This window comes from Palaemon carinicauda, unplaced genomic scaffold (assembly GCF_036898095.1).
Source record: "Palaemon carinicauda isolate YSFRI2023 unplaced genomic scaffold, ASM3689809v2 scaffold176, whole genome shotgun sequence".
NCBI lineage: Eukaryota > Metazoa > Arthropoda > Malacostraca > Decapoda > Palaemonidae > Palaemon > Palaemon carinicauda.
This window is the reverse complement of record NW_027169325.1, coordinates 124,908-179,793: the sequence shown is the minus strand read 5'-3', so window position 1 is coordinate 179,793 and position 54,886 is coordinate 124,908. Positions and strand designations below refer to the sequence as shown.

At 40.4% G+C, this 54,886-nt stretch overlaps 2 long non-coding RNA genes across 3 annotated transcripts; both read left to right on the top strand.

The window, feature by feature from the left end:
- The first annotated feature begins 1,990 nt into the window (after window positions 1–1,990).
- On the top strand, window positions 1,991–17,596 carry LOC137635793 (uncharacterized). Of its 2 annotated transcripts, XR_011042783.1 has the most exons (5): window positions 1,991–2,076; window positions 11,041–11,156; window positions 11,951–12,071; window positions 16,541–16,651; window positions 17,456–17,596. It is a non-coding gene; the product is annotated as an uncharacterized lncRNA (long non-coding RNA). The 2 variants fall into 2 exon arrangements; XR_011042782.1 differs by lacking the exon at window positions 11,951–12,071.
- Window positions 17,597–27,927: 10,331 nt separating this feature from the next.
- On the top strand, window positions 27,928–41,148 carry LOC137635797 (uncharacterized). Its single transcript, XR_011042787.1, has 3 exons — window positions 27,928–28,041; window positions 36,838–36,967; window positions 40,842–41,148. It is a non-coding gene; the product is annotated as an uncharacterized lncRNA (long non-coding RNA).
- The last annotated feature ends 13,738 nt before the right edge of the window (window positions 41,149–54,886 follow it).

Here is a 54,886-nt window from a genome sequence, read left to right as displayed (position 1 = left end):
ACATTCAGGATAAGTTTAGTGTCCCGAGAGAGGGAAATAATTTGGGAAATTCAACAATTCATATAGAAAAAGAGAGAGATATATATATGCAAAGAGAAAAATGGAGGGGTAGGAGAGTGGCTAAGTGATCTTTGGAGATATGGCAACATTGGGGGAATCATTTTCAAACTGGGTGTTCTCCCATATCAACCATTTCTCACTGCATTGAGTATACGAACTACCTGCAAGTACTCCATATTGCGGCATACTTGCAGAAACGGGAATATGGCCGGTGTCCTGCAGAATAGAATATAAGAAATTAATGCTCTTCCATAATATCATAAACTCTGAGGAAAAAAGATTAGTAAGAGAGATAATTGAGGATCAGTTGAAGAACCCCTATAGAAAGTGCTGGAGCAAGAACGTAGAAGAAATCTGTTGTAAATATGGGATGGAAGTGGAAGAAATAAGAAGTTGGGGGAAAAGGACTCTGAAAAAAAGAAATCAAGAAAAGAATTATGGAAAAAATAGAAGAAACTATTGAAGAAAAAAAGAAAGTAATGAACAAATTAAGATTTATCAAAGGAAATGGCCCACTGCCTTATATTAGAGAAATGAATCTGGATAAGGCATCCCTTGTGATGAAAGCAAGATTAAATATGCTCAACTTGAAAGCGAATTTCAGGGGAATTTATGAAAATAATTTGTGTGACTTGTGCAAAGATGAAGAAGATACTACTGAACATTTATTTCTATGTCCAAAATTAGGACATCTAATGAATGTAGACATAAGTTTAGGTTCGCTGAAAAATCCTAGCAGGGATCTGGCTGCATTTATAGGTAGGGCAATGCATATAAAAGAAGAATTTAAGTCCAAACTAACCACAATAGGTTGCCAAAACTGATGATAGCAAGGTGTTATCCTATCTAATTTCAAGGTAGAAGGGAATAAAAGTAAAGATTGAGAATCTCATTAAGGTATTAATTTATTTAAGGCATAGATAATATAAACTTGAAAACAATAATAAGAATAAGCTTAGAAGCTTTGCAAGAAGAGGTTTCTATGACGTCATGGGTATAGCTTTAATCCAGGTAAAATATCTTAATTAAATCGTCAAATTCAACTAATATCCAGAATAAATTCTACTAAAACGTATTTAAATATAATAATAATTTATGTATATGATTTATATTCCATCTGTTTATATTATTTAAAGTAATATAATAAGATAAAACATTTCAAAAATGTATAGTTTAATTGTTTTGGTACGACGTCACCAAGAAGCCATCTTTATTTTATGACGTCATTACCCACAAGCAAATCAAAGAGCTTTAAATATGTGACGTCATGAATTGAATATTTTGTAATATCAAATACACGAAAAATAGTCATTTTTAAACTTCTTTTGTTTAATATAAAGACATTTAATTAAACTATTCTTACATTTATGATGTATAAACCATTCTCTTTTCTGTATTTAAGTAAATAGAGTGAATGTTTTGTATAATGACGTCATTGTTCAAGAACCAATAACGAGCTTGAAAGTTAATGACGTCATTATCAAAGCAACCAATCACAGCACATGAAATAATGCCAGTCAGAAATATAAAAATGGTAGTGTCCTTTATATGTGAATACTATAATATAGCATAAATTTATTAAAACATTATAATAAAATAATAATTGTAATAAAATGTTATATTTATTGTATTAAAATGACTAGTTATATTATATTATGATTGATAAAGTAATGGTAATATACTTTGAGCTGAAGTACAATACACAAAATGGCCTTTGTTCAGTTAGCCCAAATACTACCAGCATATGTATTAATATTTCATATTCCCTATTGTATTTTATTATAAAGAAGCATAAAATAAATTAAAATAGACTGAAAATTTAAATATAAATCTTTTAAAAAGTATTGAAACTCTCATAAAGCATATATAAGTATTTAAAAAACTAAAAATAAATTTATAAATTGGAACCATTTTTACTTTTCTTCCCGGCATTGGATCCCGGCCAGGATGAATGTAAACAAAATTTCGTTTTTAGTGTATTTCTATGACTGTGCGCCCAATATATATGGGAATTTGGTAAGTAAGAGTGGTGTAAATATTTGTAAAACCCTATTAAAGTAATTTTTTTTCATATATATGAAGATTATAGACTTAAATTCGTTGAATTATAGATGAAATTTGCTCCCCCAAAATCTCGTCCATCTTACAAAACTTTTGAGCCCAAAAAGGTGTTAATTTATTAATTATTAACATGATTTCTTGTGAATATATTAGTTTAATCTTATTTATATTAATATATAATTAATATTGAATGTTTAATCTTACTGTAGCAAGGCCACTAGTTCAGGCTTGATTGAAAATAGTCATAGGGTGGAGGGATGGTTCTCAAATGTTGTTTACGCCATTTAATAATTATTTGCGGAAGTTAATAGGTAAATATTCTTATCATATATCATATTTCGCTTTAATTATAGTTATATGCAAGTAAATGACCAATCTAGTATAATAAGGAAGAGGCACAAGCATTATTTTCATGTAACTGGCTTATATATACCCTTGCACCGGTAACCCAATCTAGTGAAGGTAGCTATTCCCTGGTATCCCAATGACTTAATATCCGTTCGGTGACTCTGTTTCTACTCGCCAAACCATGAAGTGTCTCGGAACAATGCACTGATAAGGGGTGTATGTATGAGAACGGCCACCTGTATGTATGAGGATGGCTTGCTAAGAATACGGCAGTGTAAGGAGGTTGCAGGGGGCATTAACCCCCCATTAGTTAAGTAGGTAAGGACACAGCCTGTAGGATAGGTTAGGGTGGGGGAGTTTAGGTGGGCTGGTGTCCATTTACTATGCACTCGGGAGGAACTGGCCGCTGATATACAAAGGCCCCTATGGTTAGTGAAACTGTACTGTCAACATGACAATGCGAGCTAATATCCAAGAAAATAGCCTAGAAATTACGTGAATAATGGTTTCTTCTCTTTATGTGCTATTCTCATTAATAATTTTCACAAAGCAGTTTTTGCTTGCAGATTTATGTAGTCCTAATAATTTGATTTTAATTTTTGTGCTCAAATCCCGTTTTGCTTGTACAGTGTTCAAAATCACTCCTAAAGCAAGGTACTTTACGGTACTGCCGATGATCCAACACAGCTGATTAGATTTCACTTAATCGATATACAGTGAACCCTCGCTACTTCGCGGTTCGACCATCGCGGATTCACCACTTCGCGGATTTTTTTCATAACCCATATATATATATACATATTGGTAATAACAAAATCAACATACTGTACTGAATAATCAATATAATCGATGCAAAAACTAACCTATACACAGATGTGTACAGTAAATGCGTTTGTTTCTTCATTATGATCAGAGAAACGTAAACAAAACATTGGTTGCCATTTTTTATCGTGCTTTTTGGCGTGTTTAGGAAACGCATGATATAAAATCGCCTTTAATATTTGTGCCTGTTTTAGTTTAGGGTACTGTAGTACATGCATTAAGTGTTCCTTACATTAAAGGGTAGTTTGTTAACAGTACTACGTACAAGGGAAGGTTTTAAAAGTCTGAATATACATGTTAAATAAATAGGTAAATATGGTGTCACTACTTCGCGGATTTTCACCTATCGCGGCCGGGTCTGGAATCTATCTACCGCGATAAACGAGGGTTCACTGTAAGCTTCAAGGTGTAATTCACAAAATAATTTTTTCAATATTAAACTTACCCGATGATCATATAGCTGCATCCCTGCTGCCCGACAGAAAAAACCTACGGGCGGAATACGCCAGCGATCGCTATACAGGTGGGGGTGTACATCAACAGCGCCATCTGTCAAGTAGGTACTCAAGTACTCGATGTCAACAAAGAACCAATTTTCCCTCTGTCGTGCCACTGGCAAGACCTACTAAATACGCCGTCCCTAACTGGATTTGTTTTCACAACGATTTGGTGAAGTACACTATTCCAGTTTTGAGCTTTCGCTATGCAGGGGTTTTTTCTTCATTTCAAAACTTGAACTCGTTTTGGATAGATTTAATTTTGATGACGAAGAGAGTATGGACTCTCTTTAACTTTTAAATGGCCGACCCTTCCCTTAGACGGAAGTGTGTTTAGGTTTTTGGTAATTTTGCTTAACAAGTTATAGATCTTTTTATTTTATTTCTCTCCGCCTTTATAGGCCTCTTCGATTAACTTTCCATTTATTATAAACTTATAAAAATTAATTTTTATGTTTGTTTATATGCGACCTTTCCTAATAGTAGGCGGTCCTTACTTGGAACCGAAGTTAATTAACATTGAGCCCGTCATATCGTATTTAACCTTTTAAGAATTTAATACTTTTTTAATTTTAATGTTTTATGAAAGAATTTCTTTGATAGTCTCGTACTGTTTTCAAAGATGAACTAACGTTTAGTTTTTTCTAGTCTCCGCAGTTGTTGACGTTCAGAACGTTCAACATGCGCTCTATCGTTACGATAGAGAGAGAGTGTATCACGGTTTCACGTTGCAGTAAGAGTAAACCGATTCTAGCGTTTCGTTCATTCTTTCTTAGCTTAAATGGTTTAAATTCTAAATAAAGGAACTTTTTATTTGGGAAACCTTTCAGTTTTTTCCTTTAGCAAATAACATGTTTTAACGATATATAATTGGGCTCTTCTCTCAGGTGCTAAGTCAAGAGAGAAGAGAGGAGAGATAGAGACGGAGGGAGAGAGAGGAGAATAAACGTTTCGTTCAAGCGGGTAACGTTGTTCTCGTTTTTTACTCTTCTCCCTAGTCGCTGTAGGGGAAGAAGGTAAAACGTTTCTAGAGTTTTATTCTTGTTCCCAGGCTTTATGCGGTGAGAGATTGTAAACGTAGTTTATTTGATCTAGTGTTTAGTCTCTTTTCCAGCCACTGAATTCGTTTTTTACTCTTCTCCCTAGTCGCTGTAGGGGAAGAAGGTAAAACGTTTCTAGAGTTTTATTCTTGTTCCCAGGCTTTATGCGGTGAGAGATTGTAAACGTAGTTTATTTGATCTAGTGTTTAGTCTCTTTTCCAGCCACTGAATTCTTTATCTTTATTTATGTTTTTCTGTTGCATTGTAAAACTGTTTTCGCAATTACTACCTTTTAATGAAGGATAGGATTGCGTGTTTCAGGTAGAAATCAGTTAAAGTTTCGATTTCAGTGAAATAAGTGCAAACAGAAAATCAAAAGTGATAAAGTGATATGCGCAAAGTGTTACAGTGTTGCGTCCGAGGGTTCGTCTGTTCGTGCCAGTTGTTCACCTAGTCCGGGACCTCTTACAAGCTCCCAAGCCCAGGGGAGAAGTAATGTCGAACGACTTATGGGTTCCACAGGCCTTGATCGACGAACAGACGTTTTTCCCTCCGTGGTTTCGGGCGTATCTACACACGTTGCCGAATTGAGATCGCCCCACCCACACAAAGACGAGAGAGCCCATTTATTCCTCGTCTGTGGAAGAGGTTTCTCGTAGAAACCATGGACCAAATCTTGCAGCTTTTAAGTGCAAGTCGGTCCCTTCCGCGCAAGTCCAACGGCCTAGGTGTAGCCACTGGGTCAGTTCGGACTCGCTGCAGTCACCCGACGACTGCACACCTCCTAAGAGAGGCAAGGTGGTACCGCAACAGGCAGTAACTCCGTCTGTTGCCGCACCAGCTGTTTTAGACCCTCAGTCACAACGGACAGTAGCTCCGTTTGTTGCCGTTTTTTGTAGACCCTAAGTGGTCTTTACTGCAGTCTATGCAGACTCAGTTAGCTGCGGTTATGCAGGAGTTTCGTGCGGAGAAGGTTTACACTGCTCTCGTTAGCCTACAACCTGCCACGGTTGTGCGCCCAGCTCACGCTGAGGCTGCCTGCTCCCACACTCCGGCTGCGGAGAGCTCCACCTCCGTTGCGCAATCGACCCTGCCAGACGCATGTTAACGTTAGCCGACGTGCGGCTCCCTCCGTTAACATGCGTGAGCTACCGCATCAGCAGTGGGAAGGTGGAGTCAAGCTGCCGTGTTTTGACGCGATGCGTTAGTTTCCGCAACCCACGGCAGTCCCCACCACGCACCACCACTCCGCTTTGGTTGTTGCCTGCTCCCACACTCCGTCTGCGGAGAAGGTTGACGATGCACCCGTTTGCCTACAACCGGCCACGGTTGTGCGCCCAGCATGGCTTCCTGCTCTCACACTCTTGTTGTGAGAGCTCCTCCACCCATGCGCAGTCGACCCTGCCAGACGCATGCTGACTCCCACAGACACACGGAGCACTCCGTTGCCGTGCGTGAGCTACCACAAGCTGCCGTGTTTTGACACGGTGTGTCAGCCTCCGCAACCCACTGTGGTTACCGCCACTCGCCCGCAGCAGACTAGTCAGTCTGGAGTTGAGGCTTCCCCACACAGCTTTGGTTGTTGCCAGCTAACAGACTGTCAAGTAGTTACATGACGTTGCCTTCTGGTCTGCTACTGATGCACCAGTGCTGTATGTCCTCACGCACCTGTTGTGGTTGACAGTTCAGTTTTTGACAGTTCACAGACTGTCAAGCAGTTACATAACGTTGCCTTCTGGTCTGCTGCTTATGCACCAGTGAGACCCTCACTGAGATAACCTAGCTTTTCTCGGACATGGTTCCTGTAGATGAGAAAGTGCTGTTCTCCCTCCTTCTGATATTCCTTTGAGGACTCTGTCATTTGGAGAGGAGCCTTAAGCTGCTTAGCCTCCTATGGACTTTAATTAAAGCATAACAAGGCTTCCAGGGATGGCAAATGGTTCCGCTTCAGTCGCTAACCCCGTCTGTTGCCACACCTGCTCCCATAGACCCTAATGGGCTTTGTTGCAAGACATGCAGTCCAAGCTTGTGTCCTTGTTAGAGGATTTTTTACGGAGAAGAACCTTCTAGCCAACAACCTTCCTACCGGTTGGTTGTACGCCCTGTTGACGCTGAGGTATCCTACTCACGTCCGCCAGTTGAGATGGTTCCTCCACCGGTGCGACCCAGTGTGGGTTGCCAGTCGCACGTTGACGTTAAGCGACTCTCGGAGGTGGTTGTGGACGTTCAGTGTGTCACTAGGAAGACGTTCAACAACCAGCAGAGGTGACTTGTTGTGACGCAGTGCGGCAACCTCAGCAACCCTGTAGGGAGTTGACTGCACAACCCAGACAGTCTAGACAGTTTCGGGTTGACGCTGTACTTCCTCGCGTCCCCATGGTTGACAGTTCACAGACTGTGCAGCAGTACCATGATCTTGTGTCCGGCTCCGTCACGCATCCACCAGTGCGACCGGATTCAGCGAGTCAGACGTTGCCCACTCCGTTGCCGTTTCCTCATCAGTTTCGGATAAGGAACCCTCTGATGAGGACATTGCTGAACAAGACGATCAATCCCCAGCCCTGCTATCCATCCAGGAGATGCTGAAGAAGGAACACTGCCCTGTCAGGCTGTGGATGAGTCTGGTTAGGACACTGTCATCCGTGGTTCAATTTGTGTCACTTGGAAGACTACACCTCTGTCCTCTTCTGTATCATCTAGCTTTTCACTGGAAAAGGACAAGACGCTAGAAGCGGTCTCGATCCTGTTTCCGGAAAGATAAAGTCTGGTCTGACTTGGTGAAAGGACTTTATCAACCTTTGAAAGGGTCTTCCCCTGACTGTTCAGACTCCCAACCACGTTCTCTTCTCGGACGCATCGGACGTAGGCTGGGGTGCGACATTAGGCGGTAGGGAATGCTCGGGATTATGGAACTCGAGTCAAAGGACAATGCATTTCAACTGCAAGAAGCTTCTGGCAGTACATCTGACCTGGAAAAGCTTCAGGTCTCTCCTTCAAGGCAAAGTGGTGGAGGTGAACACGGTCAACACCCTGCTTTGACGTACATCTCCAAGCAAGGAGGGACCTACTCTCTGACATGGTACGAGTTCGCAAGAGACCTCCTCTCCTGTTCAACAGGTCTAGACTTTTCACTAGTAACGAGGTTCATCCAAGGCAACTTGAATGTCATAGCAGTTTGTCTCAGTAGGAAGGGACAAATAATTCCAACATATTGGACCCTCCACAAGGATGTATGCAAGAGACTTTGGGCCACCTGGGGCCAGCCAACCATAGATCTCTTCGCAACCTCGATGACCAAGAGGCTCCCAATACTTTGCTCACCTATCCCGGACCCAGCAGTAGTTCATATAGATGCCTTTCTACTAGATTGGTCACATCTAGATCTATATGCATTCCCTCCGTTCTAGATTGTCAACAAGGTACTGCAGAAGTTCGCCTCTCACGAAGGGACAAAGTTGACGCTAGTTGCTTCCCTCTGGCCCGCGAGAGAATAACTCACCGAGGTACTTCGATGGCTAGTAGACGTTCCCAGAACACTTCCCCTAAGGGTGGACCTGCTACGTCTGCCACGCGTAAAGAAGGTACAGTACTCCAAGGCCTCCACGCTCTTCGTCTGACTGCCTTCAGAATATCGAAAGACTCCCGAGAACTAGAGGTTTTTTCGAAGGAGGCAACCAGAGCGATTGCTAGAGCAAGGAGAACATCCACCCTTAGAGTCTACCAATCGAAGTGGGAAATCTTCCGAAACTGGTGCAAGTCAGTATCCGTATCCTCGACCAGTACCTCTGTAACTCAAATAGCTGACTTCCTCTTATACCTGAGGAAAGAACGATCTCTTTCAGCTCCCACTTTCAAGGGTTACAGAAGCATGTTGGCATCAGTCTTCCGTCACAGAGGCTTAGATCTTTCCAACAATAAAGATCTACAGGACCTCCTTAAGTCTTTTGAGACCACGAAGGAGCGTTGTTTGGTTACACCTGGTTGGAATTTAGACGTGGTTCTAAGATTCCTTATGTCAGACAGGTTCGAACCACTTCAATCAGCCTCCCTGAAAGATCTCACCTTTAAGACTCTTTTCCTGATATGCTTAACCTCAGCTAAAAGAGTCAGTGGGATTCATGCCTTCAGCAAGAACATCGGATTCTCATCCGAAACGGCTACATGTTCTACAACTTGGTTTTCTAGCCAAACACGAGCTGCCTTCTCGGCCTTGACCAATATCGTTCGATATTCCAGACTTATCGTATGGTTGGAAATGAACTAGAAAGAGTATTATGTCCTGTAAGAGCTCTTAAGTTCTATTTTAAAAAAAAAAACCTTTACGAGGCCCGTCTGAAGCTTTATGGTGTTCAGTTAAGAATCCATCTTTGCCTATGCAGAGAATTCTTTATCCTATTTTATCAGACTGTTAATACGAGAAGCTCATTCCCTTCTGAATGAGGAAGACCAAGCTTGGCTGAAGGTAAGGACACACGAAGTTAGAGCTGTCACAACTTTCGTGGCCTTTAAACAAAATAGATCTCTGCAAAGTATATTCGACGCAACCTATTGAAAAGCAAATCAGTGTTCGCGTCTTTTATCTTAAGAATGTCCAGTCTCTTTACGAGAACTGCTACACTCTAGGACCATTCGTAGCAACGAGTGCAGTAGTGGTGGGGGCTCCACCACTACAATTCCCTAATTCCAGAACCTTTTTAATCTTTCTCTTGAAATATTTTTGGGTTGTCCGGAAGGCTAAGAAGCCTTTCGCATCCTACTTGATTTGGCGGGTGGTCAAAATCATTTCTTGAGAAGCGCCTAGATTAGAGGTTTTGATGAGGTCCTTTAGTACGGGTTGCAACCCTTCATACTTCAGCTCCTAGGAGTCGCTCAGCATCCTAAGAGGATCGCGAGGCTCAGTAAGGAAGACGTACTTAAAAAGGCAGAGTAATTATTCAAGTCGTCTTCCTTACCAGGTACTTATTTATTTTATGCTTGTTATTTTGAATAACTGCTAAAATGAAATACGGAATACTTAGCTCATAATAATGTCAACATGTAATGCTGGTCTCTACCCACCCCCCTGGGTGTGAATCAGCTATATGATCATCGGGTAAGTTTAATATTGAAAAATGTTATTTTCCTTAGTAAAATAAATTTTTGAATATACTTACCCGATGATCATAAATTAAAGGACCCACCCTTCCTCCCCAATAGAGACCCAGGGGACAGAGGAGAAAATTGGTTCTTTGTTGACATCAAGTACTTGAGTACCTACTTGACAGATGGCGCTGTTGATGTACACCCCCACCTGTATAGCGATCGCTGGCGTATTCCGCCCGTAGGTTTTTTCTGTCGGGCAGTAGGGATGCAGCTATATGATCATCGGGTAAGTATATTCAAAAATTTATTTTACTAAGGAAAATAACATTTTTTAATCCATTGGAAGATGCTTTAGGTTTAGAGAACTGCAGCATATCCAAAATCCTTAACCCTTTTACCCCCAACGCTGTTTGGAACTTTCCAACCCTTAACCCCCTAGCATTTTTTTGTCAAGCACATTTTGCATTATGTTTTTTTTTTTTTAAATTGCTCTAACAGCCTTAAGTTTTGTCATAGAGAGGTCAGGTTGGTCTCATTCTTTTGGAAAATGCCTGAAGTTTCTCATAAAGTTATCAAAAATATGCAAAATAATGTAAATAGCAGTTTTTTTGCAAGGACGTACCAGTACGTCCATGGTGGTAAAGGGATGAGTTTTGTGAAACGTACCAGTTCGTCCATTGAGGGTAAAAAGGTTAATGCCCAGTTTGATTATAGTGCTGTCTTGTTACCTTCTCTAACTTTTTGGGAAGGTTATATTTTGATAGACGTGTATTTGTTTGTATGTCTGTTTGTGTGTTTGTGATTCGCATAACTCAAAAACTATTTTACCGAATCTCATAAAATTTGGTGAGGTGATTGACCTTAATCCAGGGGCAATTTGATTAGATTTTGGAAGCGATTGAACCATAGGTCAAGGTTAAGATCATGAATTATAAAAAAAACATCTTTTTGATATATCGTGGTCAATTTTTATCTGATTTGCATGAAACTAGTGCCGAAATGTGCATGATTCAGTTGCCTATCTTGTGATATACAATATGAAATAGGCAAAGGTATGCACTCTACTGGGTGTCCATTCTAGTTTATTTTTTATTTTGGTAAGCAAAATAATCGTTGTATTTTCTTGACAGAAAGCCTTGATGGTTTGAAGACCCATACGGAAGAATGGACAGCTAGTAAATCTCGCATACAGAAGAAATATGAAGAATTAAATACTGCTGTCGATGCTAAAGTCAATCAGCTAAAAGTAAGTTCTTTTGTACTTGCAAGATTTTATTGTCTAGTTTTGAAAGCACTTCATATTTTCAATGGTACTGTATCTGTATTTTCATATATTTTGTTATATTTTCTTGAGATTATTGTGGTTTGATCATTATATTTGTTATTAAATTTCCAAAATTTTTCAAAGAAAAAACAAACACAATTGTCAGTTTTTACGAGTTATTTTGAAAAATTTTGGGGTTTAGTAAAATAAAGTAGGTTACGGCATTTGCATTAACGGAGCTGGAAAAGATTGAAGTAATTTTTTGGGTATTTCCTAGAGATGAAAAATAAGGGCCCATAAGCATTTGATATTCCATGTTTGTGTTTAACCCTTTTACCCCCAGGCTCTTTGGAAATTTCCAACCCTTAACCCCCAGGGGGTTATTTTTTTCCCAGCACATTTTGCAGTATATTTTTTTTAAATTGCTCTAACAGCCTTAATTTTTGTCATAGGGAGGTCAGGTTGGTCTCATTCTCTTGGAAAATGCCTGAATTTTTTCAAAAAATTATGAAAAATATGAAAAAAAAAAATTTATAGCATTATTTTGCAAGGATGTACCGGTACGTCCATGGGGGTAAAGGGATGGGTTTTGTGAAACGTACCAGTACGTCCTTTGGGGGTAAAAGGGTTAAGGGATTTTCAGAAATATTATGCACTGTTGAATGACATAAGGTTTAGTTTCTCTCATGTATAGATATCTATTGTTAACCGAGAAAAAGGGAAATAGAGAAGGAATTCATATTTGATTCAGTTTACCATTAATGAGAACTTTCCAGGTTGCTGTGACCCAGCGAGAGGCAGAGTTGCAGCGGTTAAGACAACAGCTTCATCGGGGGTCTTGCAATGCCAGCAGCTGTACAACCAGTTCCGGGGGATGTCTCTCAAGTTATAGAACAGGTACAATACCATTTTTAATATGAATGCATTTTTCCCATTAGGTATTGGTAGTTATCCAATTATCCTTCTAATTTCAGTGTGGCTAGATGTAAGGCATTGTATTCAATTAGATGTAGACTGCATGAGGTGATAACACAGGTGAAAAATTGAAAGTTGTTTAAATTTATTAATTCATTTGTTTTAGGGGATAAGATTTTACTCAACTGAATCTGTCACATTGTTGACAAAGGATTGATTGGGTAAGTCATAGCCAAAGAGGTTAAACATGGCTTAAGGTGATAGAAAATGGTAAGCTCCAGGACCATCTGGAATAATTAAGTACACATTTTTAACACAATTACTTATTGGTCACTCTTCGAGATGCAAGTCATTTCTTTAGAGAATACAATACAGTACTACTGTACATTAACAATTCATCTTCTCTCAAGGGGTTAACTACTGCACTGTAATTGTTCAGTGGCCACTTTTCTCTTGGTAAGGGTAGAAGAGACTCTTTAGCTATGGTAAGCAACTCTTCTAGGAGAAGGACACACCATAATCAAACCATTGTTCTCTAGTCTTGGGTAGTGCCATATCCTCTGTACCATGGTCTTCCACTGTCTTGGGTTAGAGTTTTCTTGCTTGAGGGTACACTCAGGCACACTATTCTATCCTATTTCTCTTCCTCTTGTTTTGTTAAAGTTTTTTATAGTTTATATAGGAGATATTTATTTTTGTTACTCGTAAGATATTTTATTTGTCCTTGTTTCCTTTCCTCACTGGGCTATTTTCCCTGTTGGAGCCCCTGGGCTTATAGCATTCTGCTTTTCCAACTAGGATTGTAGCTTAGCAAAGAGTTTTTGATAGATTCACCAACATTTTCAGTTAGAAACTTTTCTCAAAATATTGTTCTTAGAGAAAATGTTGTAATTTTCATTTCTTTTGATATGGGCAAACAAATAATTTTTGACAAGGCAAACTCATAAGGGTGAGTGAGCTGGGTATATTCCTGGCATTCCATGCAACTTTTTCTCTGGTATATCTAGAAGTATTTATACCTTAGAAATGGTGCTATAATGAGCATTTCACGGAGCGACACAGGTCCCTCGCTCAGAAATAGATTTTTCCTTTATCAAAATCCCTTTTTTACTACTAAAATAATATTCTCTTTTTGTATGGGAATGATGTTGACTTTTTCAGTTCAACTTTGATAAGAATTCCAATTTTAAGAGTTTATCGGGTGGAAAGCATGATTAGATCTTGGATTATTGCTTTTTGTATGTGAATGATGTTGACTGTTTTTCAGTTCAACTTTGATGCAGCATTTCCTTCAATTAATAGTACGCAGGTACTTATTGCATTGTAATTCTTACATACATACATATACCAAGGCACTTCCCCCAATTTTGGGGGGTAGCCGACATCAAACAAATGAAACAAAAAAGGGGACGTCTCCTCTCTATGTTCCTCCCAGCCTGACAAGGGACTCAACCGGGTTCGGCTGGTACTGCCGGGGTGCCACAGCCCCCTGTGGCCGCGGGGCATAAAAACAATTAAAATAGAGCCAATGTATCCCTGCGTGTCGTAAGAGACGACTAAAAGGGACGGGACGAGGGGGCTGGGAACCCCCTCTCCTGTATTATAATCCTGTGAGACATCATTGTAATTCTTATATCAGAAAAATTATAGCGATGTTAGATGGTTGAAATATAAGGGCAATAACTCATAAGTTTTATAAAGCCAATTAGAATACAGTGATAAGAATCATGAAACTTGACATTGAGAAATGTACAGACTTGAAATAATAAAATGACAAAATGGCTGTGAAAATCACAATATACTATACGGTACACCCAGAGAAGGTATCTATAGATATACTCATCCTAAAGTTTAATATGGCCTTATTATAAGAACTTTGTTTAGAGTTGTAGACAAGATTGGGGTTACTGTATTATCCCTTGTACCCCCAATGGACGTACTGGTACGTTTCACAAAACTCATCCCTTAACCCCCCTGGACGTACTAGTACGTCCTTGCAAAAAACTGCTATTTGCATTTTTTTGCATGTTTTTGATAACTCTATGAGAAACTTCAGGCATTTTCCAAAATAATGAGACCAACCTGACCTCTCTATGACAAAAATTAAGGCTTTCAGCTCAATCTTAAAAAAAAATATAACAAAACATGCTTGAAAAAGAAAAACGCCTGGGGGTTAAGGGTTGGAAAGTTCCAAATAGCATTGGGAGTAAAAGGGTTAATGCAGTTATTAACTAGAGTGACACAGTCAAGACCAAATTTGAACACTTATGTTGTACACAGTACCGTAATGATTATCTGAAAATTTGTCAACTGATTAGTGGTGGAGGGTAGGTTCTCAAATGTTAATAGATAAGTTAATCGATAAATATTCTTATCATATATCATATTTCGCTTTAATTATAGTTATATGCAAGTAAATGACCAACCTAGTTTAACAAAGGAACAGGCAAAAACATTATTTTCATGTAACTGGCTTATATTTACCCTTGCACCGGTAACCCAATCTAGGAAGGTAGCTATACTTTGGTATCCCCAATGACTTATTATCAGTTTGGTGACTCCATTCCTACTCGCCAAACCATGAAGTGTCTCAACAGTGCACTGATAAGGGGTGTATGTATGAGAACGGCCACCTGTATGTATGAGTATGGCTTGCTAAGAATACGGCAGTGTAAGGGGGTCGCAGGGGCCGTTAACCCCCCCATTAGTTAAGTAGGTAAGGACACAGCCTGTAGGATAGGTTAGGGTGGGGGAGTTTAGGTGGGCTGGTGTCCATTTACTATGCACTCGGGAGGAACTGGCCGCTGATATACAAAGGCCCCTATGGTATAGTTAAACTGTACTGTCAACATGACAATGCGAGCTAATATCCAAGAAAATAGCCTAGAAATTACGTGAATAATGGTTTCTTCTCTTTATGTGCTATTCTCATTAATAATTTTCACAAAGCAGTTTTTGCTTGCAGATTTATGTAGTCCTAATAATTTGATTTTAATTTTTGTGCTCAAATCCCGTTTTGCTTGTACAGTGTTCAAAATCACTCCTAAAGCAAGGTACTTTACGGTACTGCCGATGATCCAACACAGCTGATTAGATTTCACTTAATCGATATACAGTGAACCCTCGCTACTTCGCGGTTCGACCATCGCGGATTCACCACTTCGCGGATTTTTTTCATAACCCATATATATATATACATATTGGTAATAACAAAATCAACATACTGTACTGAATAATCAATATAATCGATGCAAAAACTAACCTATACACAGATGTGTACAGTAAATGCGTTTGTTTCTTCATTATGATCAGAGAAACGTAAACAAAACATTGGTTGCCATTTTTTATCGTGCTTTTTGGCGTGTTTAGGAAACGCATGATATAAAATCGCCTTTAATATTTGTGCCTGTTTTAGTTTAGGGTACTGTAGTACATGCATTAAGTGTTCCTTACATTAAAGGGTAGTTTGTTAACAGTACTACGTACAAGGGAAGGTTTTAAAAGTCTGAATATACATGTTAAATAAATAGGTAAATATGGTATCACTACTTCGCGGATTTTCACCTATCGCGGCCGGGTCTGGAATCTATCTACCGCGATAAACGAGGGTTCACTGTAAGCTTCAAGGTGTAATTCACAAAATAATTTTTTTAATCCATTGGAAGATGCTTTAGGTTTAGAGAACTGCAGCATATCCAAAATCCTTAACCCTTTTACCCCCAACGCTGTTTGGAACTTTCCAACCCTTAACCCCCTAGCATTTTTTTGTCAAGCACATTTTGCATTATTTTTTTTTTTTTTTAAATTGCTCTAACAGCCTTAATTTTTGTCATAGAGAGGTCAGGTTGGTCTCATTCTTTTGGAAAATGCCTGAAGTTTCTCATAAAGTTATCAAAAATATGCAAAATAATGTAAATAGCAGTTTTTTTGCAAGGACGTACCAGTACGTCCATGGTGGTAAAGGGATGAGTTTTGTGAAACGTACCAGTTCGTCCATTGAGGGTAAAAAGGTTAATGCCCAGTTTGATTATAGTGCTGTCTTGTTACCTTCTCTAACTTTTTGGGAAGGTTATATTTTGATAGACGTGTATTTGTTTGTATGTCTGTTTGTGTGTTTGCGATTCGCATAACTCAAAAACTATTTTACCGAATCTCATAAAATTTGGTGAGGTGATTGACCTTAATCCAGGGGCAATTTGATTAGATTTTGGAAGCGATTGAACCATAGGTCAAGGTTAAGATCATGAATTATGAAAAATACCTTTTTGCTATATCGTGGTAAATTTTTATCTGATTTGCATGAAACTAGTGCTGAAATGTGCATAATTCAGTTGCTTATCTTTTGATTTACAATATGAAATAGGCAAAGATATGCACTCTACTGGGTGTCTATTCTAGTTTATATTTTATTTTGGTAAGCAAAATAAGCATTTTATTTTTCTTCTTGACAGAAAGCCTTGATGGTTTGAAGACCCATACGGAAGAATGGACAGCTAGTAAATCTCACATACAGAAGAAATATGATGAATACTGCTGTCGGTGCTTAAGTCAATAAGCTAAAAGTAAGTTCTTTTGTACTTGGAAGATTTTATTGTCTAGTTTTGAAATCACTTCATATTTTCAATGGTGCTGTATCTGTATTTTCATATATTTTGTTATATTTTCTTGAGATTATTGTGGATTTGATCATTATATTTCTGTTATTAAATTTCCAAAATTTTTCAAAGAAAAACAAACACAATTGTCATTTTATACAAGTTATTTTGAAAAATTTTGGGGTTTAGTGAAATAAGGTAGGTTACGGCATTTGCATTAACGGAACTGAAAAAGATTGAAGTAATTTTTTTGGGTACTGTATTTCCTAGAGATGAAAAATAAAGGCCCATAAGCATTTGATATTCCATGTTTGTGTTTAACCCTTTTACCCCCAGGCTATTTGGAAATTTCCAACCCTTAACTCCCAGGGGGTTATTTTTTTCCCAGCACATTTTGCTGTATATATTTTTTAAATTGCTCTAACAGCCTTAATTTTTGTCATAGAGAGGTCAGGTTGGTCTCATTCTCTTGGAAAATGCCTGAATTTTCTCAAAAAATTATCAAAAATATGAAAAAAAAAAAATTTTATAGCATTTTTTTGCAAGGACGTACCGGTACGTCCATGGGGGTAAAGGGATGGCTTTTGTGAAACGTACCAGTACGTCCTTTGGGGGTAAAAGGGTCAAGGGATTTTTAGAAATAATATGCACTTTTGAATGACATAAGGTATAGTTTCTCTCATGTATAGATACCTATTGTTAACCGAGAAAAAGTGAAATAGAGAAGGAATTCATATTTGATTCAGTTTACCATTAATGAGAGCTTTCCAGGTTGCTGTGACCCAGCGAGAAGCAGAGTTGCAGCGGTTAAGACAACAGCTTCATCGGAGGTCTTGCAATGCCTGCAGCTATACAACCAGTTCAGGGGGATGTCTCTCAAGTTATAGAACAGGTACAATACCATTTTTAATAGGAATGCATTTTTCCCATTAGGTATTGGTAGTTATCCAATTTATCCAATTATCCTTCTAATTTCAGTGTGGCTAGATGTAAGTCATTGTATTCGATTATATGTAGACTGCATGAGGTGATAATACAGGTGAAAAATTGAAAGTTGTTTAAATTTATTAATTCATTTGTAAAAGCTCCAGAGGTGAATGAAAATTGAACAATTTACGGGATAATATTTTTCAATATTAAACTTACCCGATAATCATGTAGCTGTCAACTCCGTTGCCCGACAGAATTCTATGGAGGGATACGCCAGCTATCACAATACTAGAAGGGGGTGTACTTACCAGCGCCACCTGTGGCCAGGTACTCAAGTACTTCTTGTTGACACCTCCTCAATTATTCCTCTGTCGTGCTTCCGGCAAGACGTTCTGGGATACGCTTATGATCTTCGAGTTTGTTCACGGCTAATTGGTGAAGTATTCTCTCAGATTTCGGCTGTCGCATTACTGGAAACCTTCTTATATTAGCTAGATAGCTTTTATATAGTCCTGATTAACGGTTAACGATCTTTTGCTTGATTTTGGAAACCCCTTTGGCTAACTCTTTGGATTCAAGATGTCTGACATTTCGCAAGCCCCCTCCCATAGACGATGTAGGTCTTGCAATAGGCGTATTCCGAAGGCCTCGGTAGATCCTCACACCGCTTGTTCTGACTGTAGGGACAGGCCCTGTCAGTTAGAAAATCGATGTGAGGAATGCGCCGGACTTTCGGAACTGGAATTTGTCCGTCTTTTAAAATATTCATCTAAGTTAGAGAGAGGTAGAGTTAGGAGGAGTTCTTCTCACTCTTCAATGTTTTCCTCACCTCATGATCCCCTACCTTTTCCTACCCCTGTAGTGGCTACCCCCGAACCTACTGTTTGCCCTCCGCCTGATATGTCTGTTGTTTTGCGTGCTATTCAGGCCTTAGGCGATAAAGTAGAGTCAGTGGTAAGTGACCATAAGTCTCTGATGGCCGAAGTTAAGGAACTTAAGGTCAAGAGTGCAGTGGGTGGAGTTAGTGCCAGTGCTGTGACGAGTGCTAGTGTCAGTGCAGTGCCAAGTGCTAGTGTCAGTGCCAGTGTGGTGCGTGAGGATTCTTCTGTGCGAGCCAGTCGTCCTCCAAGTCCGGGACCTCTTGCAAGCTCCCATGCCCAGGGGAGAAGCAATGTCGAAGGGCATAAGGGTTCGGCAGGCCTTGTTAGGCGCACAGAAGTTTCCTCGGTGGTTGCGGGCGTGTCTTCCAAAGACCGTCACTCCCACCCGCAGACGATTGAGCCCGTCTTTTTCTCGTCCGCTGATCATCTGTCAGGGAAGAAACGTTGGTCTCAGGTCTCGAGACCACTTAAACGCAGAGTCCAGTCCGCGAGTGCTCAGCCAGGTTGCAGTCATTGGCTCAGCTCTGACTCGCCGCAGTCATCTGTCGACTGCACTCCGCCCAAGAGGAGTAAGGTTCTGCCACAACAGAGCTCGACTGTCGACCCTAAGTGGACTCTACTACAGTCCATGCAAGCACAGCTTTCGGACTTGATGCGTGAGTGTCGGGCTGAGAGTGTTGCTCCTCCGCCTCCGCCTACACTCCCTCCGCCTGCGCTCGCTCCGCCTTCGCTCGCTCCGCCTGCGCTTGCTCCGCCTGCGCTTGCTCCGCCTGATCGCAGTACCACCTGCCAGGCGTACGATGTTGAGCCACGGTCTGAGTTTGCTGTTCCCAGTGGTGTTCAGCCTCCGCCTTCTTTAAGGCAACCTTTGCTATGGGATCAGGAGGATTATACCTCTCTTCCTCCGCCTCCCTTTGCTGCTCCACCAGTGGTGCAACTCTTGGCTGAGGTACAACAACCTCTCCCGTCCATGAGTCAGTCTCCTCAGCTCTCGCTGCAGCGAGCTCAACCATCCCCAAGGCAAGCTCCACTACACTTTGGCCTTGCGCCTCAGGAGCCTCAGCTTGCGAGACATTTACCTTGTTCTGCGCAGCCTCAACCTCATCACGCTCCGCTCACACCACAGGAACAGGAACTTGCTACTCCGCTTCCACCAACCGCTCAGCAAGCGCAATCCTTGGGTTCAACCGCTCATGCTAGGAGTCAGCCTCCTCCACCCATGCGCCTTCCTTCTGCTTCGTCTGCTATTCAGCCTTTGCACTCTGAGCCTCAGGTTCTCCCTCAACAGTTACTTGTAGAGGAAACCACTATTGTTCCTACTCGTTCTGACTCTGCTGTTCAGCATTCTTGTCCGATACCTTCGCTACACTCTGGTGATGAGGCGTCTGATGATGAGGAGGCACACCTGGATCCCTCATCAGACTTGGATGAATCCAAGCCTTCTCCACAGTCTATTGACTTTCGTAAGGTCTTGGTTCTGCTTAGGGAGGTTTACCCAGACCACTTTGTCTCTGCTATTCCCCGCTCTCCACCATCTGAGTTTTCGCTGGGCATACAACAAGCTAAGTCCTCCTATACTAAGCTAGTCCTAGCAAGGTCCTCTAAGAGAGCATTAAGGATCTTAGGGGAGTGGCTGCAGTCTAAGCAACACCTAGGCAAGACTTCTTTCATGTTCCCGCCGACCAAGCTCACTTCGAAAGCGAGCGTTTGGTATGCCACAGGAGAAGCACCAGGCTTGGGAGTACCTGCCTCTGCCCAGGCTGACTTCTCAAGTCTGGTGGACTCGCCTCGGAGAACTGCAATGAGGCGCTCTAAGGTTTGCTGGACCTTCTCAGACCTTGATCACTTACTGAAAGGACTGTTTAGAGCATTTGAGATGTTCAACTTTCTTGACTGGTGCCTGGGGGCCCTCAGCAAGAAGACCTCTCCTGCGGACAAGGATTCTGCCATGCTATTAATGTCCTGCATGGATAAGGCCATTAGGGATGGATCTGGTGAGCTTGCGTCGATGTTTGTATCAGGGGTTTTGAAGAAAAGGGAACAGCTGTGTACCTTCCTTTCCTCCAGCATTACACCTTGCCAAAGGTCACAACTCCTTTTTGCTCCGCTCTCGAAGTTCCTCTTCCCTGAAGAGCTGGTTAAGGACTTGTCTGCTGCCCTGATACAAAAGGACACACACGATCTTGTAGCCTCATCGGCTCGTAAGTCTAAGGTTACTACCTCAGTCCCCAAGACTTATCGCTCACCAGTGGCTGATACCCCTGCGACGAGGTTCATACCGCCCTTTCGTGGTAGAGCCCCCAGCCGAGGAAGCTCCCGTCCAGACTCTTTCAGGAGCAAGTCCAGGAAAGGCTCCAGGACATCTAAAGGTAAACACTGACTCTCCGCATCTCCAGACAGCAGTAGGAGCCAGGCTCAAGATCTTCTGGCGAGCCTGGGAGAAGAGAGGTGCAGACGCCCAGTCTGTCAGTTGGCTGAGGAACGGTTACAGGATTCCATTCTGCCTCAAACCACCTCTGACCACATCACCCATCAACCTCTCTCCCAACTACAAAGAAGAGGACAAGAGGCTAGCATTGCACCAGGAGGTGTCGCTACTTGTGCAGAAGAAGGCAGTGGTTATAGTCCGGGACCATCAATCCCCGGGCTTCTACAACCGTCTCTTTCTTGTGGCCAAGAAGACAGGAGGTTGGAGACCGGTGCTGGACGTCAGCGCGCTCAACGCGTATGTCACCAAGCAGACGTTCACGATGGAGACGACGAAGTCGGTCTTAGCAGCGGTCAGGCAGGAGGACTGGATGGTCTCGTTGGACTTGAAAGATGCATACTTTCACGTTCCTATTCATCCAGACTCCCAACCTTTCCTGAGATTCGTTTTCGGAAAGGTTGTCTACCAATTCCAAGCCCTGTGTTTTGGCCTAAGCACAGCTCCTATGGTCTTTACTCATCTGATGAGGAATATAGCAAAATTCCTACACTTATCGGACATCAGAGCCTCCCTCTACTTGGACGACTGGCTGTTGAGAGCCTCCACGAGTCGTCGCTGTCTGGAGAATCTCAATTGGACTTTAGACTTAATCAGAGAACTGGGTCTATTAGTCAACACAGAAAAGTCTCAACTCATTCCCTCCCAATCCATTGTGTACCTGGGAATGGAGATTCGGAGTCAGGATTTTCGGGCTTTTCCTTCGGCCCCCAGGATAAGCCAAGCCCTAGAGTGCATCATGAGCATGCTGAAGAGGAGCAGTTGCTCGGTGAGACAGTGGATGAGTCTCACAGGGACCCTTTCATCACTGGCCCTGTTCGTCGAGCTAGGGAGACTCCACCTCCGCCCTCTTCAATTCCATCTTGCAGCTCATTGGGACAAGGGTTTGACTCTCGAAGCAGTCTCTATCCCAATCACCCAAGAGATGAAGACCACTCTCCTGTGGTGGAAGCACAACCTCCTTCTCAGGGAGGGTCTATCGTTGGCTATTCAGACCCCCAATCTTCATCTCTTCTCAGATGCATCGGACTCGGGCTGGGGTGCGACCTTGAACGGACGGGAATGCTCGGGAACGTGGAACGAAGAACAGGGATTACTCCACATCAACTGCAAGGAGCTACTAGCAGTTCATTTAGCCCTGTTGCACTTCAAGTCCCTCCTGCTAGGCAAAGTGGTGGAGGTGAACTCAGACAATACCACAGCCTTGGCTTACATCTCCAAGCAAGGAGGGACCCATTCGAGGAGCCTATACGAGATCGCAAGGGACCTCCTCATTTGGTCAAGAGGTCTAAACCTCACTCTGGTCACGAGGTTCATTCAGGGCGATATGAACGTCTCAGCAGATCGCCTAAGCAGAAGGAATCAGGTCATTCCCACGGAATGGACCCTCCACAAGAGTGTGTGCAACAGACTTTGGACCTTGTGGGGTCAACCTACCATAGATCTATTTGCCACCTCCATAACCAAGAGACTTCCGCTGTACTGTTCCCCTGTTCCAGACCCTGCAGCAGTTCATGTGGATGCTTTTCTACTGAACTGGTCCCATCTCGACCTGTACGCATTCCCACCGTTCAAGATAATAAACAAAGTTCTGCAGAAATTCCTCTCGCACGAAGGGACACGGCTGACGCTGGTTGCTCCCCTTTGGCCTGCAAGAGAATGGTTCACAGAGGTACTTCAATGGCTAGTCGACATCCCCAGGACTCTACCTCTAAGAGTGGACCTTCTACGTCAACCTCACGTAGACAGGTTGCACCCAAACCTCCACGCTCTTCGGCTGACTGCCTTCAGACTGTCGAAAGATTCGCTAGAGCTAGAGGCTTTTCGAAGGAGGCAGCCAGTGCGATTGCCAGAGCGAGAAGGGTTTCCACTCGTAGAGTCTACCAGTCTAAGTGGGAGGTCTTCCGAAGCTGGTGTAGAGCCAATTCAATATCCTCTACCAATACCTCTGTGACCCAAATAGCTGACTTCCTTCTACATCTTAGGAATGAGAGATCCCTTTCAGCCCCTACGATTAAAGGATATAGGAGTATGTTGGCTTCAGTTCTCCGCCACAGAGGTTTGGACCTTTCTTCCAACAAGGACCTTCAAGACATTCTTAAGTCTTTTGAGACGTCTAAAGAGCGTCGTCTATCCACTCCAGGCTGGAACCTAGACGTAGTCTTAAGGTTCCTTATGTCTCCTAGGTTCGAACCTCTCCAGTCAGCTTCCTTCAAGGACCTTACCCTCAAGACTCTCTTTCTCGTCTGCCTTGCAACAGCTAAGAGAGTCAGTGAGGTTCATGCCTTCAGCAAGAACATTGGTTTCACGACCGAATCTGCAACATGTTCTTTTCAGCTTGGATTCCTAGCAAAGAACGAACTTCCTTCACGTCCTTGGCCTAGATCGTTTGAAATACCTAGCCTCTCCAACATGGTAGGTAACGAACTAGAGAGAGTTCTTTGCCCTGTCAGAGCTCTCAAATTTTATCTTAAGAGGTCTAAACCTCTTCGAGGACAGTCAGAAGCCTTATGGTGTGCCATCAAGAAACCTTCGAGGCCCATGTCCAAGAATGGGGTTTCATATTATATAAGGCTTCTGATTAGAGAAGCCCACTCTCACTTAAAGGAGGAAGACCTTGCATTGCTGAAGGTAAGGACCCACGAAGTAAGAGCCGTAGCTACTTCGATGGCCTTTAATAAAAACCGTTCTCTGCAGAGCATAATGGATGCAACCTATTGGAGGAGCAAGTCAGTGTTTGCATCATTTTATCTGAAAGATGTCCAGTCTCTTTACGAGAACTGCTACACCCTGGGACCATTCGTAGCAGCGAGTGCAGTAGTAGGTGAGGGCTCAGCCACTACATTCCCTTAATCCCATAACCTTTTTTAACCTTTCTCTTGAATGCTTTTATTGTTGTTTTTATGGTTGTTACGGTAGGCTAAGAAGCCTTCCGCATCCTTTTGATTTGGCGGGTGGTCTATTCATTCTTGAGAAGCGCCTGGGTTAGAGGTTTTGTAGAGGTCCTTTAGTAGGGGTTGCAACCCCATATACTTTGGCACCTTTGGGTTGATTCAGCCTCCAAGAGGAACGCTGCGCTCAGTAAGGAAGACGAACTTAAAAAAGAGGCAGAGTAACGGTTCAATTCGACTTCCTTACCAGGTACTTATTATTTCATTGTTATTTGAGATAACTGTTATATGAAATATGGGATACTTAGCTATCCTTTAATCTTGTACACTGGTTTTCACCCACCCCCCTGGGTGTGAATCAGCTACATGATTATCGGGTAAGTTTAATATTGAAAAATGTTATTTTTATTAGTAAAATAAATTTTTGAATATACTTACCCGATAATCATGATTTAATCGACCCTCCCTTCCTCCCCAGAGAGAACCAGTGGACCGAGGAATAATTGAGGAGGTGTCAACAAGAAGTACTTGAGTACCTGGCCACAGGTGGCGCTGGTAAGTACACCCCCTTCTAGTATTGTGATAGCTGGCGTATCCCTCCATAGAATTCTGTCGGGCAACGGAGTTGACAGCTACATGATTATCGGGTAAGTATATTCAAAAATTTATTTTACTAATAAAAATAACATTTTACATAACTGAATCTGTCACATTGTTGACAAAGGATTGATCGGGTAAGTGATTGCAAAAGAGGTTAACCCTTTTACCCCCAAAGGACGTACTGGTACGTTTGACAAAACTCGTCCCTTTACCCCCATGGACATACCGGTACGTCCTTGCAAATAACGGCTAATTACATTTTTTTGCATATTTTTGATAACTTTTTGAGAAACTTCAGGCATTTTCCAAAATAATGAGACCAACCTGACCTCCCTATGACGGAAATTAAGGCTGTCAGCGCAATATAAAAAAGAAAATATTGCAAAACATGCTTGAAAAAGAAAAACGCCTGGGGGTTAAGGGTTGGAAAGTTCAAAATAGCTTGGGGGTAGAAGGGTTAATGCAGTTATTAACTAAAGTGACAAGGCCTTGTTTATTTTAAGTTAGTAAGCAACATCTTTCTGGGAAACTTTGGATTGATGGAATCCAATCACCTGTATGGCAATTGTGGTTGGTGCTGAGGTGTTTTCTTGCCTATGATCCATCATTTGAAAGTTCATGCCGATCAGCCGGTAATGTCTCTCAGTCGTTGGTCCTCCTCCTCGTTTTATAAGGCCATGCCCATCAGCTTATTTTGAAGGCTGCCTACAATTGTTTGCTGATCTTTTTAGGAGTTTTCAAGGCACTGAACAACAGTTACTTTCAAGGATTATTGTTTATGGTACAGTATATGTGCAGAGAGGAGAGGTCCCCTTTTTTGTTTCATTTGTTTGACGTCGGCTACCCCCCAAAATTGAGGAAATGACTTTCTATATGTATTTATATGTGCAGCTTGGTCCCCCTAACAGATCATATGGGTGTAATTGGCTGTATTTTAAATCAATTACCATCACACTGAGGCCTTTAGTGAGGTTGCCTAGGCAAGAGCTACGGTAACCGGTAGGTGCCATAACTGTCTAGTCCCTCTGTAGATGGAACCACCTCCCATAGTTGAAAGAAGATTAACACACACAGTGGAGCCCAATGTAGCTTTTGTTCAGGCAGATTTAGGTACCGCATGTTGTTAAGACCCAAAATCCATTAATGATGACCGATTTACTGCTTTTCTATTTCATCAATCAAGGAAGTAACTGATGATTCAGATAGTTTGTTATTATGTCCTGTAACGGCAGTCTGTCTTTCCTCAAAGAAGACTGCACCCTTTTGTCCAGGCATCCCTAAATTGTTTTTATGCACAGGTCAAAACAAGAAGGGAAAAACTAAGAATTCTATCTTATTCTGGCTCTGAGAAACAATAATGATATCCGTGGTATTGCTGCAACCTTGGCATTCTGCAAGAACCACTCGGAAACACAGGGACTCATCTCAGGCGTATGAAAAGGTAGATCACCTTCACTGCGTATCATTTGAAAGACTGCTCGTATAGGTCTGTGGATACTTTCTCCTTAGGTCCTGTGGTAGCCGCCCAACAGTTTATATAAAGACCCGTGCCCCTGCAGGATAGCTAGCATTTTGTTGCATCATCGATTACTTCATTGTTATTATGGTATGAGAGTAGAATGAAGGGCTTCCTCTTTCCTCTCTTGGGAGTACTTACATTGATGACTACGTATGCAGGTAAGCTCCCCACTGTGGGAAGATATATTGTCCAATAAATTTGATGACATTCTTACTTAAGGCCAAACTTGTTGGGTTGTGACTCCATCACTTACCTCTATTTCAAATGAGGCCATGAGTCCTGCTCCTTGCCTCTCATAGGAGCCAAGCATGAATGGATACTTTGGGTTAAGGGTCAGATAGAAGCCCTAAATTTTATAGCTGAGGACTTTCTAAGGAAGATTCCCATATAAGTGACAAGCTTTTGTATTTGAGTAGGAACAATCTACTGTACTAATTTCAAAAGTAATTAGTAATTTTCCTAGCTATACAAACCTGAATCATTACTTTTGCCAACAAAATTGGAAGGAGGCTATGTTTTACCCCCTGTTTGTGAACAGCTTCCAGGCCATAATTTTAATTGTAGATTAATGAAACTTGTAGGGATTAAACTGCTATGTAAAAAACTGCAAATGATTAAATTTGGAAGGTTTCGGTCAAGGAAAATGTCCAATTCATGTATTCACCCACAATTTCGTACATGGTTGTCACAGAGACTTCAAACTTGGTTTATAATTGAGTGTATGAAAATCAACGCACATTAATACATGTCAAGGTCAAAGGTCAAGATTTAAATGCAAGCTTCTGTGGTGAGGAATGCACTCTACTGGGTGCCCCTCTAGTTTATTCATATTTCCCACCTCATTCAAGCGACAAGTCCTGACCAAGAACAGAGTGATAACAAAGGAGGTAGCTCCAACACCCTGAGCCAGGTGGGAATAATCTGCAACCATACAATGTTGCTAACCCCACGATATTTCATCAATTTTGTTGTAACAGAACAACGGAGGTGACCCTCGTAAAGAACTCGGGTTTGTATAGCTAAGAAAAATACAACTTTCTTTTAAAATTTGTAGTATTTTGGCCGTTAATAAACTTGTCTTTTAATCGTATATATTCTGACCTAAAAACAAACCTCTTGTTCTTAAAACAAGAGAAATTTCATTACAAATGATATTCATTGATTTGTCTATTTCTACGTATATCAATTTTACTGCCATTTCCTCTTCATGCTGCTTATTCTGTCCATATTCTAAATGTTGAAATGCTACCGCTAGAGTTATTGGGTCCTTTAACAATGCAGCTAATGCTACACTGTATGCCTCTGTGGTTACGGCTCATTTTTCCTTTCCCAACACATACACCGAATAGTCTGGCCTTTTCTTTCCCATTCTCCTCCGTCTTCATTCACCTGACAACACTATCACCAAACAATTCTTTTTTGCTTAAGGGGTTAACTACTGCACTGTATTTGTTCTGTATCTACTTTCTAAATGGTAAGGATAGAAGAGACTCTTTAGCTATGGTAAGCACCTCTTTTAGGAGAAGGATACAGTACTCTAAAATCAAACCATTGTTCTCTAGTCTTTGGGAGTGCCATAATTGTACCACTGTCTTGGGTTAGAGTTCTCTTGCTTGTAGGTACACTCGGTCACACTTCTGTTTCCTTATTTTCTTTCCTCACTAGACTATTTTCCCTGCTGGAGCCCTTTGGGCTTATAGCATCCTGCATTTTCAATGAGGGTTGTAACTTGGCTAGTAATAATGATAATAATATTTACATGTAATTTTAACAGGTATGGAAATTTTCATAACCCTAAAATGATGTTCAGAGATTTTATTCTTGTGCCTCTGATATTTGTTAATACTTTTATTAGTAAAGAGTCTTTTCTTATGTACTTGTTTACACTTGATAACAATCTTCAATCAATCTTGGTAAATCTGAATGAACCATCTTCTTTCAGGATGTCCGAGAAACTAATTGCCTCGACTGATGGGATTTAGATGACGTCTTGCACGGTCTGCTCGTTAATCCTGTTGCTAGGACACTTTCCAAACACAGAGCTTTTCCAGGTATGGTAATATACTGTTCCATGTAGTTAATTGGTTTCCAAGAGACCCGATGTAAGTTGATTTTCACTCTATAAAGGGCTCTTAACTTACAAACATCCAGATATACAAACATATTTCCAACTGAAATTCTAAATGTCAGATATTGCATAAAAAGTTCATAATGAAATACTTTTTTTCAATATTAATCTTACCCGATGATCATGTAGCTGTCAACTCTGTTGCCCGACAGAAATCTACGGTCGGGATACGCCAGCGATCGCTATACAGGTGGGGGTGTACACAACAGCGCCATCTGTGAGCAGGTACTCAAGTACTTCTTGTCAACAAGAACTCAATTTGTCCTCTGTCGTGCCTCCGGCTAGACCTACTTGGATACGCTGTTGATTCTGGAGTTATTGTTCACGATTTGGTGATGTATTTGCTCTAGAGTTTAGCCTTCGCTATTCAGGAAGCTTTATCATTAGCTTAGCAAGCTTTTGGAATTAATTTGATTTAATTATGGTGACGAAGAGAGTATGGACTCTCTTTCACTTTTAATGGCCGACTCTTCCCTTAGACGGAAGTGTTGGTGTCGAAGAGAGTATAGACTCTCTTTCACTTTTTGTTTTATATCTCTCCGCCATTTATAGGCCTCTTCGATTAACTTTCCTTTTATTATAAACTTATAAAAATTAATTTTTATGTTTGTTTATATGCGACCTTTCCTAATAGTAGGCGGTCCTTACTTGGAACCGAAGTTAATTAACATTGAGCTACGTCATATCGTTTTTCCTGTTAAGAATTTATGCTATTTTAATTTTAATGTTTTTGAAAGAATTTCTTTGATAGTCTCGTACTGTTTTCAAAGATGAACTAACGTTTAGTTTAGTCTCCGCAGTTGTTGACGTTCAGAACGTTCAACTTGCGCTCTATCGTTACGTTAGAGAGAGAGTTTTTCACGGTTTCACGTTGCAGTAAGAGTAAACCGATTCTAGCGTTTCGTTCATTCTTTCTTAGCTTAAATGGTTGTAATTCTAATAAAGGAACTTTTTATTTGGGAAACCTTTCAGTTTTTTTCCTTTAACAAATAATATGTTTTAACGATATATATAATTGGGCTCATCTCTCAGGTTCTAAGTCAAGAGAGAGAGAGAGAGAGATAGAGACGGAGGGAGAGAGAGGAGGATAAACGTTTCGTTCAAGCGGGTAACGTTGTTCTCGTTTTTTACTCTTCTCCCTAGTCGCTGTAGGGGAAGAAGGTAAAACGTTTCTAGAGTTTTATTCTTGTTCCCAGGCTTTATGCGGTGAGAGATTTTAAACGTAGTTTATTTGATCTAGTGTTTAGTCTCTTTTCCAGCCACTGAATTCTTTATCTTTCATTATGTTTTTCTGTTACATTGTAATACTGTTTTCGCAATTACTACCTTTTAATGAAGGATAGGATTGCGTGTTTCAGGTACAAACCACTTAATGTTTCGAGTTCAGTGAAATAAGTGCAAACAGAAAATCAAAAGTGATAAAGTGATATGCGCAAAGTGTTACAGTGTTGCGTTCGAGGGTTCGTCTGTTCGTGCCAGTTGTTCACCTAGTCCGATACCTCTTACAAGCTCCCAAGCCCAGGGGAGAAGTAATGTCGAAGGACTTATGGGTTCCTCAGGCCTTGATCGACGAACAGACGTTTCCCTCCGTGGTTTCGGGTGTATCTACACACGTTGCCGACGTGATCACCCCACCCACACAAAGACGAGAGAGCCCATTTATTCCTCGTCTGCGGAAGAGGTTTCTCGCAGAAACCATGGATCAAATCTTGCAGCTTTTAAGCGCAAGTCGGTCCCTTCCGCGCAAGTCCAACGGCCTAGGTGTAGCCACTGGGTCAGTTCGGACTCGCTGCAGTACGACAACTGCACACCTCCTAAGAGAGGCTAGGTGGTACCGCAACAGGCAGTAACTCCGTCTGTTGCCGCACCAGCTGTTTTAGACCCTCAGTCACAACGGACAGTAGCTCCGTTTGTTGTTGTCTTTCATAGACCCTAGTGGTCCATGCTGCAGACTATACAGTCTCAGCTTGCTCCTTCATACAGGAGTATCATGCTGGAAGGTTGACAATGCAGCCTGTTAACCTACAACCCGCCGAGGTTGTTCGCTCAGCAGATACTGCGGCTGCCTGCTCCCACCCTCCACCTGTGAGAGCTCCACCACCGATGCGCAGTCCACCCTGCCAGACGCATGTTCTTACTGCACCATCTGCTAACATGCGTGAGCTACCGCATCAGCAGTGGGAAGGTTCTGTAGAGCTGCCGGGTTCCAGCACTATGCGGCATTCTCCGCAGCCCATGCAGCATACCTTACAGCATGCTCTGCATACCTTACAGCATGCTCTGCATACAGCATGCTCTGCATACAGCATGCTCTGCATACCTTACAGCATGCTCTGCATACCTTACAGCATGCTCTGCATACAGCATGCTCTGCATACCTTACAGCATGCTCTGCATACCTTACAGCATGCTCTGCTTACCTTACAGCATGCTCTGCATACAGCATGCTCTGCATACCTTACAGCATGCTCTGCATACCTTACAGCATGCTCTGCATACAGCATGCTCTGCATACCTTACAGCATGCTCTGCATACCTTACAACATGCTCTGCATACCTTACAGCATGCTCTGCATACCTTACAGCATGCTCTGCATACCTTACAGCATGCTCTGCATACCATACCGCATGCTCCTCAACCCACCGCAGCCTCACCCATGCACAGTCAACCCTGCCAGATGTATGATGACTCCCACACACAGAGCACTCCGTTGCCGTGCGGGAGCTACCACAAGCTGCCGTGTTTTGACACGGTGTGTCAGCCTCCGCAACACACTGTGGTTACCGCCACTCGCCAGCAGCAAACTAGTCAAGCAGGAGTTGAGGCTTCCCCACACATCTTTGGTTGTTGCCAACTCACAAACTGTCATGCAGTTACATGACGTTGCCTTCTGGTCTGCTACTTATACACCAGTGCTGTATGTCCTCACGCTCCTGTTGTGGTTGACAGTTCAGTTTTTGACAGTTCACAGACTGTCAAGCAGTTTCATAACGTTGCCTTCTGGTCTGCTGCTTTTGCACCAGTGAAACCCTCACTGAGAGAACTTAGCTTTTCTCGGATATGGTTCCTGTAGATGAGAAAGTGCTGTTCTCCCTCCTTCTGATATTCCCTTGAGGACTCTGTCATTTGGAGAGGAGCCTTAAGCTGCTTAGCCTCCTATGGACTTTTATTTAAGCATAACATGCTTCCAGGGAGGGTAAATGGTTCCGCTTCAGTCGCTAACCCCGTCTGTTGCCACACCTGCTCCCATAGACCTTGAGCTTTGTTGCAAGACATGCAGTCCAAGCTTAGTCCTTGATAGAGGATTTTTTTTTTTTTACGGAGTCAGTGTGTCACTGGGAAGACGTTCAACAACCAGCAGAGGTGACTTGTTGTGACGTAGTGCGGCAACCTCAGCAACCCGATAAGGAGTTGTCTGTACTACCCAGACAGTCTAGACAGTTTCGGGTTGTCGCTGTACTTCCTCGCTTCCCCATGGTTGACAGTTCACAGACTGTGCAGCAGTACCATGATCTTGTGTCCGGCTCCGTCAGACGACTGGCTTTTAAGAGCTCCCACAAGTCGTCGCTGTCTGGAGAATCTCAGATGGACTATGGATCTGACCAAGGAACTGGGCCTCCTGGTCAATTTAGAGAAGTCCCAGCTCGTCCCATCCCAGACCATTGTCTACCTGGGTATGGAGATTCAGAGTCGAGCTTTTCGGGCTTTTCCGTCGGCCCCAAGGATCAACCAAGCCCTAGAATGCATCCAGAGCATGCTGAGAAGGAACCGATGCTCAGTCAGGCAGTGGATGAGTCTAACAGGGACACTTTCATCGCTGGCCCTGTTCATCGAGTTAGGGAGACTCCACCTCCGCCCCCTTCAGTATCATCTAGCTGCTCACTGGATAAAGGACATGACGCTAGAGACGGTCTCAGTTCCTGTTTCCGAAGAGATGAGGTCTACTCTAACGTGGTGGAAGAACAGCTTTCTTCTCAAGGAAGGTCTACCTTTGGCTGTTCAGAACCCCGACCGCCGTCTCTTCTCGGACGCATCAGACACGGGCTGGGGTGCGACATTGGACGGACAGGAATGCTCGGGAACATGGAATCAGGAGCAAAGGACACTTCACATCAATTGCAAGGAGTTGTTGGCGGTTCATCTGGCCTTGATAAACTTCAAGTCCCTCCAGCTAAACAAGGTGGTGGAGGTGGACTCCGACAACACCACAGCCTTGGCTTACATCTCCAAGCAGGGAGGGACTCATTCGAGGAAGTTGTTCTAGATCGCAAGGGACCTCCTCATCTGGTCAAAAGATCGAAAGCTCACGCTGGTAACGAGGTTCATTCAGGGCGATATGAATGTCATGGCAGATCGCCTCAGCCGGAAGGGTCAGGTCATCCCCACAGAGTGGACCCTTCACAAGAATGTTTGCAGCAGACTTTGGGCCCTGTGGGGTCAGCCAACCATAGATCTGTTCGCTACCTCGATGACCTAGAGGCTCCCGTTGTATTGTTCTCCGATTCCAGACCCAGCAGCAGTTCACGTGGATGCTTTTCTGCTGGATTGGTCCCATCTCGACCTGTATGCATTCCCGCCGTTCAAGATTGTCAACAGGGTACTTCAGAAGTTCGCCTCTCACAAAGGGACACGGCTGACGTTGGTTGCTCCCCTCTGGCCCGCGAGAGAATGGTTCACAGAGGTACGGCAATGGCTGGTCGACATTCCCAGGACTCTTCCTCTAAGAGTGGACCTTCTACGTCAACCTCACGTAAAGAAGGTACACCCAAACCTCCACGCTCTTCGTCTGACTGCCTTCAGACTATCGAAAGACTCTCAAGAGCTAGAGGCTTTTCGAAGGAGGCAGCCAGAGTGATTGCCAGAGCAAGGAGGACATCCACTCTCAGAGTCTATCAGTCTAAACGGGAAGTCTTCCGAAGCTGGTGCAAGGCCAATGCAGTTTCCTCAACCAGTACCACTGTAACCCAGATTGCTGACTTCCTGTTACATCTAAGGAACGTAAGATCCCTTTCAGCTCCTACGATCAAGGGTTACAGAAGTATGTTGGCAGCGGTTTTCCGCCACAGAGGCTTGGATCTTTCCACCTACAAAGATCTACAGGACCTCCTTAGGTCTTTTGAGACCTCAAAGGAACGTCGGTTGTCCACTCCAGGCTGGAATCTAGACGTGGTCCTAAGGTTCCTTATGTCATCAAGATTTGAACCTCTCCAATCAGCCTCTTTTAAGGACCTCACATTAAAAACTCATTTCCTCGTGTGCTTGGCAACAGCTAAAAGAGTAAGTGAGATCCACGCCTTCAGCAGGAACATAGTTTTCACATCTGAAACGGCTACATGTTCCTTGCAGCTCGGTTTTTTGCTAAAAACGAGCTTCCTTCACGTCCTTGGCCTAAGTCGTTCGAGATCCCAAGCCTGTCCAACTTGGTGGGGAACGAACTGGAGAGAGTACTTTGCCCAGTTAGAGCTCTTAGGTACTATCTAAAAAGGTCAAAACCTTTACGAGGACTATCAGAAGCCTTATGGTGTGCTATCAAGAAGCCTTCTCTTCCAATGTCTAAGAACTCAGTTTCTTACTACATCAGGCTTCTGATTAGGGACGCACATTCTCATCTGAAGGAAGAAGACCTTGCTTTGCTGAAGGTAAGGACACATGAAGTGAGAGCTGTGGCTACTTCAGTGGCCTTCAAACAGAACCGTTCTCTGCAGAGTGTTATGGATGCAACCTATTGGAGAAGCAAGTCAGTGTTCGCATCATTCTATCCCAAAGATGTCCAGTCTCTTTACGAGAACTGCTACACCCTGGGACCATTCGTAGCAGCGAGTGCAGTAGTAGGTGAGGGCTCAGCCACTACATTCCCATAATCCCATAACCTTTTTAACCTTTCTCTTGAATACTTTTTATGGGTTGTACGGTCGGCTAAGAAGCCTTCCGCATCCTTGTTGATTTGGCGGGTGGTCAATTCTTTCTTGAGAAGCGCCGAGGTTAGAGGTTGTGATGAGGTCCTTTAGTATGGGTTGCAGCCCTTTATACTTCAGCACCTAAGAGTCGTTCAGCATCCTAAGAGGACCGCTACGCTCAGTAAGGAAGACGTACTTAATAAAGGCAGAGTAATGGTTCAAGTCGTCTTCCTTACCAGGTACTTATTTATTTTATGTTATTTTTGAATAACTAATAAAATGAAATACGGGATACTTAGCTTCTTTGTTAACATGTATGCTGGTCTCCACCCACCACCCTGGGTGTGAATCAGCTACATGATCATCGGGTAAGATTAATATTGAAAAATGTTATTTTCATTAGTAAAATAAATTTTTGAATATACTGTACTTACCCGATGATCATGAATTTAAGGACCCGCCCTTCCTCCCCATAGAGAACCAGTGGACCGAGGAGAAAATTGAGTTCTTGTTGACAAGAAGTACTTGAGTACCTGCTCACAGATGGCGCTGTTGTGTACACCCCCACCTGTATAGCGATCGCTGGCGTATCCCGACCGTAGATTTCTGTCGGGCAACAGAGTTGACAGCTACATGATCATCGGGTAAGTATATTCAAAAATTTATTTTACTAATGAAAATAACATAATTGGACAAAAGTATTTAATTTAATGCAATAAGCAAGACAACATTTACAATATGAAATTGGACAATTTGTTGACTTTTGCAGCGGAAAATCGTAGGCATGTGAGTTAGGTTAGGTCTACCCTAGGACAAAATTTTACAAAATAAGACTTACAGACGGCTTCTTGGAATCTATTAAGTTTTTAAGTTGAGAACTTTCATTACTTATCTGCTATCATTTTATATAATCCATATACAGTATTAGGCTTCTGTGTGAAGTACAGTACTGTAAAGTACACTTATAAAACTACTTAACTAAGATTTTATTTTTGTAGACTGACCCAAAGTTGGAACTGACATGCCAAGAGGGAGTATTAACCCTTTTACCCCCAAGCTATTTGGAACTTTCCAACCCTTAACCCCTAGGCATTTTCTTTTTCAAGCACATTTTGCAATATATATTTTTTTTAATTGCTCTAACAGCCTTAATTTTCGTCATAGAGGTCAGGTTGGTCTCATTCTTTTGGAAAATGCCTGAAGTTTCTCATAAAGTTATCAATAATATGCAAAAAAAATGTAAATAGCAGTTTTTTGCAAGGGCTTACCAGTACGTCCATGGGGGTAAAGGGATGAGTTTTGTGAAATGTACCACTACGTCCATTGGGGGTTAAAGGGTTAATGTAATGTCAAAAGGGCTTATTAGTATGAAGGTCACTTTGAATCCATTTCATGTTATTTCATAATGATTTTCTTTCAGGAAATGTTTATAATATACTTTTTTTTATACTGTATATTGCTGAATTTTATATTTGATTTCCTGAGTAAAGAACTACATCATTATTAAATAAAATTTGTGATAATTTTTATGTACTATCACCAGACAGACAAATGCTCTCTAATTTCCTTTGAGTACAGTGTGTCCTTTTGAAAAGGAATGGTGCACTAGTTAAAACTTAGAGGAACTTGTAGTAATAATAGCATTGCTTTTTAGGTATTTTTATACATACCTGGATTTATATATTCTTTTAGATATTAGAAATTAATTTAGGATTGAAGCAAAGTGTCTTTTGAAAGGATTGGTGCACTAGTTAAAATTTGGAGGGATTTGTCGCATTAATAGTTTTGGATTTTAGGCATTTCTATACAACCCTGGAATTATTTCACATTTAAAAGTATATTAGAAATATTTTAAAAAGATGTAAATACCACTATAAGAATTTCATACTCTCGAAAGCCTAAAATTGTCAAGTTATAAGTTCATTTAAAAAAAACATAAGGACAAGGGTAGTTGAAAAGAGGCCAATAATGTAAAAAAAGGAAAAATTTATAATTGCATTTAGCAGAATGGTCAGCTTGGTTGATGCTGAAGATATACACTGGTTTAGAGACTGAAAGATTCATTTCTATTTTCTTAATGCATTTTTATCTGTTTCACTAACATATTCAGTATAAATACTCTCTTTATAATTGGATTTTTAGGAATGAACTAAAATTTATTTAGAATGATGTACTGTAGTACATTTTTTGTGTACTTTATTTGACAACTCACCCTGTAACTTTATAACCAAAGTTTGAAACGATAGGTTGGTTTTGTAATATATTCATAAGCCGAAGGAATATTTGAGTTTTCAACACTTCCAGTTTAACCCTTTAACCCCCAGGCTATTTGGAAATTTCCAACCCTTAACCCCCAGGCGGTTATTTTTTTCCCAGCACATTTTGCAGTATATATTTTTTAAATTGCTCTAACAGCCTTAATTTTTGTCATAGAGAGGTCAGGTTGGTCTCATTCTCTTGGAAAAATGCCTGAATTTTCTCAAAAAATTATCAAAAATATGAAGAAAAAAAAATTTATAGCATTTTTTTGAAAGGACATACCGGTACGTCCATGGGGGTTAAAGGATGGCTTTTGTGAAACGTACCAGTACGTCCTTTGGGGGTAAGAGGGTTAATATATATAGTCATCCCCTGCTTATCGAGGATTCGCATATGAAACCTGACTATTTGTTGACTTTTCTACCTGCAAATCAAAGTTATGGGTTCCAGGTTAGGCTTACCCTAAGTCAAAATCTAACTAAATTGGACTTACAAACAGCTTTTTGTAACCTATTATATATGTTTAAGGACCTTCTGTATTGTTTATTTCTTCGTTTTGCAGATCTTGTGGAAGATGGGCTTCTCACGGCACCCCAGATGTTTGTCCAGCAGTTTCCAGTCTAATCGGAGCCTTAGGGCCACTTCTTGGTCCCCTCGGGACCAGAGAAAGATGCTACTTAGTTTGATACCTGGTATGTAAAATGGAAATTACCTGGGGAAGTGATCTATTGCCTTGATTTCTCTAATCAATATAAAGTACTTATTTCTAACATTTAATGTCTGTCTTATAGATTCTGTTAATTTTTTTCTTGCTTACACTTGATACATTTTTCTCTTTCACATATTATTTTTGAAAAGGTGAGTGGTATTCATATTGTAGATCAAGTAAGTGGTGTTCTTAATTACCCTGCATTAGTGTAGATGGGTTGTGTCCTTACAGTCGAATATTATGATTATTATTATTACTAGCTAAGCTATAACCCTACTAGGGAAAGCAGGATGCTATAAGCCCAATAGCTCTAACAGGGAAAATAGCATAATGAGGAAAGGAAATAAGGAAACATAGAATAGTGTGCCTGAGTGTACCCTCAAGCAAGAGAACTGTAAACTCTAACCCAAGAGAGTGGAAGACCATGATACAGAGGCTGTGGCACTACCCAAAAGAATAATAGTTTGATTTTGGAGTGTCTATCTCCTAGAAGACTCTGGACACAACAACATCAACCAAGCTGATCATTCTGGTAGATGCAATTTTCATTTTCTTGCCTCGCTTATTTTATTGATCTCTTGTTAACTAAATTTTTTTTTTAAATTTAGACTTCATTAGTGAGCATCGACAATCGCACAGTTTACAAAACTAGATAGTTACGACAAAGAAAAAAACTACATTCTACACTTAGGAAAAAAATGTAATTTTAATCGGAAATTCTCTGTAGAAATATGCTGTTCTCAGCCGTATGTCATTAAAATACAAGGGACTAATTTTTACCCTACTTTGGTATTATCTTTTACAGGTTAGTGACTGTATTAATCACTCCTTTACATCAATATATCCGTTTTTAAAACGGTAAATGCCTGGCAACATTTATTCCAGGTTTTTTTACTGCATTTTACAGCAAATTTTTAACAGTGTAGTATGTAAATAATTGAATCAGTAGAACTTCAAAAGTTCAAAGTTGGAGCAAATGTTTTTATGTTGACCAGGCTGACATGAGTCTTTTTATAGTTTATATATGACATATCTGTTTTTGATGTTGTTAATAGTTTATATAGGACATATCTGTTTTGACGTTGTTACTGTTTTTATAATGATTTATTGTTAATTTATTCTCATCATTTATTTATTTCCTTATTTCCTTTCCTCATTGGGGTATTTTTCCCTAGCATCTTGCTTTTCCAACCAGGGATGTAGCTTGGCTAGTAATAATAATATTAGTGTCTGTAACTGATAAAACACTCCTGCCCCTTTAATTGTTCCTCAATGAGTGGCAATACCACCATCTTGTGAACAGATCTATTAATAACTGTCACCATGTCTCTAATATTTTTCTGGTCTTTGTATTTTGTATCTAGTGCTCACATCTCTCACCTTACTTTCTCTGCATTTTTCAGAATCTACAACCTATCTCATTTGCCATTACCCTCGAGCAATATTTTTTTTTAGAACAATACCACTGAGTTGTATGTTTCTCTTTTCCAAGTGCCACCATTGCCTTGCAATATGTGTAGGGAAATAATCTCTTTGGCACTTGCACCAAAAAGTGTCGACAACTTTTTGTATAAAGTTTAAGCAGTAGGGGATTCAGCATTATGAAGCTTCATCTGTGGTGGATAATGTGGGAGGGTGGGCTGTACCACCCTAGCAGTACCAGCTGAACTCGGTTGAGTCCCTTGTCAGGCTGGGAGGAACATGGAGAGGAGACGTCCCCTTTTTTGTTTCATTTGTTTGATGTTGGCTACCCCCCAAAATTGTGTCAAATGCCTTGGTATATATATGTATGTATGTATGTTAAACACTTCTTGGTGTCACCTGAAGTAGACCATGAACCAGATGGTACTCAGTTATTGCTGTACCCAAAAGTAAATAGTTTGGACACACAGTGTTCCTAATTCCACATCCTTACCAGGTTTCAATCCCATAGGCCTTCCATCCATCAAGTCTGGTATTTCAAAAGAAGTTCTGTAAATCACTAAATATTAGAATAGTAGCTCCTATAAGCCTTAACCCTTTTTTACCCCCAGGCTCTTTGGAAATTTCCAACCCTTAACTTCCAAGGGGTTATTTTTTCCCCAGCACATTTTGCAGTATATTTTTTTTAAATTGCTCTAACAGCCTTAATTTTTTTCAGAGAGAGGTCAGGTTGGTCTCATTCTCTTGGAAAATGCCTGAATTTTTTCAAAAAATTATCAAATATAAAAATAAAAAAATTTTATAGCATTTTTTTGCAAGGACGTATTAGTACGTCCATTTGGGTAAATGGATGAGTTTTGTGAAACGTACCAGTACGTCCTTTGGGGGTAGAAGGGTTAATAAAAACCTTTTTTAGTTAACTAATGCCTCACACCGTTTGGCCATACAGCATTTGCAGAACGAATCAATTTCCATTTCAAGCCTTCTTTTGCTCCAAATTCAGTGACCTCATGCATGTCCCATTGTTGTTAATGGCTTTCTTCAGGTCTTTTTTTGCCAATACTATTTGTGAGCTTCAATCAGTGCACAGTAGCAGGATAGCTGTGAAGAGTTGGGATCCCTGGGCTTATAGCGTCCTGCTTTTCCAACTAGGATTGTAGCTTAGCATTTAATAATAATAATAATAATGATAATAAGAGAAGACAATAGTGCACTGGAAGTTGCATATTTATGAAAAAGTAATTAGAAAATGAAGATAATTTTTGTAGATTCAAACTTCTGAGACTAAAATATCAATCTGGGGGGTGCAAGATATATCTATGCCACTATGGAATCCTCACCTAAGAGCCCAGCTTCACACTGAGATCCTCGTAATTGTGTCACGAACGGGGCATTTCCCACAGTATTCGTTGCGAGATTGATAAAACACATGATAACCAGTTGTAAAAATACATGGTTCATATATTGTTAACCCTTTTACCCCAACGCTATTTGGAACTTTCCAAACCTTAACCCCCAGGCATTTTTTTCCAAGCACATTTTGCAATATATTTTTTTAAAATTGCTCTAACAGCCTTATTTTTTGTCATAGAGAGGTCAGGTTGGTCTCATTATTTTGGAAAATGCCTGAAGTTTCTCATAAAGTTATCAAAAATATGCAAAAAAAATGTAAAGAACAGTTTTTTTGCGAGGACGTACCGGTACGTCCTTGGGGGTAAAGGGATGAGTTTTGTGAAACGTACCAGTATGTACATTGTGGGTAAAAGGGTTAATGATGATGATAGTAATTATGTTATTTTGGACCAAACAAATATGACCAGCACATTGTAAAGCCTCTCTTTGTAGAATAAAGTACTTGCATTTGAAGAGGGTGATTCAAGGGAAAAGAAATCATTAAGTACAGTACTGTGCGGTAAAAATTAAATGCACATATGAATAGCAGCTTGGAAACAAGTCCTCTAAATTATGGTGTAGAAACCTCACTCTACGAGTTAGCGTAGTAATATGTTGTAGATGTAAGAATTAAATTGTCTATTTCTTTAGGAAGATCATTCCACAATCAGGTTTTACAATAACCGTACTTCAGATAATCTTTATTTTTCCATTTTGTTTTACAATAGATTTCAATGAATCATGACTTCTACTTGATGAAACCAACTCATGTTTAATTTGTCTTGAAGGCTCATCTTAAGTCTCCTCACTTATTAAAACTACTGTACAGTGTTTGGTTGAATTTCTCGTATTGTACAAATGAATTTAAAACAACCTTTTCTTGTGTTTCTTAAACAGCCCTCTTTCTCCGGCTAGCCTTGCAGCTGCTAAACAATCTTCTATTATAATCATCCAATATATTCTTTGTGTTATTAGGACCTGTTCAACAGTTTTTGAAATGTTTATGTCTTCACAAATTATAGCGCTCTAAATTTTTTTTTCAGGTGCTGCTGACGTCAATAGAAGAATGTGACGAGGCTGTACGGTTGAAAGCAACGCAAGAAGGCGATACTAAAGATGACTTGCCGTCACCACCCAAGAAATGCAACTGACATGAGAGAGGAAGAGAACGGATGGATCGTCACGGATTTTATTTCTTACAACGTTTCTCCAAAACTAAACTATTCTTGATAGTTCCTTAATTATGTAAAGGGTTGCTGAAACTTGCAACTGTCGCAGGCCTCAGCAGCTCAGAATGAGAGTGAGAGACGGGTCCTCTCTTAGTTTGTAAATCATCACGATTACATAAAGTACTGATTTTCATTCATGGTCCTCTTAAATTGCTTTAAAATGTAAAATGTTTTGGGAACTTTTATGTGAGTCATATGCATATACCAGGTAGCTAATTGATAGGTTTCTAAACTGTGCTCCAAGTTGTCTTTCATTTAGTGTTGGAATGCTTAGGGCAGTGGCGGCTCATTACTTAACCTAAATTGTTACTGTTTGAATGCTTAGGGCAGTGGCGGCTCATTACTTAACCTAAATTGTTACTGTTTAAGCTTGATCCATTTATTCAAAAATTAAATTAATTTTTTTTTTATTTTAATTTGAATGAAAAGATCAATTATTTTCTTGATCTCTGGATGACAACTGAGGAATTTTTTCTCCATGGAAAATGTTGCAAGTGCATTTAGTCTATCCGAATTCATAGTACTTAGAAAAGTTTTTATGGTTTCATTGTTGAAAAACAGCATTCTGCCACTGTTGTAGTCATGGGAATTGTCAAGTGTTGAAAAAAAATGAATCAAATAGACTATCTGGAAGTAGGATAATAATTTAAGAATATGGTAAACAATTGTCTAAACATTTGGTGTTTGTGTTCTATGATCTAATGATCTTGTGTATCTCTTTACATTGGAAGATAGTTCCTCCTATGATAATTCAATTCAAACCATTATTTCAAATGCAATGGTCCATAGATATACATGTATTTGCAGTTAAAAGAGTATACAGTTATAGAATGAAGAAATATTACTGAAAAATATATCTGTAGTTGTTGGTAAATTACCCATTGTCATATACAGTATATAAACTGTTATGCCAGTGTCTCCACAGTGTTATAAGGAGTTACAAGGATTTTGGATGTCTCATAGACTTTTTAGTCCATCCGCGGAGACTCCATTTGCTCTTTGGTGAGCGATTTAGTTTAAGCATTTAGAGTTCTTATGATCTTGATTAACTTATTCCTGAACTCGTTTATTGTGTTACTGTTCACTACATCCACTGGAAGTCTATTCCAAGTATATTAACGGATTTTGAAGCAAAGCGAAAAATCCATTTTTGGGTGAGATGGCCATGTCGTCCTGATAGAAGCTTCCTATAGACAGCTTTCTAAGGGATATTTGACTACAGTGATACTCCCAGAGAATTGACCATAGGTCTCCAGAATTCTAACTCCTGGCGCGAGTATCCTTAAAATTTTTCTTAAGCATATCGCATAATATCAGGGGATGTATATCTTTATACGACACACGGCAATCTTCACCCCGAATAGCGTTTTCGCTTTGAGGGGGAAGAGTGGCGAAATTGAAGGGGAGCCGTTATCAAGGTTACCCTTCCTCCCCTACTATTACAGGGCTCCAAGATGGCGCTCATTCCTATTTCAGTAGCGCTTTCGCACGATGTTTCTCCCTGCTCAGCTAGTGTTCTAGATCGCTATTTTTGAGGGTTTATTATGCATTCTCCAGCATCTTCTGCCTCTGGAAAGGAGGAGCAGAAAATGAAGTGCGGTGTGATGTACTGTAACCGCAAGAGTTAGCTTAGCTTAGCTTATTGCTGCCCTTCGAATCGAAGACGACTTCTGCTTCGCTGTGATGGGGGATGAAGTTAGATCTGTTGTCGTTGGTGCCATCTTGCATGGCTGTGAAGACCAATTCTGGATCCACACACTCTGCCACACAACTGGCAACTCAGGCCTGGGTTGACCGGGGGTATCCGATCTCGACGGTTTTGTCTTCTCTCCCTGCGCTGTTGTCTTGCCTGGTTCCGGGTGTCTTCAAGTTGATTGACTCCAGCTTTACAGAGTGAGCGCCATAGTGGTCTGTCAGAGGTGTTCATTTTTAGTTGCTCAGGTTGTATGTTGCACTTCTTGAGCGTAGCTTTGATGTTGTCCTTGTACCTCTTTTTCTGACCCCTGGATTACGCCAAACTTCAGGGAGCTGATTGTAGAGGACCTGGCGAGGAAGGCGATGTTCTGGCATACGGATGACGTGGCCGATCCACCCGAGTTGCTTTTCTGCCAATGTGGATTCTATACTCATCAGGTTTGAACGGTGGAGAATTTCAGAATGAGGTACTCTGTCTTGCCATGTGAGCCCTAATATACGCTGAAGACATCGAATATGGAATGCCTCAAGTTGTTAACCGCAAGAGTAGGAACTTTTGCGGTCACACCATGTGCAGGTCTCATGCCGCCTGCGTTGTTACTACCGAAACCTTGCGGTGTTGGGACCCCAAGGACTGCAACGTCTGCTCAGCCTTGGTGGCCGAGAGTTTCGGTAACTTCATCGATTGCCTTGAAATCTATCATAGATTTTCTCACTTTTTCTTATATACATATTGCCACTCCTTGTTGATGGAGATTATCTGTCCTTCTAATATACAATATATAATGGAATATCTATCATTAATGAATTCTCCATATTCTGTTCATCTTGTTTCTTGCAGGATACCTAAACCTATTTTGTGATTTTTTCATTCCTGGATAGTAGTTTTACCATATCCAAGCTCTGTACAAGCTTTTCACATTCCATGCTCAAAGTTTTATATGAGTTTTTTACGGTGTTTGTCCAATTCCTTACAGGTCGTCATCAGATCCATTCGGTGTACATCTTTCTTGAGTTTCAGTAACCATAGATTTTTTCCCAGATAGGGTATTAACCCTTCTCGACCCTCCCTATTTATTCGGGCTTATGACCGGCATGTTTTACCATGATACCATTGGTGTCATGACAAGAATTATTGCAATGGGGAGCCAACTGATTGACCAGCCCAAACTGTCTGATCAGGCATCGGGTACTTCTTTATAGTAAGCGGCTTATCCTTTGAAGGCAGATATGTATTGCATCAAGCACAATAACCCAGAGAGTTCTCATCCCTTTGACAAAACTGAAATTCATTTGGGCTTTAGAGTTACAATATCGAAACCTCCCCAAGGGGTTAAGAAAGTCTGAAGCTTTCGACTTTCTTTTTCCAACTAATGGATGGAATCCTTGATAGTATAGGGTCTTCAACTTACTAACGGAAATCTTAACTGTGGCATAGCCGATTCCTCATCCCCCTTGATGCTTGCCTCGTTCAACTGTCTTTGCTCCCCGTTTTGTGTGGGATATCTACATTCCTGTGCTGCCTCCCTGAATCTTCCATTTTCCCAAGATTTTGCTAATTTAATTATATTTCTTAGAGGTTTCTGAAGTATTCTCTTGTAACTTTGGATTCAGTGCCCCAATGCGTATTCACATAAATCCTCACTGCATTTTTAGTCATGCAAAAGCACACTTGAGAGCTTCCCACTGTGACCTGTAGATTTATTCCTTGGTTGTTTCTCCTGTCTGACATCCTGTGAAGAAATTATCCCACACAACTGCTATTCTCAATTTGGAGAAATGTTCATCGGGCATAAAAGGCATCCTCTACCCTTAAACCATTTCAAGTGGATGAAGAGAATGTAGTGTCTATGCTTTTTGTCATTTGTCTTTCTAGAGTAGCCTGATATTCATGACTGCCTCATCGCAGAGGAACTTACTGATTTTTATCCAATGCATAGATTGCTTACAGCATCTGAAATTACATTCGACTGTGTATGTGATGCATAGTTTTCCTAAAGTTTGATAACTATAATGAAAGTAAAACTCTGATATAGTAAGTGAATGTATCTTTATGTGTGTAAAAGGGATTTTGACGTAGGAAAATCTATTTTTGGGCTCGAGCCATGTCGTCCAGATGGAAGTTCCTTCTGGAAACTTCTACAGTATAATATTTCTGCGATTGATACTACAAGAGAATTACCGTCAGGTATCACGGGGTTCCAACCCCCGGAAACGACTATCCGAAGGTATCGTGTATAATCAGGGACGTATCCTAAGAAAACCATAGATATCTGCACCCCAAACAAACCTTAGCCAGTCTAATCCACTAAGGGGAAGGATAAGTAAGGAACCATTACATACCCTATCACCTTCGAGTGCCCTTATATGTTCCTGCTTCGCATTCCTTCGAACGCAGCTGATGGCTACACTGAAGTTGATTTTTGGGAGTGCTTTTTTCGCAAACTTTGATGATTAGTTTTGTGAATTGGCTTCCTCTTTTTCACAAAAGTTGAGTATCCTTCATATAACTACTCTCCCAGAGTTCCACTTGGCTTTGTAGGTCCTATTGCCTGGCTATTTAGGCCTAATTTCTTGAATCCATCTTCAGCATCAACAATTTTAGTCTTCTGTTATACCTTTTTTTGCACCTTATTCCTTCTGTTGTTCAAATCTCAAGTTTTATTATCATTATTAGTATCGTTACTAGCTAAGCTATAACCCTAGTTGGAAAAGCAGGATGCTTTAAGCCCAAGGGCTCCAAAAACAAAAATAGCCCAGTGAGGAAATGAAATAAGTAAACTACAAGAGAAGTACTGAACTATTAAAATACCATTTTAGGAACAGTTGCAGCATTAAAATAGATCTTCATAAATAAACTATAAAAAGACACTTGTGTCAGCCTGTTCTACATATAACATTTGCTGCAAATTTGAAGTTTTGAAGTTGCACCTGATTAGAAAGATCATTCCACAACTTTGTCACAGCTGGAATGAAAACCTCTTAGAGTACTGTGTAGTATTGAGACTTGATGGAGAAGGTCTGACTGTGAGAAATTCAATGAAATCGTACAATCCTTATCTGCAGAACACAAGTACTCTGGACTGATCAGGATAACTGTATCGTAGATTGTATTTTATGGTTAAGAGTTAAGGCTTGGATAGTCTAGACTAATACCATCACAAACCGAAGAAAGGTCAATGTTGCAGTACTTTTGTTAGCAAAGTTATAATGGTTTCAATATTGCAAGAAAATAGTAATTATTATTGTTATTACTTGCTAAGCTACAACCCTAGTTGGAAAAGCAGGTTACTATGAGCCCAAGGGCTCCAACAGGGAAAATAGCCCAGTGAGGAAAGCAAAAAGGGAAAATTTAATATTTTAAGAGTAACAACATTAAAATAGAAAAATATCTCCTATATATACTATAACACTTCAACCAAACGAGAAAGAGAAATAAGATAAAATAGTGTGCCCGAGTGTACCCTCAAGCAAGAGAACTGTAACCCAAGACTGTGTAAGACCATGGTACGCAGGCTATGGCACTACCCAAGACTAGAGAACAATGGCTTGATTTTGGAGTGTCCTTCCACAGAACAGCTGCTACCCATAGCTAAAGAGTCTCTTAAATCCTAACCAAGAAGAAAGTGGCCACTTAACAATTACAGTGCAGTAGTTAATTGCCTTGAGTGAAGAAGAATTGTTTGGTAATCTCAGTGTTGTCAGGTGTATGAGGAAAGAGAAGAATGTGTAAAGAATAGGCAAGAATGTCCAGTGTGTGTGTGTAGGCAAAGGGAAAGTGAACCGTTAAAACAGAGAAGGATCCAATGTAGGACTGTGGCCAGTCAAAGGACCCTGTAACTCTCTAGCAGTAGTATCTCAACTGGCTTTAATCTATAATGTAGATACCATCACTACTGCTACTCACAGTATTGAAGAAATATTTTAAAATCATTACTAGTATGGAGGTAAGTACTCTTCATGTTGTGTACTGTATGCATGACTTTAAAATTTCTTTTCTTTACTTTTGTCGTCCAACATTTTTACTTCATAAGTAAAAAGGTTCTTTGAGCCCATAGGGAGGCCAAGTGTCCCAGAATCCATACATCCTTGCCAATCAAATTTCACAAAAAATTAGTATAAAACCTATTGAGAATTTTCATGTTGATAACTTATGCTGCTAAACATCATTATAGATTACTTAGATGAAATAGAGAATATCATTTATGCTGCAAAACCAAGATGCTGTAAGCCCAAGGGCTCCAACAGGGAAAAATAGCCTAGTGAGGAAAGGAAGGAAACAAACTACAAGAGAATTAATGAACAATTGAAATAGAATATTTTAATAATAGTAAAAACATAAAATAAAAAGTATGAATTGAAATAAGATAGAATATGGTATCCAAATGTGCCTCCAAGCAAGAGAACTCTAACCCAAGACAGTGGAAAACCAAGGTAAGTTACATTGTATTATTATCATGAACTTAATCAAATCTTGAATTGGTGGAGTTTTCAGTAACATATCAAAAGATATTTGCAGATGAAACTTATGTTCATAGGATTTTTGTGTTTATAACTTGATATTGAGATAGTGATAGAGGCAAGGGAAAGGGACAAGGCCCTACAGACTGATTATATATATGATCAGCACTCAAGCCCCTCCACCCATGCTAGGACCAGAGAGGGCCAGACAATGGCTGCTAATGAGACGGCAGGTAGACCCATAGATTACCCCCAAAGTACCCCATCCATAGCTTGCAACTTAAACAGCTCGTTGGGCCAGATGTTTTAGTATATATAAGAGAGACATTAATCTACACAAGTTTTAGAGTTCCTGTTAAAGAAATCCAGCTACCTTTAACTCCTAAATTTCACAGTTCCTGGTATTTATTAGAAAATACTATCACTATTAATTCACTTTAATTCAACTGTAGGGCTATAGTTTATTTAATTATCAAATTATACTAATTTACTTAGAATATCACCACATCAGCTGAGGCAAATTTAAGATCATAAGTTTAATCCACGTTTTTCATCTGTTTAATGTTTGCTGAAATTGTATGCTACAGCTTCACACAAATATCGTAACCAAAACAGTCATTTATTTCTTTAAATAATCAAAGTTTACTTGAAATTCTACAAAATACGAATTAAATTTGGATAGTTCCTTCACTATCTAATCTCTATATAATAATAGAATCTATTGAATATTCAACATTAGCGATTTTCAACACCTCAAACCAGCAAACAGAATTATTCAGTCATTTAAGCAATCTTTAAAATGCATCCTACTAAAACGTATCATGGCCTTTAATAAAAGCTTTTATTCGTTTAATTAAAGAAGTGTTAACTTTTATAAGGTTATCTTCATAAAATCTAGTTTTTCTAAGTTCTAATTCATCTGATATCCGTATAAGTATCTCCCCCAGGCCTGACACGTAATTTCATTCATAAAAATACAATTCTATGACGTCACAGGCAACCACCAATCATAGAAGAGGACGAATCCTTCAATGAGAGAACATATATTTCCCGATAAATATACATAAGGTGAGAGGATTCCTCTGGTTAATGGGCTGTTGTTGGCAAACAAATGAATAGTGGTAAAGCTTTTGAACTTTTATATGTGATAAGTAACTGGTTTCTCGAACAAGTAACTCGTAAGTAGCAGGAACTCTCTCCTGGTGGGATATTCCAGCCCTCTGATTGGCTATTTATTCTCAGCTGTGATTGGTTGTCACCTTTGTTTACAAACTCACACCTCGTGTCTAACATCGTAGCCAAATCCTAGTTAATTATTTCTTCAAAAAAGACTTATTTATTCAGTTTAAATATTGAAACAAGATTTATTATCTATTTTGTTATTGAATTAATTTTATCATAAGTTTGTTTTTATGAAATATATAATTTATAAAACCTAATTCATCTATAATATGTATAGTTATTTCAATCTTACCGAGTCGAATTCATTCATAATATACTATTGTGTGACGTCACATACTACCACCAATCACAGCAGAGGACGTCTCAGCCAATGAGAGGACAGATATTAGTCAGCCTCACGGGAACCATTTCGTGCAAACGCTCTAGCTAATAAGACTTTTTCATCCTACTCATTTTTATATACAACAATAATGATATTTACAGATATATTTGATTACGAAATCATTATTTTCGAGTTTGTTTCATAAAAGTTGTATTTTTAAGCCATAATTTATCTGAAATAAGTATATTGTTGGCATTTTAATCCTTACACTGACTATTTTCTCATATAGGTTATGATATGGTAATTGATCGGTTCAATTTAATTATATTATATGTTTAGATGTATTTAACTCAATATATAATACCCCATGTGTTAAGGACTTTGAAAATTTGGAAATTTGGGCATATTTCTTAAGTCCCCGTATCTGTGGTACATTATTAATTATTGCCTTCGTTTACTACAGTTACACACACAAACGAACACACACAACATCGTAGCCAGAAGGACAGTCAATTGTCCCTTTGAATATGACTTATTTATTTAACTTACGGCCTTTAATGAGATTCTTTATTTATTTCCTTTGGATATTAATAGTATTACTAAGATAATTTTCTTTAAAAATTAATTTTCAAGCTCTAATTAATCTAAAATACGTATAGGTTTTTCCACACCCATTTATAAACCCGGATCTCTGACGTCACATCACACATTTTGAGAAAATAAAAAGTGGCCTCTTTAAACTAAATTATATGCAGATGATACTCAGTTCTACCTCTCAATTTTAACAATACAAGATACAAAGAAAATGATGAGATACTGACTGAAAGAAAAACATGGATGCAGAGGAAAAGGCTTAAATTAAATGATGATAAAACAGAATTTATACAGAGCAAAATATAAACTGGGAAGAAATTATTTTCACACACTAAGGTCTGCCTGAACAGACTCTGAGTGACTGAGGGCGAGAAATAAAGTTATAATCTCCTAATTTGCCCTAAAAGTAAAAGAAATTATCGAGAAATAAAGTTATAAATCCGTAAAAAGTAAAAGTAAGTACCACATGAAATTAGAACGAATTATTGTAGTGTCTCTTATATCTACTTAATATAAAACATACATTTGATAATATATACGTATAAGGTGTTAATTTTCGTTATAGAAATAATTAATAATAATAATAATATATATTTTTATCATATTAATATTGTTATAAATGAGAAAAAGTACTTTAAATTGAGATACAATACACAAAAAATGCGGCCCTGGATGTCAGGAAGGCGGAACGGGATATATGTAAACACTAGATTTGTGAACTTGTGGACGTTAAGATTTCGAAACAATTCAACGGCATTTACTGGTAAGATTAAAGTAAATTATTACATTTATTTAGAAATATATTCATGGTTAAATATATAGATATAGATATCATAGCCCAAGTCATTAGTATATACAATTAATGAGCCCAAGATTATGTCTTGCTTAGGAGCGTATTCATTCGGCCCAAGAACGTGTTAATTTTACCATTTAAAATAATACCTAAAGGAGTCATTGCTATTTTGGTGTAAGTTTAACCCCATAGGTGACCTGGTAAAATTATATTTCACTAAGTTATTTATTTGCAGTGAAAATAAGTGTAATTTTCGAAGAAAACAGACGTTTTTCTCTGAGAAACATGTGTTTTAGTAGATAAGTTTGTCCCGTCCGTAACTGTAATATAACCAAGACCTTAGAGGAACGGACTGTGTCAGTAATGAAAATGTAGGTAAATATTTACTGTAGCACAATGTTCCTAACTGGTTATGCAACCTGTCAAACATTACTGCTTAATATTTAAGGTGGTGTATGTATGATAGCGGCCACCTGTGTGTATTATTGTCAAACTTAGAATACGGTAGTGTAAGGAGGGTTGCAGGGGGCATTAGGCCTCCGTTAGGTAAGGACAGGGCTTGTAGGGTAGGTTAGGGGGAAAGTTTAGGTTAGTAGATGTCCATTTTTAATGAAAATGTGAGGAACTGGCCACTGATGTACAAAGGCTCCAAAGAAAGGCAGCCTTTTTTTTCTTGTCAGGAACTGGTCTTGGGGTGTATGTACAATAGTGGCCACCTGTATGTGTTATTATGTCTAACTTAGAATACAGCAGTGTGAGGGGGATCGCAGAGGGTGCGTTACCCCCCAGTTAGGTAAGTAAATAAGGACATGGCTTGTGGGTTAGGTTAGGGGGGAATGTTGTGGAATGATCTTCCTATTTGGGTAGTTGAATCAGTAGAACTTCAAAATTTCAAAGTTGGAGCAAATGTTTTTATGTTGACCAGGCTGACATGAGTCTTTTTATTGTTTTTATATGACATATCTGTTCTTGACATTGTTAATAGTTTATGTATAACATATCTGTTTTGACGTTGTTACTGTTTTTAGAATGATTTATTGTTAAATTGTTCTCATTATTTATTTATTTCCATATTTCCTTTCCTCGCTGGTCTATTTTTTCCAATTGGAGCCCTTTGGCTTATAGCATCTTGCTTTTCCAAGTAGCTTGGATAGTAATAATAATAATAACAATAATAATGTCCGTTTTTAATCCACACGGGAGGAACTGGCCGCTGATATACAAAGGCTCCCTGGTCTCCTGACTTGGGAAGTACATATAAAAAAAATTAACTGTGTGAATCAATAAATAGTTTAGGGAATGAAATTTACATATAGCAACGGAATACTGTATTTTCCATAATGAATTACAGATATAAAACTTTTGGGTGTTGACAAGATGTTTACGAGTGTTTGGTACTTGAATTGAGGTCCCTAAAATGATGAGGAGCTGCCTGAAATAGGCATAATTGAGTCTTTTTTAGTAAACCTGGCATTGATCCAAGTTATCTGTGTTTGTTCCTTAACATAATGCAAACTTTTTACTGTTGATGATAGTATGAGCAAAGCTTCAATGTCTGCTTAAGCTTTAAGTGAGGTAGTTGTAGGACCCTCCCACCCACCAAGTATCGTAACTTTCACTTTGTTTCTGTCCGTTGTATTAAAAGCACATAATGAAATATTATAATTAAGAAAAATATAATTTGTTCTCCGGTCTTGGGTAGTGCCATAGCCTCTGTACCATGGTCTTCCACTGTCTTGGATTGAAGGTCTCTTGCTTGAGGGTACACTCATGCACACTACATGTATTCTATCGTATTTCTCTTCCTCTTGTTTTGTTAAAGTTTTTTTAGTTTATATAGGAAATTTTAATGGTGGTACTTTTCTTTAAATATTCTACTTTTCCTTGTATCCTTTCCTCACTGGGTTACTTTCCCTATTGGAGCCCCTGGGCTTATAGCTTATCCTGCTTTTCCAACTAGGGTTGTAGCTTAGCAAGTAATAATGATTTAATGCAGTAAGTAATACGACGTTTGTAATATGAAGAGGGACTATTTGACGAATTTTCCAACTGAAAATTGTTGGCATATGAGTTAGGTTAGGTCCACCCTAGGCCAAAATTGAACAGAATTTGACGTGCTAACCATTGAGCTTCAAATAGCTTCTTGGAACCTATTAAGTGTGTAAGTTGAGGACTTTTCTTATCTCGCTATTTTGATCTTGCAGTGACTAAAACACAGGACTTGATGGCTTGGGTACTAGGTAGAGACTGCTCTTTATTCATACCCTACATAGGACTCATGATACCACATCCCTCTTATCACATACAAAGAGTTAATTACACATAATAACTAATCTGGCATATAAGTACAAAGAGATAAACGGTGAAAGTTCGCATTCAAACGTATTTCATTGTTTTCATTCCTTCACAATAAACATGCCTAGTACATTTGGTGATTGTGGATAGTAATACAGTGAGTAGTGTTGGTTACAGCAGGGCAGTCATAAATATGAAAATAAATGACAATTTTTTTATTTTTATTTTTTTTTTTTTTTGGATGCAAAGAACACCAACACTAAAATATAGTCAAATAAAATGAAAACATGATACACATATGTAACGACAGTGTTCGAAATGGAGCCTGTTCTCCAGTCCGAGACTCGTAACTTTTTAAATAAAATTCATTATTCTGAATCACATCAGTTCTGAGACTGATAACTTTTCTTGTTGAGTTTCAAACTCTGGTAACGACCTCTCAGCATTTTCGGTCATGAAACGAGGGGGGGCCGTTTATTATTATTTAACTTAACACTTTATGGGAACTTACGGTATGTGACCGCGTTACTCTCAATATATCTGGATGGGGTTTTCACCAGCCGGCCTGACTTGGTATACACCGCTGTCGGATATGTAGTGTTATCACTAGTTGCGGGTCTTTGGTGGGTTCTTTCGGTCTCACTAGGTGGCGGCAGCGATATATCGGTTGGTCGTGGTGGAGGCTGTGGTGATGATGTTGGAGCCTGCTGCCGGGTGTTGGACGGTTCTGTGTTTGTCGCGAGCGGTGTCGGACGGATGTGGGACCGGTTCCTCCTGAGGCACGCTCCGTTTTGGGCTTCCATAATGTATGTTTGGGGTTCTTCTGACTGGTTTTTCGAGTTGGAGGTCTGTGAAGTGCCGTTGTGTCTGATTTGGTCCTAGGCGGTCCTGGAGGTGGTTGCGGGTCGTATTGTGTGCGAGATGTGGTTCGTATCGGCCCGGTAGGTCAGTGGTCACATTGCGACCAAACATGAGCTCTGCGGGGCTGGTTGTCTCATTGTCGATCGGGGTGGCCCGTAAGTGGAGTAATGCAGTATGCATATCACCGCCTGTCCTAAGGCATTTTTGGATGATCGCTTTGCGAGGCTATTGGGCTGAGGGTAATGTGGGTTTGATGTGATGTGCTCAATACCCCAGGCTTTTGTGAAGTCCCTCATGGCTGCTCCCGTGTATTGAGGTCCGTTGTCTGAGACCAGGGTTTTGGGGCATCCGAACAGCAAACACGGGAATTTGAGGTAGGTTGGCCCCACTTTCAGATGACAGGTTTCTTAGTTCGGTGACTATCCGAAATTTTGTGAAATAATCAGTTGTGATCAGATATATCTTGTGACCAATTTGGAAGATGTCCGAGGCGACTTTGAACCAGGGCATTGGGGGAATGTCATGATGCGTGGTTACACTAGAAGTTTGCTGGGGCTGGTACTTCTGGCATATGTCACATGCCCTGACCTTGTCCTCTATATTCTTTGCGATGCTGGGCCAGAATACACACTCCCGTGCCAGGGCTTGTGTTTTTGTGATCCCTTGGTGGGACCGGTGGAGCTGGTCCAGTATCCGGCCTCTGACCTCTTTGGGGATGATAACTTGTCGCCCTTTGAATATGACTCCGTCTTCCACGGCAAGGATTTCTCTGTATGAGAAAAACTGGCGGATATCGGGGTGACAGCCTTTTACTGAGGTAGGCCAACCCTCGATGATAGTATGCTTGAGAGTGCGCAGCACTGGGTCGGTGTCCGACCTATGGCGGACCGCTTCCAAAATCTGGGGACCAAATTTTATGAGTGCGACTGATATCACATCGATGTTATCTAGTTCTAGTCTGTCCACTCGTGTATCCAAGGGGATTTTCTTGTCATTTTGTGGGTTAGGAAGGCGTGATAGGGCGTCGGAGAGTACAATGGTTCGGCCCTCCTTGTACTTGACCCTCATGTTATACCCCTGTAGTTTCAAGAAAAGGCGTTGTAGTCTAGGTGGGGCACTGACCAGATGTTAACGAGGGGTTTGTGGTCAGTGACGACTTCGAAGTCTCTTCCGTATAGGTAGGTATGGAATCGTTGTACGCCCTGTACTAGTCCAAGGGCCTCTCGCTCGATATTGCTGTAATTTGCCTACATTGGTGTCAGGGCTTTGCTGGCGAAGGCTGTTACCTTCCCGTCTTGGATGAGGGCCGCTCCGAGGCCTTTTTGCGATGCATCGACTTCAAGAGCCACGAGTCGAGTTGGGTCATAGTAAGATAGCGTGCTTGATGGCGCTATTTGGCATATCAGGTGTTGATAGGTGGATTCATGGTCGTCTTCTCATTGGAAGGGCACATCTTCCTTGACCAGGTCTTGAAGTCTTTGTAACTGAGCTGAGTAATGTGGTACATAGGGGCTGAGGTAAGTCATTACTCCCAGGAATCTCTGTAGTTCCTCTTTGTTGGAGGGCGATGGCATGTTTTGCAGGTCGTGTACCTTTGACGGGTCTGGCATCATGCCCTTGCTGGTATAGCGTGTTCCGAAAAATTTGATTTCTGGT